The sequence below is a fragment of the Tachypleus tridentatus genome, chromosome 7 (assembly GCF_004210375.1).
Source record: "Tachypleus tridentatus isolate NWPU-2018 chromosome 7, ASM421037v1, whole genome shotgun sequence".
In the NCBI taxonomy this organism is placed as follows: Eukaryota; Metazoa; Arthropoda; class Merostomata; order Xiphosura; family Limulidae; genus Tachypleus; species Tachypleus tridentatus.
The window spans coordinates 195,570,757-195,642,845 of NC_134831.1; the positions used below are offsets into that span (position 1 = coordinate 195,570,757).

The 72,089-nt window shown below is 32.8% G+C and overlaps 3 protein-coding genes across 4 annotated transcripts in view; all 3 read left to right on the forward strand.

Moving 5' to 3' along the window:
• The first annotated feature begins 1,699 nt into the window (after positions 1-1,699).
• Positions 1,700-9,967, forward strand: LOC143257632 (ras-related protein Rab-39B-like). The gene is made up of 3 exons (XM_076516664.1): positions 1,700-2,094; positions 4,578-4,719; positions 5,753-9,967. The coding sequence occupies exons 1-3, from the start codon at positions 1,877-1,879 to the stop codon at positions 6,038-6,040; spliced, it is 648 nt and encodes a 215-aa protein (XP_076372779.1). The 5' UTR covers positions 1,700-1,876; the 3' UTR covers positions 6,041-9,967.
• A 10,806-nt stretch (positions 9,968-20,773) lies between these two features.
• On the forward strand, positions 20,774-56,330 carry LOC143257633 (dnaJ homolog subfamily C member 8). 2 transcript variants are annotated; one of them, XM_076516665.1, is made up of 9 exons: positions 20,774-20,906; positions 27,072-27,173; positions 31,119-31,175; positions 40,223-40,289; positions 41,105-41,199; positions 48,587-48,658; positions 51,195-51,286; positions 52,170-52,245; positions 54,692-56,330. In XM_076516665.1, the coding sequence occupies exons 1-9, from the start codon at positions 20,841-20,843 to the stop codon at positions 54,800-54,802; spliced, it is 738 nt and encodes a 245-aa protein (XP_076372780.1). In that variant the 5' UTR covers positions 20,774-20,840; the 3' UTR covers positions 54,803-56,330. The 2 variants fall into 2 exon arrangements, with proteins under 2 accessions (XP_076372780.1, XP_076372781.1); XM_076516666.1 differs by lacking the exon at positions 20,774-20,906 and adding an exon at positions 21,520-21,654.
• A 7,015-nt stretch (positions 56,331-63,345) lies between these two features.
• LOC143257634 (rab-like protein 3) overlaps positions 63,346-72,089 on the forward strand; it is an 11,665-nt gene continuing 2,921 nt past the window's right edge. Inside the window, exons 1-5 of the mRNA XM_076516668.1 lie at positions 63,346-63,442; positions 66,329-66,420; positions 67,367-67,484; positions 69,669-69,774; positions 71,059-71,203. Coding sequence (XP_076372783.1) covers positions 63,397-63,442; positions 66,329-66,420; positions 67,367-67,484; positions 69,669-69,774; positions 71,059-71,203 — 507 coding nt within the window. The 5' untranslated portion in view covers positions 63,346-63,396. The remainder of the gene's footprint in view (positions 63,443-66,328; positions 66,421-67,366; positions 67,485-69,668; positions 69,775-71,058; positions 71,204-72,089) is intronic.

Below are 72,089 nucleotides of genomic sequence, written 5' to 3' on the forward strand. Positions count from 1 at the left end.
AAATCACGAAAAACGTTTAATAAAATGTATATTTCTGGTGTCTCTTCCTCCAGGTCAGCGTAAGTTTACTTACTCTCTCACAGCATCGGAATTTGGGTCTCAAATGTCTGTTTTGTTTTGATTTTCGTGCAAAGCTACACGAGGCCTATCTGCACTAGCCGTCCGTAATTTAGCAGTGTAACACTAGAGGGAAGGCAGCTAGTCATCACCACCCACCACACACTCTTGGGCTACTCTTTTACAAAAGAATAGTGGGATTGACCGTAACATTATAACACCCCCACGGCTAAAAGGGTGAGCATGTTTGGTGTAAGAGGGATTCGAACCCGCGACCCTCGAACGCATTAACCCACCTGGCCATGCCGGGCAATATTTATTTTCTCCCCAACGGAGAAAGGAGCGAGCATGTTTGGTGTGACGGGGATTCGAACCCGCGACCTTGAGATTGCGAGTCGAACGCCTTAACTACCTTGCCATTCCAGGCCTGGAAGGGTAAGGTTCGAATGACCTTATATCCTATTGTAATATGTTTTCTTATTACTGATTTGGTATGTGGGCTATTGTATTTTATGTTTTAATGTGGTTTGCTTATTCATTATTTATCTCCTTTACAGCCCATGTTCATGTATTTTATTTAGCTTATGTTGTGTTTATGTTAAAAGCATTATTTCCTTCCTTGTATTGTTGTGTCTTTTACATTTTTTGTGGTAGAGTTCATGAACTGTATTATGCGTGAGATCAGCCGTAATAAGCGCTGTTTAGCTATGTTTATGATTAGTGTGATATGTGTTTCAATATTGAGTAATGAAGTGATAAAATGTATTTTTGACTGTATCAGTGATTTTGTTTAATGTTTATTTTGACTGTTTTGTTCTTGTAGTTGTTGTGTTATGTTTACTGTGGCTTCGTTTCTGTATTTCGTTATTCTGTATTTGTGTGTAGTATAATCAATATAGTGGTGTAACCCAGCTATTTATATTCGACCATCGTATTTTTACAACATCTACTTTAGTTCAGTTCTGAAATATCTATCTAAATTGTTACCTATGATACAAAACTATTCTATAAATTCTTGCTTCTGAAATATTTTTTGTAGTTTGAAGGTATTGGTATAAATGAGTTAACAAAGACTTCGTTGATTTTATAAGTGTGTATACGAGAATGTAAAATTTGAAATTTTATTATTATATTGTTAAAAATAACAACCACTCTACTTTTAGCTTTATCCTTGGCTAACTTAATAATATTTTTTTTAATGAGATTCAAATTGTCTACTCTTCCATGATGAGTGGATAAAACTATAATCAATATAGTGGTGTGACTCAGCTATTTTATATTCAACAATCGTAGTAAAAAGGATTTGATAGTATTTTGATCTGTACATGCAATATATTTATTTATTTAAAATAATTGTGTATTATTTATTATATTTGATATGCAACCTTCCAGTACTGACTGTCTAATTTAAATAACGCAATTTAGTAGTTGAGTAAGAAAGCACATTTTGCTAATGTGATAATATGTAGCCAAACAACGGTTTATAACCGTAAGGAAGAATTTTATTGATGGTGGGACACACTATATGTTTCGACAGGAGATTGTTCTGGTGTGTTGCAACATCACTAAAATTCTTCGTTATGCTTACTATTAACCCAATTTAGTGTATAGTGATGAGAGGACGCTGTTGAAATAATAGGAATTACGTCATATGGTCACGCTATCTATGTTGTTTACTAGTTAGGCGTATGTACTCGAACGGTTTTTATTTATTCTATGTGGTGATGTTAGAGTGATTAAGATTGTAATAGTTTAGTACATTCGATGTGTTAGTTATTTGGAAGTAAGTTCAGAAAGGCCTAATTTGTGTTTGTAAGAAATGGTTGAGCCTATTTTTGAGTATCAGTTCAGAATAATTCTAATTGGAGATAGTACTGTTGGAAAAAGTACTCTGTTAAAAGCATTCACAGAAGGGAAATTTGAAGAAGTGTCTGACCCTACAGTAGGCGTGGACTTTTTCTCCCGTCTAATTGAGATCAAGGACGGGGTAAGGGTTAAATTACAGCTGTGGGATACTGCTGGGCAGGAAAGATTTAAGTAAGACCCCATAGGTTTAACATAAATCATATAGTTTCGAATCGTAGCATTTTGAGTATTACTTCGTTAACTACGATTTTTTTTTCCAATTTTACTGATTATAAATGTACTATTTACGTAGGGATATATTAATTATTATTCATAAACGTAAATTTAAAATTAATGAGAAATTTCGTATATTTCCGTAAACTTGACTAAGCTTCGATAAATTTTACGTATAATAAAATATAATAATAATAACCACTAGTTCACTAAAAATTTTAGTTTGTTGAAAATATTATGAATATTCAACGTTTTTTTAGAGTAAAGAAACCCAATAATTACCTACCTTTCGTTTTTTGTAATAGAATTCAGTACATGCGATTAAAATTCATGATCGTATACATTCGTATTTATGGTTAGGGTGTAAAATAATATTCAGAGGTTGATGCCAAAGTCATTTGTTAATCGTCCTGTCCTTACATTTATTTGAAATTCAGTGTGTCACTCAAATTGCAATTTTCATGTGATCCTTTAGGAAGCTAACCAGTTGCTTTAATAAAAGAAAAGAGGCAGTGAAATACAGCAGCATGTACAAAAAATTATGTTAAGGGAAAAACTTAAAAATGTGGCAGTGGTGCACAAATGTAACAGTGGAATTGCCCTGTGTGTACATTTTTATGTATGTTATATATTTATGCCATAGATGAAACTCTCTTTGAATAGGATGCAATTTTATTGATTTCTAGTCGACTTGAGGTTTTTATTTTTAGGTGGATGGTTAGAGTGATATTTTCTATAATCAAAGAACAATTTATGTAATTATATTCATAGTTTTAAAGAATAAAATAAGGTAAGATGATAAAATGCCATTTAACCTTTCAGTGTTGCATCACCACACACTGAAATAGGCCATTTAAGTAAACCCTAAATATTCACATCCACAAACCTATCAGTGAAAGCATAAAGAAATTTAAACTGACTATACACAACTCATCATTAGGTATACCATTCTGTCAGTTTATAATGTGAACAAAGAATAAATCTTACTTTTAAAAACTTGTTAGAACTCTTAATCTTGTTTCTAAAGTTGTCTTTATCATATCTCCATTAATAAAAAACCTTCCATAATCATTCTGCCAAACCTTTCAGTAGTGTTAAACATCTGGTTTATGTCAGTTTGTAATAATGTACTCCAGTAAAACAAGTAAACTGCTTTTTATTTAGTAATACACACTTTAAGATAGCTCACATGCTTCCAGTCAAATAACTTTGTTATTAAGAAATGTCACCTGGTGGACATGAAGTGAGGTGGCAGGAAAATATGTATTTATAATAGAGCTCAAAGGTGTTTTTATTTTTGTATATTTTGAACTTTCTGCCCTCAATGCACAATTTTTAGCACTAGCCTTGATGGGTGAATGACATTTGTTGTTCTTTGATACAAGATAATGATTCATAGCTCTTACTTAACAAAGGTGCCCTGGATAAACTTTGGAGAAGAGATGTTGACCATAATTCTAAACTTAATATCAACATGAAATATTGCATGCTTTTATCAGTATTCACAAGTCTTTTGCACACAGAAAATCAGATGTGTAATGAAAGTATTTGTACCCAAATACAACTGTGAATTGCTGGTGTCAATCAGACTGTGACTGGTCAGAGTGTAAGATAATATTTATATGAAGATGTTATTTCACTGTGTGTGCATAACCTCTAAAATGCATGGCTACAGTTTTTTCTTGTTGTTCAGTTTCCCTGTACATTACATCAATTGGTAAGTCAGCAGTGGAAGTGAAAATGAATAGTTGTTGAATTTCACTCTGTAAAAGATCATAGAATGTGCATCTTGCCTCCCCACTTATACAATTACATAGTATTGATTAATTTTACAGTCTAATGAACAAAAAGTATGTTTAATGATGATGATGATAAAATCTCCATCCAGCAATAGAAGTAAAATTACATTCATTTGAGGGAAAGTTACCCTGAAAATTACTTCCCTCTTTTATGTATATATTACTTCATCCATGCAGTATGTTTACTTTCATTGGTCCTAACCAAAGGAAAATGAATAAGCCATACATTCCCAACTGGGAAGGCCAACTTAAAAATGAAATTTCAAATCTAAATTCTTCTGTAATGTGGGAATGTAATACATTTTAATACCTGTTATCAAGAAATAATAATAATAAAAAAGATAGGAAAATAAGTATTGGAAATATTTCTCAATGAATACCATACTTTGTATTTGAGAGATGGTTTGACAATGTTTACATATATACTTTAGATAGATGAAGAATAACAGCTAAGGGTTTTGGAAATATAGATTTATCATTTAAACTGGAATAAATTAACATGAAGCATACATTTTTCATGTTTTCTCAATTATCAAAAACAAATGTTAATTTCAGTATAAATAGAATGCTGTTTTGAAGGATTAAAATGTGATCACATGATATTTCTTACTGAAGCAGTTCAATTTTGCTTTTTCCTTTTAGGACCATTACTCGATGCTACTACCGAAACTCAGCTGGAGCGTTATTAGTTTATGACATAACTCATCGACAGAGTTTTGAAAACTTAGTTGACTGGTTGTTTGAAATACGGAGACACATAGAACCTCACAAAGCAGTGTACCAGGTACATAAGTATGAAAAAGTTACCCTAACAGAGGTTGCTGTTAGTTGTATTTGCTGTTGATTAATTGAAAGCCCCATTACTTGTTCAGTACTGTTTTCTTGAAATCATGACACCCTTAAAAAAAAAAAAAAGCTTGTACTACCAGCTAGTCGCCTTTTCTCTGGTTACCAGTTCAAAATTAGTGACAATGGCAAATAACCTTAGTAGCTTTGTCATAACAAAAACAGTGTGAGAAAGTTTGGTGATGGCATTTCAACTTCTTGGATACCTAACAATCAAAAACAATAATAGCTGGAAATCACAATTTCAATTAGTTAATTTTTTTGACAGTCTCTTGGATTATAATTTCAATTAACAAGTTATTGGAATAAGCAAAAACAGTAATAATTGGAAATTAGTTTTGATTAATTAATTAATGTACATGACATTAATAATAACATAATTGATTAAATCACCTAAAGCTCTTACCTGTTTTGATAGTTTTTTTGAAGAGAATTCAATTCAGTTTATCATGCTGAACCTTGAATCCAGTTACTGTTACTGGTATGGTAAACTGGTATGTTAAGTTACTGTTTGGTATGGTAAACAAAATAGCATATCTTATGTGTTTGGGGAACCAAGTTTTCCTTTTTTTTTCAGTTAAACAAAACCACAGAAAATCATAAATTTACTTCAGTTTTTATGCATAAAAACACCCTTGTAGCATCCTAATTATGTTATGTAGTCTCCAGTTCTTTTATATACACAAGCTATAACAGTCTGACAATAACTTTAAAGGTCATTTTAAATTAGAGAAATGTTTTAAGAAATACATTATCCTACTATGAAAACTATGAATAAATCAAAAAGAAAAATGAATTTAAAAGTGAAAAAAGTGTTAAATATGGAGCACTTGTACTTAAGGTTAATTACTATTTAATGTAAGATGATTGTTTTAAATTATTTAAATACTTGAACAACTATAATTATATAAGCATTTTAGTCTAAAAATAAAACAATCATCAACAAACTCTGTAGATGTCTTTTTTTGCAGGTTATTGCTTGTAAAACTGATATTAAACACTGTAGAGAAGTGACTGTGGAAGAAGGAAAGGCATTTGCCGAGTTTTATGGAATCCGTTTCATTGAAACTTCGGCAAAAACTGGAAGCAATGTGGAAGAAGCATTCTCCCTTATTGCCAAAGACATATACTTAAAAGTCACATCTGGAGAGTTACAACTAGAGGATGGTTGGGATGGAATAAAAGTGGGCTTTACGAATCCAAGAGTAGACGATTATTATCTTGTTGAAGGAAAAGCTGAAAGGGGGCACTGTTGTTAGCTTATGAATTGTTATGAGAAGAGATAGACTTCTTTTAAACAGAGTTAAGTAGTTAAATTCTAGATCTCATTTCTTGTTATTCCCAGATGCCATCTTTGTTGCTATTGTTACATCGTTTATTTACACACAAAGACTGTAAAACCTTTGCAAGTTTTTGTAACAGTGTTTTGTCCTGCTGCTTACAAGATCTCCAAACAACACTGCACAACAATTTTTTTGAAAAGTTTTGCTTCCTGAAAAGATTTTGCTGATTGTGACAGGTACTTGGTGGGTGAGCACAAATATAATTTTGGTTTTGCTTCATCACGTAGAAACTCTGAGAAATAGACAGTTAACTGTTTACCGGCAATAACGTATTTAATTGCGTTTATGTTTCCAATATGCTATTAAGTTTAACATAATTAAAAGTGTTTTGCTCCTGATTTTCATTTGTATTCAATGTCTGGTGCATCACGTTGCAGTGTCCAACAGTAGTCAGCAAGCATTGATGGATTCCAGTTCCCCTGATATCATTTTTCTATTGTAACATTGTCCTCGTGAAACTGAAGATTTCAATGAAATGGTATGTGATGGGCAAATTTGGATGTTATTTTCATGATCAGCAGCCAAAAATCTATAAGGAACACCCAACAGTGTTCAAGAAGCAGAAACTTTGTTGTGCAGTGCAATCATTGGACTGTTCCTAATCTAGTTTCTGTGAGGAAATAGAATGAAGCATTGTTATCTGTATGTATGAGTAAACATGCAGTCATTTAGTGGATATCTCAATTAGAAATGAGTCAAGCTGAACACTTGCCTGTGCAGTACAAAGCATTGTTAATAATGTATTTCTGTTTTTATGATGTTTTACTTATTATTTAAGAAGATATTTTTACTACTTTAGCCCTTGCCATGCCACTTCTCATTGGTTAGTGTATTGCAATCTTTTTGTTGTGGTCATAAGTTAGAGTGACTGCACATGATTAAATCAATACACGGAATGTATAACTAATTCTAACTTCTGTGATGTCATGTTCATGTAATGTATTAATAAGCTAGCTAGTGTATGCATATGTATTTTGCTGAGTTATAGAAAATATGCTAATGTAATATGTTGAGTGTTTGAAATAATTTTAACATCTCAGGCTCGTGGCTCTTAATATTTTATACAATTATTAAATAATCTCAAGAACATGCATAGTAGATAAATATTTTCCATAATAACCAACTTCTGTTATTTCCCTTGGATATGTTATTTATTTGAAAGGTGAAATGGTAAAAGGTGTGAAACTACAAAGGTTTGGTTTATTGTATTTCTCCATTGTGAAGTTTCTTAGTTACAGCTAAGAATGTGCTATATTCAATTGACTTGAGTTGGGTGTAGATGGGAAAAAATTGGCTTTAATTTCTTATTGTGTTAGCGTATATTTTTGCTCAATTTTAAGTAGTCAACTGTTTTTAAAAAAATGAATGAGCAAGATTAAACCTGTCAAGAACATCTTTTCACTTTCAGCAACTCTAATTACCAGCCCAAGCTAAACTTACCATTTAACATCCATGTAGATATGTTCTTGTCTAACAAACACTGAAGCATGTTTGAAGTCCTAGAATATTCTTTGTCCTTACATAAGTTTACAATCAAAAATATTAAAATGCACATTTTGAAAGATCAGGTGATACACAGTTCTTCCAACTGAAGTCATTATTTTGATGTCTTTGTAATAGAATTTTTTAAATTCATAATGTTTAGATTTGTTACTATTAAATACAATGTAAGAATTCTGTTTCACAGTGTTTGTTTGTTTAGTTTTCATTAGTTAGTGAGTTTTTTGCTAAACCACAAACCTTGCAGCTTCTCATATATTAAAAATAACTCATTTTGAACTGATGACTGAAGTGGCCCAGTACTTGTGTGAAGTATCCCATTTCTACATGTTTACATAAGTTTTATAGTCTGGTTGAAGGACTGTTTGGAACTTGATCCACTTACAGCAGCTCAGAGACAACATTTGAATTGATAGCAGCTAAAATCATTGTCTACAAATGATTGTATTTATTTGAGGCTTGTTAAAATGGCCTTGGCGAATCACTATTCCTCACATAAGCTGTTCTTGACTCTGTACTAGTGGGCTGCTACAAAAGTCAAAGCAGAATCTTTGTATCTTGTTTTTTAATCCTACAGTGTTCTTATACTACATTCCTTATAAGTCTTGTACAATTAAAGAAAAGTGGTAACCTTATTTTTGTACCCACATTAAATTAAATTAAAAAAAAGGAAGTGTATGGATAGCATACAAAACCTGTATGTGATAATAAATTCTACAATATACATCTTAATTAAGTTTTTGAGTTTTGAGTTTTGAGACATTTTAAGGCATAAGTTTGTATTGATGATATACTGAGCAGTACTGAAGTTTTAATACAGAAATTGATAGGGTTTGGTGTGTTTCATTTTTATAGTTTCCTTTTAACATATTTTATTGGTCATTGTTTTTTTATAAATTGTACATATCTCCAAAGAAGTTTGGAGATACAATGTAAATTTAGATCAGAAATGTTTGGTAAATCTGGATTGGATGTTTTTGTTAATGTATTATCTCGCTGAAAATTTTTCATTCGGCCACTTTCAGACTGTTTTTTATCTGTCTGCAATAAATAACTTTATTACACAGTCCAATTGTTTATAAAAAACAATGTATATAACTTGAATTATATGCATGCATGATATATTTTATTGTGAATCTCATTTATATGATAATGTCCTATTCTTATATCTTCATTATTCAAGGGTTTTACTAAAGAAAAACAAGTTTAAGGAGAAATACATTCCTTAATTTGCTTAATACTGGATTACAAAAGTTTAAAGAGGTTGGTTTGATGAAAGGTTATAGTAAAAGCTTAAGAATATTCACAACTTATATATAAAAGAGATGATGACATGTGATCCTAAACATTGAGATTCTTGTCAAATAAAATATTGTTAAATACCAAATTAAACATCTCGAATTTGAGAATAACATCAGTGTTAACTGATTTGTGTTGCTACAAGATATTGTTTTGTAAGTTGCAGTACAGTTGTTGAATTGAAGCAAAATTATGTGTTTTGTATCCTAGATAGTTAATTGATAGTGAGTTAATCAGTATGTAGAAATGTTTTAAAGAGTGTAACATTTCTCTAAAAGGATCAGGTCTGTCCTTGAGACTTGGTTAGAAATGAAAATGTGATGTTTTTCCTTTTTTCTAAAGAATTTATTGTTTCAGATGACAGAAAAATGGATATCTTTTGGTATGAGCACTTTATGGAAGTAATCTGATGTATTTTGTTTGGAGATACAATGTAAATTTAGATCAGAAATGTTTGGTAAATCTGGATTGGATGTTTTTGTTAATGTATTATCTCGCTGAAAATTTTTCATCCGGCCACTTTCAGACTGTTCTTTATCTGTCTGCAATAAATAACTTTATTACACGTAATAAATAGCAACATTATTAGTGCAGATATTTGATACACAAGCCCTCGTCATACTGTATATATCCAGTAGAAATCGATGCGATAAAACACTGGCTTGTGAGTTCACGTAATAGGGCAACAAGTACTACGCTGTTTGATAAATCTTGTGTTCTTTGCCCATATGCAGTCCAATAAACTCGAAGCAAAATGTACCCGATGAGAAAATATTCTCAGGAGCTGCGTTGTTTGATCAATTTGTATAGAAATAATCTGTCATTTGATGGTTTAGTGTGTGTGTAGCATTAAATATTACCCCTTGTTTGATTTTTCAAGTATGGTATGTTGAATATAGTTATGTTTAAATGATAACGTATTATAACTATTGAATATTACACCATGTATAATTTGTTAATTTCTTAGTACAATGAATTCATATCACGAATGTAACGTTCCTTAATTTTCATAGTAAACTTCTTTATATATTTTGATACCAACAATGTATTGTTTCTGTTTAATGTCTGTGTTAAGCAATTTACACGAAAAACAATGTGACAGAGTAGTAGATTTTCCCAGCAAATGAAACGTAACTGAATTTTAAATATTTGAACTGCTTTGTTTCGTACCGAACACGCTCTTCTCCCAGCGGATTAGCGGTAAGCTTTCGAATTTATAACTCTTAATCCATGGTGCAGTTCCCCATGGTGAGCTAATCAAAGTTAGCACATTATGATGTAGTTTTACGCCAAACAGATACTGAACACAGCTCGGTAAATCGCGTTTTGTGTTTGCGTCGTTTTGTAGTTCTTTAAACATGTTTTTTTTTACTACATACGTTTTCGAAATTATTAATGATAAACGAAAACAAAATTCAATTTAAACGGTTGTAAAGGGCAGAGTAATATGTATGAGAAACTTTCCAACTAACTGTTTATCGGGACAAATCTATTAGCCGAAAACACTCGCAACATGTTTCTTCCTCCCTCTCTGTAGTGGTAAGTATGAAGGCTTTTTAACAATAAAAAAAACATTTCATTACCAATGCTGAGCAAAGCGCAGGTTGCCCATTATGTACCTTTTGTATTTATCCAGAAACATTTTTTGTCTAACTTTAAAAAATCAGTGGTAGAAATAACACGTCCATTGTGTAGTTTTGTACATAAATATTTTAATAACATCACCTTTGTTTCCACAGCTTATCATACAGTAGACGTGTATTTTGTTAATTAAAAATAACATTTAGTATATAATGATAAAAATCCAACCTCGAGAGAATTATCGTTTCGTAGTGAGCCATATTGTTAATATAACAGTTGAGTATGTTGTTATTGTTGTACCTGGTTAAATGTATCGTGTTCATTAGGTCACATCAAAAATGATTTTGTCGCAGTTACGAAGTGAGCAGTAAAAAATGCATCGAAATCAGGGAAATATTAATGTCTCATGATATTATGGAAATAGTAGACATTATAATGTTGTTAGTCTCATTTAGTCCTCAAGATATTTTAATTTTTCTGAAAAAATAGTTACAGAAAGAAATATTAGATTATAGCAAATCGTCTGCTTTTACTGTTTTTAGGCCTCGTAAAATTTAATCCTGGATTCCAGCTATAATGAGTGCGCCTGTTGCACACATTCTTTACCGTCGTCTGGTCAAATAAACCTCGCCCTCCCTACCTCACTTTTAAATTCGCTTCCTGCACCTGTGTTACGTTTGGGCTTATTCTGTTGGTGTGCTTTATAAGAAACTTTAATATATTTTATTGATATAAATTTCAACTTACAGAAATGTAATAAGTTTTCGAGATTTCTCAACTAAAAGTTGCTGTTATTTTTGTCAATCGAAATAAATATTAAAACTCGAATGAATGGCAAGCGCGAAAATGCAAATGGAAAAATAATATGTCTGTGTATTTGAGTACATTATGGGAAGCAGCTGAAATCAAAATACATATCCATGTATTTTTGTCTGAAATTGTATTACTCAAAATATCATTGATAAATTGACGATATATCTTAAGGTGTTACTAATATCGTGAACTTTTAACTTAGGTTTTAATTTTATATAGTGTAATGTCACACTACACGTTAAGAGGCTGTTTAAAAATAAATATTAAAAGTGGATAATAATAGAACAAAATGAAATTAATGTTTTCAAATAAAATGTTTGAGTGTTGTCGAATTAACGTTGAAATTAAGACCTTCTAGGCCAAACTTTTATTAAGTTAAAAATACTCTACTACATTTTCGTTAATGTTTTAGTTGAATGCTAATATGAAAGCAGGAATACGCTGTTTTATATAACTAAATGTTTCATTTACTGGCATAGATTAAGTAGGAATTGGAATTAATTTCTGAAGAAAATCGTATGATTAGTAGTGTTTGTATCGCGGCCGTGTTTTTGTTACCCTTCCTCTGTTTACCACGACGATTCGAACCCAGAATTTTAGCGTTGTGAATTAATGAACTTCTGACCTATTGGTGGGCAGTTATGTTGTTGAAAACATACATTTATTTGAAAAGCTCGCAACAGAAGAAGCACTACATTTGTAACCGTCAGAGGGTACAAGATCTTACGTCATTGATCTTGAAAACCGTAAATACAAGATCAGCAGAAAGTCTGAAAGCTTATAACGCTAAACAATTGAGTTTTGATACCTGTAGTGTGCATGTAACAGATAGGTTATTTTGCATCTTTATGCTTAATTTAAAAATAAACAACATGTTCAGGGAAAAATGTTAGCTTCAACGTAATCATAATTATTTTTTTTTTCTAGTAAATAAACACAAAGCTAGAAAAAGGGCTATTTGTGCTGTACCCATCACGGGTATAGAATCCAGTTTTAAAATTAGAAGTCATCAGACGTTCCGCTTAGATAGGGCAAAAAATCTGAACTGCAAAACTAATGGCGAATAATCACAGAAATTCACCAAAACCTTGGTAAGCAATAATGCTTATGCTGGAATTATGAGAAGAGTTTTTGTTTAGAATTAAGCACAAAGCTACACAATGGGCTATCTGTGCTCTTCCACAATGAGTATCGAACCCGGTTTCTAGCAGTGTGAGTCTGCAGACACGCCACTGTGCCACTGGGGAGCAATGAGAAGACTAAACATTATAACGTCGCTAGTCCCATTTAGTCGCTCAAGATATTTGAATTTCCATAGAAAAATAGTTTCAGGTAGAAATGTTGAAATTTGGTATGACTGTGGCAAGTCGTCCGCTTTGACTTCATGATTTAGAACTCGCAATAACCCATTTTGTTATAATTCGTGATCAGCAGACTACGATTAAATGCTTAGGGTCGCTCGACTCATCATCTGAGGGTTCGAATCCCTGTCACATCAAACATGCTCGTCCTTTCAACCGTGGGGACGTTATAAGTTACGATCAATCCCACTATTATTTAGTAAAAGAGTTGGCGGTGGGCGGTGATGACTACCTGCTAAATTAGGGATGGCTATGATAGATAGCCCTCGTGTATATTTGCACGAAATTAAAAAACAAAAAAAAGAAACATTTTTGTACTTGTATTGTGTCGTACGAAGCTTAACTCAATAACCCAGTTTGTGTATTTATTGGGTTTTGTGTAAATTCTCAAATTTAATACTCATTCAGTGTTTATAGAAACTTTGTTATTAATGTAGTATATTTAGTTCCTAAACTGTCTCAGTTTTTTTATTATTTTATTTTATAGAACATATGCTACTACTAGATATAAATTACTAAACAAATGTTGGTAGAAAAATATATTATCATCAGTTAAAAAATATACCCCACCCCCAAAAAAAGTTTCAATATTAATACATTCTGTAACGAAATGTCATAAAAATGATAAATAGTGAAAATCGGTGCCAAACATTAAAAAGTTATGAGTTCTGGATGGGACTAATAAAAGTAGGTATAACAACGATTAATAAACATTGTATTTTATTTGTTTTAAATTTCAAATCTAAAACGTTAATGTTTACTTGAAGGAAGTCCCAGTGGCACAGCTGTATGTTGTCGGACTTTCTACGTTAGAAAGTCATGGTGGGCAGAAAACAGATAGTGCATTGTGTATCTTTGTTCATAAGTTGAAAACAAACAATACCTAAGGATATTGTTTTTGTTCTATGTTTATTCTTTGTTATTTGTTTGTTTTTTTTGGTTTACGACTTCTGTAAGGGTGGAAAGGTTTTAGACATATAGACTGGTACTGCTACTGCAGTTTCACATGAAAAAAAAAATCAGTTACATAATGAAGAATGTGGTTTAAATTTGTATATTTTATTATTTCTTTTTTAAAAAGATATAGAATGTGTGGTAGAAAAACGTGGTAATACTTTGAGTATTCGAAAGCTTATTTTTGGAAGATTGTTACCAATAATACAAGTATTAAACGTATTGTTAATTTACCCCATGAGGTAGTCTTACTTATTCGGGTTTCAAAGAAACGTTTGAGTATCATTCCACTCTCTTTGTACGCTATGAAAACAGGACCCGACATGGCTGAGTTAAGGCATTCGACTCATCATCTGAGGGTCGTGGGTTCAAATCCCCGTCGCACCAAACATGCTCGCCCCTTCAAACGTAAGGGGCATTATTATAATATGACGGTCAATCCCATTAATCATTGTTAAATGAGTAGCCCAAGAGTTGGCGGTGGGTAGTGATGACTAGCTGCCTTCCCTCTGAACTTTTGACGGCTAGCGCAAATAGCCCTCGTATAGTTTTGCGTGAAATTAAAAAAACAAACTACGAAAACACCTAGAAAACACGTTCATCATGAACCAGACATGAACAGATACTTCTATAATAAAGTCAATACCTTTATTGAACACAACAAAATCATATACACACCAAAATTTCCAGTTAACACATGAATAAAACCAGAGAAAACAATAGACTGGAGCACTCATCAACTAATAAAAGATATAACAGTAACGGAAGTACAAACAGCTATCAAAAACAAAAAACAAAGCTCTTGGAGAAGATGGTATACAAGCTCTCCTCCTAAAACATGGTACTCAGAAATTATATGAGCACCTAACAGCCTTATTTAACTTATCATTATCAGCTGGATATATCCCTGTTTCTTGGAAGGAAGCAGTAATTATTAATGTTCCAGAAAGAAGGAAAGCCAGCGAATAAACCAAACAATTACCGCCCAATTAGCCTAACCAGTTGCATCAGCAAAATTTTAGAAAGAATAATTAGTAACCGACTATCTATATACTTAGAAGTAAATTCAAAATTACCCGAAATTCAAAACGGATTTAGAAAATATAAACTACAGACCATCTAATCAGATTAACAGAAACAATTACAGACAGCTTTAACAAAAACGAATCACTGTAACTTGCTTTCTCGACATTGAGAAAGCATTTGACACTGTCTGGCATAACGGATTACGCCAGCGGTTAACGGAAATGGCTTTACCCTAGGTAATTATTTGCTGGCTATCTTACTTCCTGGACAATAGTTTGTTTTTGAATTTCGGGCAAAGCTACTTGAGGGCTATCTGCGCTAGCCGTCCCTAAATTAGCAGTGTAAGATTAGAGGAAAGGCAGCTAATCATCACCACCCACCGCCAACTCTTGGGCTACTCTTTTACCAACGAATACTGGGATTGACCGTCACATTATAACGCCCACACGGCTGAAAGGGCGAGCATGTTTAGTGCGACCGGGATTCGAACCCACGACCCTCGGATACGAGTCGAACACTTAACACACTTGGCCATGCCAGACCTCCTGGACAATAAAACGTGTAAAGTAGATGTGAATGGGGCTCACTCAGGGTCCTTTTCACCTGAGGCAGGAGTCTCGCAGGGAGGGGTAGTTAGCCCTATATTATTTATCATGTATGTGAGTAATATGCCACTATCGGACCCGAATGTAGGTTTCCCATCACAATTTGCTGACGATTTAGCGGTCTGGAAAAGTACCCCCATTCCTTCAATAACAGCAACAAACGTCCAACCAGTCCTGAGTAGAAGAATACTGCCAGAAACATAAAATAAAAATAAATATTCCGAAAAACCAAGGAGTACTATTCACCAAATTAAATAAACTGAAAATAGATCCACCCAAGTTATACATGAATGGATCGTTTTTACAGACTGCTACTTATGCAAAATTTTTAGGATTAACTTATGATACCAAATTAACGTGAATACAGCATACAAACAATCTCCTGATTAGAATCTGGAAAAGAGCAAATTATGCAAGAAGTCTTTCAGGTAAAAATCAAGGAACATCTGATAATATAATAAAAATCTACAAAACGTACATTAGACATATAACAGAATATTAATCTCCTACCTGGATAGACATAACACAAAAACAATTACAGAAACTACAAAAAATACCAAATTCAATTTTAACTTCAGCCTATAAAGTACCACGTAGCACTTCATCCACAAGTATGCAAACATAGAAACAATATCTGAAAGACTCTTGCATAATGCACTAAACTATTTTAATAAGAATTGGCATAAAAATGATTTAATGTGTGATCTACGTACATGATGAACATAGTCCTAAGTACCTCTCTCCTATAAATATATATTTGAGAAATATAAATCAAGCCACCATGCACGAGACACTTAAAACTAGTTGTATTTTATTTTTTCCTTCTTCTTTCCTTTCGTTTATTTTATTATTATTACTTCATTTTTCCGATAAATATATATGGAAAAAAAGGAAAATATATATATAAAAGTAATAAAAAATAAAAAAGGGCAACTCAATACAATACATGGACATTGCCCTGAAAAGGGCCCAAGTGCTGTGGATCACTCTGATCCAAAAAGCACTACAATAACAACATAAGTAGTAGTCGACATGAAAGCTAGGTATGAAGGAAGAGGTCTTGTGGACCTGGCCCTTCTGGATATTCAAAATAACATACCCACATAGAAGAAGCGAATGAAAAGTTTAAACAGATTCGTCAACTGTTTTCTAGTATCTTTATGCTCACAAGTTTTTTAACAACTGTTTTATTTTTATTGTTTCATCAACGTTTGCATGATGAAGAAAAGATCTCACACACAACATGTTTTCTATATCCAAATTTGTTTTTAACAAACCCACACTGAGTTATCTGCTGTGCTTACTGCGAGATATGAAATCCGGTATTTTAGCATTATAAGTTAGGAAACTTACAGTCACGAAGAATTTTTTTAGGATATCGTGCGAACGAGTAGTGTCTACTGTATATAAGTTTCTACAAAATTATTGATAGTATATTAGTGTGATTCTACAAACTCAAATTGTAAAGTTGTTTCTTGTAATACTGTTTATTCCTTTTTACATAATTTCGGATTAATTTCATTATTGTCTACAATAAAATAAAATAAATTATTGCGACTACGCAATATATAAACCACATGGTTTTAATTGTTTAAATAATATCTGGTATTACTAACAGAGCGCACCAGTGGCTCAGCGGTATGTCTGTGGATTTACAATACTAAAAATCAGGTTTCGATACCCGTGATGAGCAGAATACAGATAACCCATTGAGTAGCTTTGTACTTAATTCAAAACAACAACAATTGCCACTAGATTTATCTCACTGATGAAATGTCAAAATATTTTCAACTACGAAATTCGTTTTTCTTGTTTGCCGTTGCTTGTAAGATTATTTTTTTAAAAAAATCAACAAAAACTTTGAATTGACCTGGTGCAAAAAATCATTATTTTTCGATGTAAGGTATTTCACTGATCGTTTTGTGGTTGTTTTTTACACTAACTGTCCTAAACAGTACCAACCTACCGCGAATTCGGCGAAACTAGTCTACTGCAGAAGGCGTAGCAAAATTATGGGCAGATCAGAGTTTTACGTTATTTACGGATTGTTTCGTTTCTTCATTGACATTACACATTTCAGAGAGGAAAAAAAGTCACATTAATGGTTATTATCATCCAAACATGATTACACTCGTAAGCCTGGTGTAATAAACAGGGTAATTAGAAATAATAGTTTTAAGGCATCTAAACATTTTCGTGTTTGAAAGCTTAAGAAATAAAAATATAATTTCAGTAGTTTTATTGTGTAACGCTTCGTTTGGATGGTTCTGTGACGTTTGGTAACCGATATTTTACTGTGTAATACTATGCTTTATGGTTCTGTGACATTTTGCCTCGGTAATTTTACTGTTCAAAGCTGTACTTGGTGATTCGATTTTGTTTGACAACTGATATTTAATGTTAGTCATTATGAAAATTAATTTTACATTTTTTTTTATAAGAATAATGGAAAACCAACACCTAGCTAAAAGATAGACGGAAATTAAATAAATTAGTAACACACATTTTAAGATGTAAAAAAACAAAATACCAATAAAACGTAAAGGTTTATCGGTTCACTTAGAGTTAAAAATGCTATTTATTACATCCTTATATATATATACAGATGCGTTTCTAGCTTACAGATTCACTTCAACCTTTGGTTCAATTACAACACTGAAAGGTTCCATAACTTTTTTATTCCGACTTTCATCTATAGCTGCTAGTTGTGGTCCCATTACAGCGTCAGTACTGTGTTTACAGATTTACAATACAAAAATCTGGAGCAGTTTCATTCCTCATCGTTGACAGATCGTAGATACGCTAGTGGGTATCTTTGTGCTAAAACAAGCAACAAGGTTTTAGTTGCGACAGGTTTTACAAAATGCTGACTTACAGGCTTCTTAATCCGTCATTTTATTGATGGTTTTCCATTACATTTCCTGTAACGACCGAAAAAGTTTCAAAGGAATGTTAATATCCAAAATACCATTACCATTAAAATAAAATAAATGTAGCTTAAAATTATACCAACCTATTCCGTATAACAACATATGAAACCTAATTATTCAGTTGTTAATCTTCGTGTGTGTGTTCTGCACACAGTATGACATTTAAGTTAAACAAATGTTAAAAGGTCATAAACAGCTACTAATCCTTTCTGTCAGGTAAAGGTTGCATGGGTTACAGCTGGAAACTTGTAATCATTTTTGCCTTGTGTCTGCCCGACTACTCCATCTCAGAAGGTGATACAAATATTTGTACAATTTGGCAAGAGCTAGTTCGAAACTATTCGCTATATAGTACACTTCCTGAATTAGTGTTTTGTTAATGCTGTTTAATTACCTGAAGGACATCATTGTACTTTCATATCATACGGTAATACAAAATTTAAATTATATCGCTACTTCTGTTGCTGAAAGGAGAAAGTGCATTCGATAATAAAAAAATTCAACAAATTGTGTTTTATTTTATTTGGTATATGTCACATGCTTTCTGGTATTTTCAGCCTTAACAGCGCCTTATGCATCACATGGGCTGAATCCTAAAAGTTAGCGACCTCTAGTATTGAGACATGACGATTCTTAATTTGAAATTTCTAACAATAGGGTTTGTTTGTTTGTTTGTTTGTTGAACTTCCCATAAACCTCTTCGAGGGTTGTCTGGGCTATTCGTCCCTAATTTTGAAGCAGTAGACTAGACAAGGAGCAGCTAGCCAACACCACAGACCTCTAACTCTTGGGCCACTCTTTTATCAACGAATAGTGGGACTAATCGTCACATTATATCACACCAACACAGGGGACAGTCTAGTATAAAATTGTGAATTGAATGTTATGTTTCTCATTTTCCAGAGGAGGGCACGTGCTCTTTCTTGCACTCCTGCGGATGCGCATGTGCCCACAACCTAAAATGAAAAACCAGAATGACAGCAAAAGGTTTCGATCCAGTGACCCATAGATTGATGCTTGATCAAATTCAGTAGTATATCGCAGTTCGAACCCGGATATCAACAGTCAGGAAAATTAATCACTGAAGCACGCCAAGCCCTACTATTTAACACTAATACAGAATCTATCTATATATATATACAGAAAGTGTTATCTATGAAACAGTCTATGTTTTACGAAGAGTTAACAATACAGTGAAGTTCTTTGAACCTTTAACTGAAGTAAAATAATAACTGTAACTGTCGTTTCTTACAAACATGACCGTAAACTAGCTATCATTTGTTTTTATTGGCTTCATTCACATAGAACTGAAAGTTACAGCTTGAAAGCACTTTTTACCCCTGTAGAATATTGACTCTAGTTACGATGATAGTTACAAACAGTGTTTTAAATGGTCAAATTTTTAATTGAATTGCTAATTCATTATTCACTTTGTAATATAATATTATTAAATACACATATTCTTGCGAATGAAGGCTGCAATTCATGTCCTATCAGTTTATCTATTTATTAATTTTATTAATCTCGTTTCTTACCTGATTAGTCGCCCACAATGGGCTATCTGTGCTCTGCCCACCACAGGTATCGAAACCCGGTTTTTAGCGTTGTAAGTCCGCAGACATACCACTGAGCCATTGGGGGGGGGGCATTTTACGTTTCTCAAGGACGATGTTTCGAAAAACACATCTAGATTTTAAACATTTACTGTCTAGAGGCATAATCATTATTATGTTTAGAGGTCAAACTCAACATACTATACCACTGGCTACAGCACGAAGGGTCATAGTTTGTTTGTTTGTTCATGAATTTCACGCAAAGCTACATGAGGGTTATATGCGCTAACTGTCCCTAATTTAGCAGTGTAAGACTACAGAGAAGGCAACTAATCATCATCACCCATCGCCAACTCTTGGGCTATTCTTTTACTAACAAATAGGGGGATTTACTGTAACATTGTAACGTCTCCACGGCTGAAAGGGCAAGCATATTTGGTGCGACGGAGATGCGAACCCGCGACCCTCAGATTACGAGTCGAGCGCCTTAACCACCTGGTTATGCTGGGTTTTTGCTACAATAACACTGTTTTAATCATGAAACAATTCCGAATTCCCGGGCGATTATCTTTGCTGAAAGTTGAAATCTTGTTAACAGATAGAAGATACTTAATTAGAGCTGTATGAGATGGGTGCAGCAATAAAAATATTGAAACATTAAGATATAGAAATAAGCCGATATTGAGTACTAAAATACAAGTATAACAAAACCTAAAATCAAACTTTTTTAAATATAGTGGCTGGGACAGCCTGAATGGACCAAAATATCTCTTGTCGTTCTTGAATTATATATATATGTATAAAATGGCAGATGTTTCCAAGGAAACCCTGCATTTGGCATAATTTTATTCTTTAATGCTACTCCCCCACAAAAAACTAAAACAAACAAACAATAAATTCGTGCATAAAGCTAGTATCTAGTTATGTGTTAACATTTTGACAAAATCTGTTTTATAGACATTTAGTAGATCTATGATAAAATAAATGAAGTGTCGTCTATTGACAGATTGAGAAACTAAAAAATAATAAAACATCTAGTTCAGACACCCTCTAGTGAGTAAAAGCTGTATTTGTTAAGAATTTTTCTGAAAAAAATGGCGGCGGGTACTGGTGGTTGTTCATCATCCTCGGATTCATTGTTTAACAGTTTCTATGTTGAGGTTTGTGTAAATGGATAATTAACTAATTTCAGTTATTCTTTTTTACTTAAACGTATTTCAAAACTAATAAAATATGTTTTTATATAATATTCTTAATATGTTTAATCTAACGACATTTAGACAGCCGTAACGTAATTAGCGTAACTTTTAAATTTAGGTATTGCAAGTTTTAATGCTATACAGTATTAATATAATCTTAGTATTATTATATAACTATACAATTGAATTTTAACAGATAGGTCTAGGGTAAGTAAAATTATACAATGGAAGTCTTCTACTACGCTAGGTTTTTGAATTTGTAATTTTATAACACTAATAACGAAGCCTACTAACACTGTATCAGATATTACTTTGTTGGTATTACTGCTAATACATATCCATTTCCTTGTAAATTATTTAAGTGTTGCCATTTAATGTACTTCAACCACTCTTTTAAAGGTCCTGCTACACAGGATGCTGATAGTCATTATAAGCAAAATGCTTTACTAGAGATATGCAAAGTCCTTTTTAATTAGGACATTTCACAAAATCCTGCTGATAAAAGCTGAGTTGAAGATGATCTAACAGGTATCTGAAGGAACAGTCTTGGATGAAAAGGTGCTATACAGCTTTTTACTGAGATAATTTGGTTCTACTGGGATCTGTGGAAATCAGCATAGAGTGAAAACGCAGAGAATGGATCTAGGGTGAAGCAGAAAAAGCCTATTAGCACCTGTTTATAGACGTATTGTTTTTTATGCCAAAGATGGTAAGAAAGCTAATTGAATATTTATTGTCTTGCAGAGAAATGAAGTGTTACAGAAGGCTGGTGGAGCATTCAGTCTTTCCAAAAGCAGCATGAGGGTGAAGCTGTAAACTAGATTTTTCTCTGGATTGCTGAAAGAAATGATGAACCACAAATACAGTGCCATTATTATGATGTTTGTAACTAACTTAACTGAATAATATAGAGAGTGGTTAGCTTCCAGTCAAAGTATGATGAGACCATCATCTGGATGTACAGGGCATCTAGTGGTAAAACTATGCAAGGAAGCTAATAAGCTCACAAGAGAAATCTCTTTAGTAAGTCTGGCACATACTGGCAGGACATTGACCTCCTGTACACCAGTAATGTAGAAGCAGCAATCATGGAAGTTCTTCCTCATGATTTAGAGGGAGTGAAACTGCTGCAAAGCAAGGTATCATATTGTTAAACCAGGAAAAGCAAAATATGGTGAATTAAATGTTTCATATCTGATAAGAATACTACTCATAAAATCAGTGAAAGAACCTGTTCTGTATTCTACAGTGTAGTCAGTCACCATGAGATTATCACCTACTAGTTAACTAGTTTATTGATTATGTAAGATGTTATTTCACTGTGTTTCAGAGTGTTAGCAGGCATTTTTATTAATAGTATCAAAATAATACTCATTAAACATGAGAGACTCTTAATTCACATTTCTACCTATATTTAGAGCTGTTATATGTGTTATTTACTAAATGTAGGCAGCATTTCATATATTCTGATACAGTTTATTGGTTAATTACTTGATAAAGCACAGATTTGTGTTCAATAATTACATGTAGACTTCACAGTCACATTGTTATCTATGTGAACAATGCTTCAAATTTTGCATTTGTTTTGTAAAGGATGAAGGTTGTAGATGCCATTTGCACTTGGTTGTAAAGCTTTTCAAGTACATAGCTTCATCTTAAATTGTCCTATATCAGTATAATTTTTAAAAATGTATTCAATTTTTCTAACACTATATAATAAGGCCCTAACCTTTGGCTTTATGAAATTAATGATACTGATAATAAGGCATACTCACTTTAAAAAAAAAAATCAACCTTTATTAGGAAATAAGATAGCAAAACAGGAAAATCATTATTTCTGAAACTGAATATTATTTATTAAATGATTTTTAATGTTTTGTTTTAAAGTTATTTTACAGTACTCATAATTGGTGTGTGGTGAAATTGAAATGAATATGGTGTTACAGGTCTTGCATTAGTTCTATCTTTTTCAAGAGGAACATCACAAGAAACCTTGCAATTATCAGGAAATTCTGAAATATTGTGTGATTTTTTTGCAGAGATGAAAAGTTAAGGCTTCCCCTAATATGTTTATCAAGAAAGATTTGGAATAAAATATTATTATTATCAGGAGATTTTTGAAGAGGTTTTTAAAAATGGATTTAATGATCTATGCTAGAATAATTTAAAAACTGTGTTTTGAAAAGAGTGCAGTGTTGCAGGAGATGTACATTGAAGTGTGTGTTGACTTGAAAACAGTACACTATAAGTTCTGGTACATTTACCATTTTAACATGTTCCATTACAAAATTTTATGAGTATGCACATATATTACCAAACAAGTCTTTGATACATGATTTGAGTAATAAATGTCACTAAACTAGCAGAAAATGTTACGAAATCCAAAACAAGAATAAAAATTTGTCTACTGCATTGGCAACAACTGACATGCAAGACACACTGATCGTTGCCAAGCATTTGACTATTTTTATGTTTCTTTGTGTTGTTTATGGCTTATTGTTGTCAGTCTATATATAAAACAAAGTAAGTGAAGTAAAAGAACATCTGTAATATGTTTTACATTACAGACAGGTAATGTATGCATAATTATTGTACTCATATTAGTACTTAGTGTTATTATCAATACTTACTATGCATTCTCACATAATCTTCCAGGTTCAACTTAACTTTAATGTCTAATGTGCCTCTTCCACACAGCTGCTTATTGTTTCACTTTAGAAACATAAAAGATGTAGAATTATAACAATTTTAACACAATCCTTTTTCACCAACCAAATGTAACTGTTCATCCTTAATATATTTTAAGATCAAAAACAATCTCACAGGCATTCCTCAAAATCTGAAAGGATGCATTTCTTTTTCAAATAGTTTGATCAAATGCTAAGAAAAATTGTACGTTTTGTTAACATTTGTTTCCCCTTTTTAAGTTAAGGTGCAATAAATGATTTACATCAAGTGTTGATAAACCTGGTAGTGTTAGAAAAACAGTACATTTATTGCATAACAGATGTATGAAGGTTTATGTAAATGGGGCAGATAGAAAACAAATCTCAAGTCACATCTTGCTTACTCTGTCTCGCTTTTTTGTGAAGTTAGCCATTTAAAAAATGAATCATGAGGTGTTTATTCCACATTTTTACAAATGTAAATTTAAGCACTTTAAATTTCTTTGTAATATTTCTATATATATTAAGGTATTATATCATGCTAGTTACTTTTTCCAAATACCAAGTAATTTATATGCTAGTTGAGAATGTTAGTGAACATTTACTTGACAGAAATTTCCAAATTAACCCACTGTAACACTTGTTTATATATAGTGTATATTTAATAAACTTTGACAATAATGGCCTTATTCTGAACCATTCCACATAATTTCTAGGTCTTCCTATGGTTGATATTAATATTATGTGTACCTTCACAAAATTTTGTGGGTTAATAGTAAACATTACAAGGTTTTAGTACTCAAATCTTTTTTATTAAGTTGTAAGATTTTTAATGTATTTTTTAAATTTTGAATGTTGACTATCTAACATGCAGAGTAAATTTGATTTTAACATTAAAATTATTTTACGTATCAGCAAATTGTCAAATTTCACATACAAAATCTTTATAGCCTCCAATTAGTTGTTAAACTTTTTTTAAATAAAAATTTTTATTTTGTGTTATTTTCAGTATAGTATCTTTGTATGGGTTTGGTTGACCTCATAATGAACATGAAAAATTAGGAAATAGATATAAATTATGCCTTTTTGTTCTAGAATTACAACAAAAATTATAACAAGAAACCATAAACGTTTAGTAAATAACTTAGTTCTCATAATACTATACATGTATATTTATAATTTTTATTTTATTAACCTTTTGGTTAACTTTTTTAACTAACATTACATGAGTTGAATAACATGGCACACATGCAGTTATGTTATATCCATTAGTATAAAACTGGCCTTTACAAAGTCACTTATCTTTGGTTTTTTTCTAGTGAAACAGTATTTTATAAAATATAATCACATTTCAGTTATAATACATTACATATGTACACATTTTTACCATTTACAAAATATTTTTCTGCTGTTTTTTTAAAACATCGAGCATTACAGAAAGAAATATAGAAAATTGATTTTATTTCTACTTACCATGTACTCATTTGCTAACTTGCCTGAATATGGTAAGCCTTGTTACATTTTACCTATAGAGGATGTAAAACTTTTTTTTTTTTTTTAGGTTTTATGTACTTGTTTTCAAGTGGCAAAATTTTATAATTTACTTTATCAGTAGCACAGGATCCCACTAATTTATCAGGCTTACTAGCCAAACTGTATTTGGGTGAAAACCTTTTTTTTCATATTTCAGACAATATTTTCATTTACTCTTCCCTCTTAGGTTTAAGACAAAGAAAAATCTTCTAGTGGCTATAAAAATCACATGGGGAACATTCTGATTTTTCAATTGTTTATTTGAATGCCAAAGACAAATGTAGATGTATGTAAGCATTTCCAAAATATTGGAATTGGATTTCACCCAATCCATAATGGAAGGGTTAAGTGTGCTAATTTACTGAAAGAAAAGATGACTGGATAAATTTGGTGATGGATGGGCTGTTTTACATAATAGATTAAGATCTCCGACTTATTTTCTCTTGGGGTAACTTTCTAAGATTATTAAGTTTAAAAGATCATCTTGGTGATGGATGAGGTAACCACCTCTGTTTTGTGCTGTTTTGAAAACAGTAGGAGGAAGAGACACATGTTAAAGATTGGAAATGATAGACTAGGCTCTAGCTAATATGTTTTATTTTTTAGAGTTAGTTGCTATTAGCAATATTGGAGATCAGCATCATATAGGATTCTAAGAGGGGGACTTGATGGTTTTTGTAAGATACAAGAGGCTGGTTTAAAAATTTTATTTTACTTTCACTATTTTACCCATTCATTATGGAGTGCCCTTCAAAACTACTTGAACTTTTTTCTATCAAGGGAAGATGCTATCATTTTAATTCCAGTGAAAAAGAATTATACAGATTAGAAAGTGTTATAAGTATGAAACTAAATAATATCACATTCTTAATTTACAAGGTGTTTATTAAGTCATATATTTGTGTTTAAGTTTGTGGTAAATTAGGATTTTAGTAAATTCTAATAATTAAATATAAACTTGTGTTTTATGCACATGTCCTATGTAAGTAGAACCACATTAACCCCAGGTTAGTATGTCTGAATTTTTACAGTAGCCCAAACTCAATATTCTGTAATTTTGAGCATTGGGCTAAGTGGATTTTTACACCATTCTTTAAATATCAAATGGCACTTTGATATCTGTATGTTAAGGTTTCTATTTACTTCTGTGTGAAATAAATTTTTTTTGCACAAATAAGTGACATCTATTAAATAGAATTTCAGATGTGTTCCTACTGATATGTTGTGAAACCTTAAAAAAACAAACTTGGTTTTAAAGTGCAGTTAAGTTTGTAATTTTATCTTCTTTTTTTTGTAAATTGTTGATATGTATAGTTTCATTAGTATGTTATTTGTTAGAATATTTTCTGATTGATGAACACATATTGGGAAAACAAGATGCATAATCCATGTCACCTATTTGATTTAAAATCAAAGCTTTGGAAAATTCTTCCATTGAGTTCTATCACATAATGACTTCCTCTGTGTGATATTTCATGGTATCCATAAAATGTTGTTTGTATTTTTTTACAGTTACAAAAGAAATACTTTCAAAATTGCTCTTTAATCCATACAAAAAACTCGTAGTCAGTGTGAGCCAAAAATCTGAACCATTATTTGTCGCATTTGATGTTAGCTAGTAGAAGTTTGCGTCTATGGTCAGTATATAGATTTGATTAATTTAATGCTTGATTTGTACTTTTATTTGTAATTGAGCTTTCTGGTAAGACTTAAGAAGCTCTACTGTATGTTGACCTTCACATTCCTATGAAACTGTTTGTCATTCTGTTGAGAAGTATAAAAACTTGACAATTTATAAATGCCTGTAATTAATCAAAGGTCTATTTGGTGTTTATTCAACAAAACATAAGAATCAGTCAATACGTTTTGAACCATCAATATCACTAGGTAAACATCTGGTTTAAATGGTTTTGTTTTGTTTTTTAAGGTAAAAGAGATAGAGAAGAGAGATTCTGTCCTCACCCCTAAACAACAAATTGATCGACTACTCCGTCCTGGCTCAACTTATTTCAACCTTAACCCATTTGAGGTAGAGTTATGTAAAAGATTTTGTGTATGTTTTAAATAAAATAAATTGTGATTATGATTAAATCAGTGTCATAAATATGTCCAAATTTTTATCTTGCAGATTGATATACTCAATAAACATTTTGTTTCTTTCAAATGTTTACACAAAAATAACACGCTATTTTCACAAGAAATAGGTGTGAATTTTAAATGAAATATGCTTATTAATTTACATTACATTCTAGTATTTTTGAAGTCCTTTGTCACAGTATAATTATATTTGTTACATGCTCTCCTTGTCTTACAAGCTTTAAATGATTTGGTAACTGATTTGATTCCATCATACACAAAATAGATACCTTTTTTTTATCTAAACATCTAACTAACAAGTTCACATGCTTATGCATGTATGTAACAAATATTAACATGATTCAGAATAAATATCTATATTATGACTAGTTAAATTCCATTTGTTTTTTTGGATTCTACCTATCTTTTCATATCATTCCAGTAAACAATTTCATCTATTTAGTAAGTGTTAAAGAGTAAAAATATATAATTACTCAGGTTTTGTTATACACTGTACAGTCAAGTTTTCTAATGATCTTGGTTCAATCATAGATGGGTGGAAATTGTTAAAATAACTTTTGAAGCTTCTTAGAACTATTATAATTACAAGTGAAATTATTTTAACTGTTTCACAGACTAATTATTTCTCCTGTTTGCTTATTATGTGGTTTGATGTTTTATATTTGTTATGATATAAACAGTTTTTGTGAAACATGATTAGCATTTGAGGAAATGAGAAAAGACAATATTTTATTTTTAAATTGTGATAAAGAAACAGTACATTACTTTTGTTATAAAGAAACAGTACATTACTTTTGTTATAAAGAAACAGTACATTACTTTTGTTATAAAGAAACAGTACATTACTTTTGTTATAAAGAAACAGTACATTACTTTTGTTATAAAGAAACAGTACATTACATTACTTTGTTATAAAGAAACAGTACATTACTTTTGTTATAAAGAAACAGTACATTACTTTTGTTATAAAGAAACAGTACATTGCTTTTGTTATAAAGAAACAGTACATTGCTTTTGTTATAAAGAAACAGTACATTGCTTTTGTTATAAAGAAACAGTACATTACTTTTGTTATAAAGAAACAGTACATTACTTTTGTTATAAAGAAACAGTACATTACTTTTGTTATAAAGAAACAGTACATTACTTTTGTTATAAAGAAACAGTACATTACTTTTGTTATAAAGAAACAGTACATTACTTTTGTTATAAAGAAACAGTACATTACTTTTGTTATAAAGAAACAGTACATTACTTTTGTTATACTTTTGTTATAAAGAAACAGTACATTACTTTTGTTATAAAGAAACAGTACATTACTTTTGTTATAAAGAAACAGTACATTGCTTTTGTTATAAAGAAACAGTACATTACTTTTGTTATAAAGAAACAGTACATTGCTTTTGTTTTGTAAATGTTAACAAAAACCTTCAAATAAGTAGATTTTAATATCATTACAGAATTTAGTTGTTTGCCGTAACCCTATAAATGGTTATTTTGTGCTTTGTGATACTCATATTCATCAGTATGGGATGAAATGTGCAGATGCTAGAAACCAACTACATTTTATTAATTACAATAACAAATTACATGTTAAGAGTGAAAATTGGAAGAAATAGTTGAAAGAATGTGTGTATGTTTAACGTTATAGCTATTTATCTTCTTAAGTAGTACAAAGTAAAGTATATGTTTGGTATAAACTGTGTACAATATAGACAGTTGTGGAATTTAGCCCAATGCGACTAGACGTAATTGGGGTCAGAAACAATGATGACACAGTGATTCAAATACCAACACTGTGTTCAGTCCTCTGTTCTACATGTACGTGTACACTATAGTTATTTCAAAAGGCCCAGAAAGATGCGTAGAAATAGGAATGTCTCTTTAAACATAGGGATACGGAGGACGTGGCCACCCTTGTGCATTGAAGTGGCGCCTCTAGCCACTTGCCTCGGAAGTAAACTTGAGAAAACGACGCTGGTAACTACAGGTAAGGTTGATGAGGATGTATAGTCCTGTTGTCACAGGAAAATTGAAGTTACTCTAAAAGGTGCAAATGTATATTTTGTCTTTTGTAACTGTTTATACATATCTTTTACTTATTTATTGTTCTTGTAATTGCATTTTTCCATGATTACATTTTATGCAGTGATACTTTATTTTTGTAAGCGAGGTTTGTCACAAAATATAAGGGAACTGTATGGTACTAAAGATGCAAGTGAAAATTTCATGTGTGGGTAATATATTTTCTGAAAAGGCATGAACAGTTTCAACTATAAGTTATAGCTATGCATGGAGCTTTTTCCAAAAACAAAACTATTTGAGACATAATTGGAGGGTGGGGGGAAGCAGTTGGCCTTTGATATGTATGCACATGGAAATTTTAGGTTTTAGGTGTGTCTTCACAAAGAGAAATAAACTTAACAGTATGTGCCACTTTTTAGAAGTAGAAGAGAACAGGATCAGCCATTATATGTACACAACAATAGTATGAAATGAGCTGAAACTTTATTATTTTCAATCAGGAAATGTGTTGATTCTTTATACTTCTACTTATTATATATTTTGTTTTGTGAATGCCTACCTTGTGAACAGAGGGTTTTGGTATGTACCATTACACTAGGATACAAACTGACAGAATTTAGAGGTGTGACTTACAAATATGACATACACTGGACATGTATAGTTACACAAATTTTAAATGACAACATATCACAATATAAAAACATTATTTTTATACCTTATAAAAATTAGGGACAATGAAAGATAAACGTTAGTTTCCCTGTATCTTGTAAAGAAACATACAACTCTCTTGTAGCTAAAAGGGCAAGCATTTTTTGTGGCGCTAGGAACTGTACAATTAAATCACACCCACCCTCTCCTTCCTTACCTGGTCATTTTAGCTCATAGCTAAACCAACTTGCATTAATTAAAAATAATGATAAATTATAATGGTAATGTTCTGAATATTTGGATAGGTGGGATAATTTAAAATATTAATAATTGGAAACATTAATTTTGATTACTTGATTATTTTTGTGACATTAATCAGTTTCATGAGAATTTTAGTTAATTAGAAACTTTTCATTTATATCAATTAAACAAGTCAGTTGCCCAGCTCTTGCTGTACATCCAGTTAGCATGTCGAAGAAAGAAATATTTATTTCAAACAGGGTTTAATGTGAATTATCAAAGGTTTTACCTATTAGCTGTAACATTATTATTGATAACTGTTGGTCTAGGTTACAGTATGTATGGAGATAATTGTCATAGAAATTAGCGAAAGGTAATTTACGACAGTTAACCCTAGTTCAAGCATTTTTACTTCATGCAAAGTTGTTAGCTAAACAACATGAAGAAATTAAATAAAATATAAAAACAAATCTAGAAAATGTAGTTAAATCATAAAAATACACACACACACACGTACATATGTAAATAATTTAAATTAGTCTTTATTAAGAGCCATCAACAATTTATTAATAGTCTAAAACTGACCAGATATATTGATTGACATTCAGATTCAGTCCAGTATCTTTCATGGTAGCTCTTTCTCTTGATTTAGTAAATATAAATTTTTTTACAAACTGGTGATGAGAGAGATAATTCAGAGATGAGATAACTTCTGAAACGTAATTATATTAATATACAAATTAAGTACATAAATATTCATACCTTTTTTTAACCAACAGGTATCGTTTTTATGGGGCACTAGTATAAGGTTGCCGGACTTAGAGGTGGATGAGTGATTATATTTCTAAAAAGTTATATTGTATGGGTTTTGAGATACAAGGTTTATCAATGAAAAATAATTTTTTTAAATGTTGCTCTGTTGATTTTGTTAGTTGAATATTCAAAATTTAAGTTGGTGTTTCAGGTTCTGCAAGTGGAACCAGAAGCTACTTTAGATGATGTAAAAAAACAGTACAGAAAGGTAAGTTCATGCTCTTGTAGTAAAACTTTTGTTGCCTCAACACTTGTTTCAACAGAGAGCTTTCATCATTTTTTTTAACTTTATTTTTCTCTTCCTATATCTTTTCATTTGAATATTAAACATGAATGTAGACAGGCTTCACTGTACAAACCTTAGTTGTTGTTTTGTACTGATTGATCTTATTTTCATAGTTTTGAAAGAAACACAAAGTACTACTGCTGGCAATTTTATTAGTTAACCAGAAATATAGTTTGACATTTTACTTTAAATACATTATAATGTATTTGGTAACACAAAAATGTACAGTATCTTGATTTTCAGACCCATCTTTGTTTTATGAAATACAAACAGTACATTAGAAATTAATTACTTTTTAGTTAAACAGTTGTTTTAAACATTGTTTGTTTCTCAATCAATTATTCTGCTCATAATCATTCAGAATATTATTTATGGAGGTCTCATAGTAACTTGGAGGCAATGTGGCTTTATGATTAAATGATTATAGCTTTGAGGCTGGCTTTTGTCTTGCTGTTTTGTCCTCCTGAGAGACATTTTACCTCAGTGTTCCAGTCTACCCAGCTGTATGATGGGTATCAGCTGTTAGATGGGGGCTAACCTGTGATGGACTAGCACCCCATCCAAGAAGGGTTTTACTGTTCTTATCTGCTTGTGCTAGTTAAGTTAGGGTTTAACATTGGATCCTGTTTACTATCTGGGTATGGATGATAATTGATCTTTTAACCACATTAACCTGAGGGGAAAATGTCATTTTGAAAAAGCTGGATTGTGATGTCTAATAAGATTTAAAAACTTTTAATAGATTTTAAGCCCCAGATGAAATACACCCTATTTTGTGTAGCTCATTACATGCATAGTGTAAATTGATAAGACTATACGAGTTGGTCATAGAAACTCACACTACATATAAAGGCCTGTATAACCATAACTGCAAATTGCTGATTTACTCTGTTTCACTTTAACTTAATCTAAATTATATGAATAAGTAGAAATACAGAAAGTTATAACTCTACTTTTATTCATAACAGAAAATCTGGTATTTAACCAGATGTACATGGCTTTAGGCCAGCTCTAAAATGGAGAAGAAATGTTGACCGTAATTCTAAATCTAGTAAGTGTATTTAAATGAAATGTAGCATGCTTTTAGTCAAATGTACAAGTCTGTTGCACGCAAAAGGTCAGGTGTGTTACAAATGTGTGTTTAAAGATGTTCGTGATTTGCCAACATCAGTCTGCCCTCGGCTCTGACAAGTTAGGACATAAGGTGATGTTCATGTGAAGAATGAAAGTACTTTTGTCCATCATATTATTTGCATAACCCTTAGAACTTCTAAAACACATATCTACAGTTGTTTTCAGTGTAAGTGTAATATTGTATCGTATTTTCTCTTCTCTACCATACACTGATACTAACTAAACCCCCACAATGTGGATTCCTGCATGTAGGGAGGGGACCTCTCAGGGAAGGTTTTGTTCTTTTGATTTACCTCCTCTGGGATCTAAACATCCACCCACATGTTTGCCGTGCGTGGTAACCCATAAAGAGGAGGAGAGGATCCTGGTGGTTGAGGGGCCAACCCTAACACATCACTTTGGTCTTTAATTTCTATGGCCATTCGGCTGATTCACATGGACTAGGGTTAACCAAGTACTAGCGTTGGATGTTCTCAACAGGTGTTGTGGACATTGTATCTGATGCTAGTGTTTGGGTATAGTGCTCACAAAACCCTGGAATTGCTGCATTGTCCTTTGACATTGTAGTGCATCTCCCCATAATACTCCATGGTGAGTAGTGCAGTGGGCACCAAAAAATTCTTTTTTTTATTATGGATCCTCCAAATTAAAACTTAAATAAAACAGTGAAAAAACAGTCCATAGGTAATCAACCACATTTTTAAGATTTTGAGCAGCAATCTTCAACACCTGTACCTCATTTTCTTGTACTATATTCTCTTGTAGACAAACCTTTAGGGCAAATATCTCTCTTTTTTATTCAGAAGGGACTAGAGGGATTTGCTGGCTCTCCAAATTTGGTCAAAAAGCTTTGCTCTGGTGATATACTTGTGGGAATATCCCCATCAAACATTCAAAGGCAATTGGGGATATACCTATTAAGGTTATGCCTCATGCTACTTTGAATTATTCACAAGGAGTTATTGTTGAGAGGGATTTGAAGAACATCCCCAAGTCAGAGATTCTCTCTGGTTTCTCCACCTAAGGAGTTTAGCAGTGAGGCGTATCTCCACTTGCAAAGATGGAATTATTATGCCGACCAATGTCTTCATTTTAACATTTACATCATCATGCTCACCTGTCACCCTCAAGGCAGATTACCTTAATTGCAAGGTATAGCCATACGTTTCAAACCTTCTCAGATGTTTCCAGTGTCAGCAGTTCAGTCACTCAATGAGATCATGTTGTGGTTCCTTGATGTGTGCTTGTTGCAGTGGCAAGGATCACATTGCCTATTAGTGTGAAACGGACCCTCATTGCACCATATGCGATGGCTCTCACCTATCCTACTTTCATACTTGCCCTAAAGGGTTGGAAGAAAAAGAGGTGCAATGTTTGAAGATGATTCAAAGCATTACTTACCCTAAGGCTCTCAAGTCACTGTCCACCACTTCATCTTGGATGTATGCTGCTGCACTTTGTTCCACTACTACAGTGGGAGTGCAGACAGCTTTCTCTGTGCCTTTAAAAGAATTGTACTCAGACCATATGTAAAGTTTTTTGACCTCCATGGTTAAAAAATTTGATGAATCAATGTCAACACCCATCTGTCCCTAACATTCATTCCTGAAACTTCCTTTGGTTTAAGGTACGGGCATTTCCTCGGGTACATCTTCTTCTCCTGCCCTAAGATGCAAAATGATCATTAGTTCATGTCCTCAATTCCTGGAATCCTCTTCCAATAACAAAGACCTGCTCAATTGACCCAGGGCAGGATCCATGGAGGTTGACAGACCTCCCTCAAATAAAGAAAAAAAGATGTGGTCGTAAACAGAAGGGCTCTCCACCCAATATACTTACACATAAATAAAAATGGCCATCTTGATACAATGGAACTATAGAGGCTTACGTTCTAAACTGGATGGCATCAAAGCACTGATTGCTTCCTACAATTTTGTATGTCTTTCCTTATAGGAAACATTTCTGAAGCCTGCCGATATAGTCACCTTTCAGCAGTTATCTTTGTACAGAAATGACAGCTGGATCAAGCCAACTGGCCCTTTTTCACTGTTCTCACAGAACTTGATGTTGCCATTGTCTGTAGGCCATAAATAGATGACTGTGTGGCAACAGTAACTGACTGTATAATACAGGCAGCTGCTCAATGTATTCCTAAAACCTCGACACGTTTTCCATGATATTTTTGTCCATGGTAAAATCCTGCCTGCCACATGGCATGGAAGGCTCAAAAACAGGCTTGGGATACTTTTAGTAGGTATCCCACACTCTTGAACTGCATTGCTTTCTATCAGGCCTGTGCACATACTCGGTGGGCCAGATGTCAAAGCCAAAAGGAGTCTTAGATTAAGTTCACAACCAGCATATCTTCTATCACCAGTTCCAAAGCCATATGGGACAAGATTTAAAAGGTCAGTGGGCAATATAATTCTGTCCCTTTCTTGATCTTGCACTCTGATGGTTAATAAGTAGCTGATACCCAGAACATCATCAATACTCTAGATTAAAGCTTTTGCCAGGTATCTAGCACTTGAGCATCATCCTCCACCTCCTTAATCATCAAGTCTCGGGCAGAGCAATCACCTTTTTTCTTTTGAGCTGATTGTCTCTATGACTATAATTGCCCCTTTACACTGGTGGAACTCAAACTGGCCCCTCATTGGTCAGGCCTAATAATGTACACTACTAGATGCTGCACCATCTATCTCCTGCTTCTCTTGCTGTTCTTCTGATTGTTTTTAACTGGATCTGGTAGGATAATTTTTTTTCTTGATGCCTGATACCAAGCTATTGTCCTACCTTTCTCTAAGCCCATGAAGGATCTCAAGATTCCTTCAAACTATCGTCCAGCTGCTTTAACAAGCTGTCTCTGCATGACCTTAGAGAGGATGGTTAATGCTCATCTTGTTTGGTTCCTAGATTCAAACAATCTCCTCTCGCCCACCCAGTGTGGGTTCTGTTGACAGTACTCCATCATGGACCACCCAGTTCGACTTGAAATGTCAATCAGAGAAGTCTTTTTCTAATGACAACATCTTGTATCAATATTTGGTGACATTGAGAAGGCTTATAATACTATGTAGAGGTATGGTATTTTGCAAGGCCTCCATTTATATGGGTTGCGTGGTCATTTGCCTATTTTTATTAAACATTTTTTAATGGACAGGAGATTCCAAGTTCATGTGGGTTAGACACTTTTCTGCTCTTTTCTACAGAAACTTGGAGTCCCTCAAGGCTGTTGTTTGAGTGTCACACGTTTCAGTATAAAAATTAAGGCCAGCAATGAACAACTCCCTCTTACTGTTGCAAAGGGGCTCTATGTCGACGACTTTCACATCTCATGTGAGTCTTTTGCTTCCTACTGGGTATTCACCCTGATCCTGAACTCCATATCAGTGAAGTTGTGCTTCCTGTGGTCTCTGAGACAGAGTTCTTGGATCTTTTTTTTGACCATAAGGTGACTTTTGTACCATACATCAAACAGTTATGAGACAAATGCACAAGAGTACTGAATATTCTCTGTGTCCTCTCTATCACCTTTTGGGAGTAGATCAGTTGTTCTGTGTTATAAATATATCCTGTTTTTATTCGAATGAAACTTGATTATGGGTCACTGTGCCTTGAAGATGCTGGACTCCAGCTTTGCACCGGGGCTTTCCACACTTCCTCAGTTCAGAGCTTATACATAGAGTCTTATGAACCTCCTCTACACCTTTGCTTTACTCTATGCTTTGAAATTTTGATCCTTACTACAGCATCCCACCTGGAGTTGTGTTCTCCTTCCTCGGTGGGCCATGCTTTTTCAGAACAGATGATCTGCCATCGCTCCTTTTGGCCTTCATATCCAGGCATAGTTGGATGAATTATATCTGTCCTTGGGTAATATTGATGTATCCACTGGTCAGCCCATTCTTCCATGGCTTATTACAATCGCCAAATGTGACCTATTTTTAAATCATCTGAGAAAAGCAGACACTTCCGATTGGAAATACTGTCTGTTATTTGCTGAACATCTTTCAAACCATCCTTCCATTCCTGCTGTGGTTTGTTACGGTTTGGTGGTTGCATGCAGTATCCCCTCTACGATTTCTCTGTTCACTGCTGAACTGCATGCTATTTCTCTTGTTCTGGATCACATAGAAGTTAAGCAGTACTCAAAACGTACTATTTTTACTGACTCACTTAGTTCTCTATTGCCAGCTGGCAGTGAACTTGGAGTGAGCAACGTGAAAACAAGCTTCTCCAAATAAAACCTGCTGCTGGTTTTTGGCCATCTTACTTCTGTAAGGATCAGAAAGAGGAAATTGTTCTAACAAGAGTAAGCATTGGTCACAGTTTTTTAACTCATCATTTTCTTTTATGTGAGACTTCAAGTCACAAGAAGCCACATTTTACTGTCTTGTCATCATTTCAACTTTCAACAAGTGCACAATTTTAATTATGTTCTGTCCCAAGGTTTATCCATAACGTTGTGTTATTGGCGATGGTGACACTGTCCACCTTAGAAATGTTTTTAGTTTTTTAAAGGCCATTAATCTTTTTAATGCTATTTAAGTTTTTTAATTTATAAATTAGATCTTTTTCAATGTGATTCCCTTTTAAGAATCAAAGTACATCTAGTTCAATTTGAAATTATAAAATGGCCATAACATTAAATATTTTAAAACAAGGACTGGAAAGGCTTACTTTAAGTGTCTTACAGTGAATTTTGAACTACCCCTTAGTTATTCTGGTGAGTTATAACAATTAAAATTTGTATTACTCTATTTTCTAAAAATGGCCATAATCTCAAATAACTCGAAACAAGGACTGGAAAGGCCAACTTTAGGTGACTAACGCTGTGTTTTGAACTTACCTGTTAGTCATCCTGGTGAGTTATGATAATTACAGTTATGATACAGAAAGTCTTTTACAACTTGTATTGCTGTAGTTTTTCTCTTACTGCTGTAGACCAGATATGACAATTGGATGTAATGCTCTTTATGTTTTTAATTCAAAAATTAAACTTTTTTTTTACCTTAAATTCTTTTTATTAATTTTAATAATTCTACTTTAATTTTAACTTTTTACCAGATGTTTGGTGCAGGTTGCCTAGTTGCTTTGCGTTATAAAACACCAAACCAACCAACCAACCAAATAACTAAGCAGTATAGGATTAAATTAATTGTTGTTGACCCTTACGTCAAATCTGTGATACTGTGTTGAATGGCACCCTGTAAAAGGCTTTAGTGCATGAACCTTGACCCCCACCTGTGCACATTGGGGTAAGGGGTCTGTTATAATTTACAAATGATTGCAACAGTGACAGTTACTTTGTGGCATTTTTGTGTCTTGCTAACTCAATACTACTATATGTGTGGCCAGTTTAGCTTTGAAATTATTTTGAATGTTTGTACACAAAATCTTAGGCATCTACATCTCTAATTATATCTTTTCTTTCCACATGTAGAAGTTGATACTGATTTACCCTTCCAAAGTATAAACAAAGCTACCTTTGTACAAAACATTTACTCATATATTCACCTGTTTCGTGTTCATCGTTGTCACTGTACATGCAAAATGATTACATTTTAATACTGTTTGCAGTCTTTTACTAGAAAAGAACCTCTTGAAATATAGACGTGCAAAAATATACCAGCAACATTGTTATTTTGCATGAGACAGATATAATAATGCATGCAAACTGAAGATTTTTATTTATTGAAGATGGATTGAATTTTTTTTTTTTCATTTTCTCATTACAGAATATTGGGACGAATATATGGCACAATTATTTTTAACTAGAGCATCTGTCCCATTAAGGAAGGAGTGTTTTGTTTTTAATGTGAAGTCACTTTCTTGCTGCTCAGTTTTATTATTTATTCCTTAAGTTGTACAGGTAGTTATGATTAGGCCTGGTACTCATTTACCATTGTTGTTAGTGGTAATCTCAAATAATATTTGCATGCTGTACACTGTGTCTTTTGGTTTTTTTGTTTGAGTCACCTACAGATTTTGAAGCTTTTAACCAGTTCTTTAATAAAAATATTTAAATAAATTAAATAGAAACATTTTATACTTAGAAAATTACAAGACGTTTGATAAATTTAAATGCGCAGGTGAAATATAGTACAGTTTACTTCTCAAATGTATTGTTGAGGATTGCTAAAATAAGTTTTTAAAAGTTATATACTGTTTGTTTAAATCATTGGTTATAAAAATTAAACCTCTAAGTAAAACTTATAGTGGGAAGTTTGTGAATATTTTTGTTTCTTGAATTGGTGAAGACTGTTCAAAATTATTGCTGTAAGATATGAAAGTGTAATAATACCTTTCCTGAAGTACCTTTGAATATTTTTGTGCTAAAGTATAAGGAAACTGTATGGTACTAAAGGGTACTAAAAGCACAAGTGAAAATTCCATGTGTGGGTAATATATTTTTTGAAAAGGCATAAACAGTTTCCAACTGTAAGAGCAGTAACTGTGCATGGAACTTTTTCCAGAAAAAACACAAACTATTTGAAACATATTTGGAAGATGGGGTGGGGAGCAGTTGACATTTGATGTGTATGCACATGGAAATTTTAGTAAGAGGTGTGCTTTACAAATGTGACATACACTGAACATGTATAGTTACACAAGTTTAAAATGACAACATATCACAATATAAAAACAGTATTTTTACACCTTGTAAAAAATTAGGGACAATTTAAACAGCTTCCCTGTGTCTTCTTCCCTGAAGTACATTTGATGTCATAAGTAAAGCTACTTGAATTTTGAACTTTTTAAATTTATCACATTTAATCAATGTAGCAAACTAACTCCATTTATTTGGTGATTTAAAATCAGGAATTACAGTTCACAAGGTCATACAAGATATTTTTTGAATCTCTTTCTGAATTTATCTAATCAATATAACTGTATGATATTGAAGATATGTATTATGGTTACATGGTACCATCATATACCATGTATTTGACACTGAAAGCTGTACTTATAGAGATCTGTAAAGTAAGAATTTGTTTTAAAAAAGAAAGTTGACAGATGCCATATACTCACTCGTCAAACATTACACACAATGAAATTTTGTTAGCATATTGAATGATTAATCAAATAAAGAAATACAGTATTTATAAGTAGTCATGTAAGGTTTTAAATCAAAAATTAATACAAGTTAGATGAATATGTACCATATTATACTTAATTGACACTCCTGGGGGTATTGCTGAGTGCAGAGAGGAGGACACTAATTGTAGTTTTTATGCAGTTCTGGATTCTATTTTTCACATGTGATTTGTTGATTTCAATGCTGATAAGTGTGTGTGCATGTTTTTTGTGTTTTTTTTTCTTCAAATCAAAACTATGATAATAAAAGTAGATTATGAGATGAATTACGATCGCTGTTACACAAGGTAAGCTCTATATAAATACTAGGGGGGATAAGTAGAGACAAGGAGTAATAAGAAGTAATACTGTATAAATTTATGGTGCACTTGAAACTATATCACATTTTTCATTTTATTTGGTCAGCTAGCTAAAATCTGTTTCCAAACCCTGCTATATACTATGCCTAAATGTTTTTAAGCATTAGAAATGCTAATGCTTCATAAAAGCTTAATAGACTTATTTTTAACATCAATAAAAATATTTTAATCTTATACAGATAAAAAAAATTATCCAGCAATTAACAAAAAATTTACTTAACTGGATGAAACTAGTAGCATCTCAAATGTGAAGTTATGCAATATGTATTATAGAGAAATAATTAGTAAAACAAGAACATCTTCTAGTGACACATTTTTTTCAGTTTTATTAGTTCTTTGAAGTATAGTGACACTGTTTACTAATTTTCCTTCTAGTTATCTATCCTTGTTCATCCAGATAAGAATGTTGAAGACAGAGATAGAGCCCAGAAAGCCTTTGACAGTAAGTATACTTAGATTTATAATATTTATTTTGGTGAATAAATATGTAATACTCTTGCATTCTTAAACCATATATCTTTAGATACAATGGGTATTCTGGGAAAGTAGATATCTATTTGCTGTGAAATGTTATATGAAACTTTTATTCTCCAGATAGAAAGCATTTTAATTTTTTTGGTTAGGTTGCAGGTTTGAATTTTGTCATCAAATATTCTTGTCTTTTTACCTGGAGGAGCATTCTAATGTAATGGTCTATCCCACTTTCCTTCCTTGTCATTTTTGAATTAAGAAAGGCTAGTGCAGATAGCTTTCATAGCTTTATGTGAAATTCAAAAAACAAACAGAAAACTATTTATTATTGTTCTCTTTTAATTGTGTTATTTTTAAATATTCATTTCTAAATAATGATAAGGGGATGAGTGAAATTATAATATATAGCATACTATGTGAATTATGCAAGGATGTTGGATGCTAAAGTTAAGCATTATACAGATTCAAGTTTCCCTTGACTTAATTGATCACTGGAAAGCACAAGTGTAATGACTAAAATTTCTTATATTTAGTAAAGAAAAAACAAAGGCATGGAAACTAATGCTAATTATGACTATATTCATATATATTTATCTTCCTTTTGTTGATATTTTTGAAAATTCAGTTTGAAAGGATGTGATTAATTCAGTTAAGCACTTTTATAACAGCAAAGTCAGTTTGACTTCATCTACTGCAGTAGCTTTAGGATTTTTGATGTGATTTTATTTCTCAGTTTGGGGAATTCTCATTTATTGAATGATAATATATTTGTATTTTGATTCTCAGTTATCAGCAAGGCATATAAAACATTAGAAGATGAACAGTCAAGGAAGAGAGCATTGGATGTTGTTGAAGAAGCCAAAGGTCGAACTGACCAAATGGTAAGCTTGACAGATTAAATCAAGTTGTTCTGTGCTTTAAAGCTATGCTAGTAAGAGCAGACTCATACTAAAAGTTTTATCATAGAAGTTAAGTCTGTGATTGGCCAGGAGATGAACCTTTGGCTGTTAAGTTTCTGCTTCATTCAATATTAATAATGGAGCTTGGTAGTGTTTTTGAGCTAAAGCATTTTGATTATAAAGCTCAAAATTTGTTTATTGTCATTTTCTTGTCAGAAATAAAATACCAGTTCTGTATGTTTTTACTATAGATGTTTCAGTGGTGATTTACCATCCTGTGCAATAAAAAATATTTTTCTGGAGAAATCGAAACTAAAACCATACAGAATTCATTTGAATACGCTGAAAGAAAAAAAGTTAATATGAAGATACAGCATTTCATGAAATTTATGATGTGGTTATAAAATAAATTAGTACAGCCCATATTTTTTACAAAATTTTCATAAGAATATTGAATTTAATTTATGAGTTAGAAGAAAATTATTAGTAGGATAAGGGTCTTAAAAGTGTTCAGTGTAGGCATTAAAATCCTGATTTATATGCTTAGTTCTGGTTGTTGTAGTAAACTACCAGACTACACTCATTATTACTTGGGTGTTGGAGCATTACTCTGAAATGAGCACATTAAAATGTACTAAGCAATTCTTGTTTATCACTTCTGTGCAGTCCCACCTCTCAACCCCCACCCCAGTGGCCCAGTAGTACGTATATAGACTTGTAATGCTTGAAATTCAGGTTTCAGTACCATTAGTGGACACAGCACAAATAGCCCACTGTGTGGCATTGCTCATTACTATAAACAGACAAATGCTTATTGTAAAATAATTAACTTTTAATCAAAAACACCATCAGATCATTTATTTTTTACTGAGCATTTTTGTATCATACAGTTCAAGCAAATAACATGTAACATATTTGAACATTGGAACTTCAGTAAATTCTTGAAAATGTTTTTTATGATAACTGAAAATCAGAAACTTAATACTCGCTAATTTACGCATGTTAGTTGTATTAAAGTGTCACTAATCTTTTGTTTGCCTACTTGATGTAGAAATTATATATTATAGATTTATTTATTTAAACAAGCATACTCTAACTCAGCCTGGTTCATTTCACAACTTGGACAAGCAAGGCCAGACATTAGAAAAACATTTTGCTTCATACTTTGGAACCATAGGTGCATTATAGTAGTCTGCATCTACAACTAATAGTGCCATATTCCCATACCTTTTGTGTAGTCCTGCATACTGAAACATGGAGGCTTGTTGTAACTTTTTTTGGATTGTCTTTCACCACTCAAAAAAGTTGATTTTTATATTTAGTATTTTAGTCTGGGAATCATGACTAGAATTGCATTATTACTACTAATAGTCATGGCATGACTGCTTGTGGTTTTATAGGTTTCTCTGTTAAATAGTGTGATGCTCTCTGATTGATTGGATCGCCACAATTTGTTGTATAAACTATCTTCATGTGGCTGTACTGTGCCACAGTTCATGCCCACATGATAAAGGACTGGTATTCCCTTTATATTAACCTTTCATACACTTTTACATCACTTCTTCCATAATTCTTTCCAATACTGTGTTTTTTTAGGGTTTCTTTTTGTTATTGTTTCACTATATAGAGAACTTGCAAAAGAATGGAACCATAAGGTTTTCATAAAGACACAAGGATGAATTAGAAAAGAATTTTTTTTATTTAAGCAATGTTTTAAACAAATGTTAATATTAACTCCACAAGTATTGTGGAGTACTAAAACCAATCAACAGTCTGTTACATCATAATGAGGATATCCAGCCAAATTGCATGAAACTTAGTGTAAACATTTTAAATAATTTTTAGATTCTACATTAAAAAGTACTTGACAGTTGATTTAGTTTTTGTATCTTTTTGTGAAGCTTACAAAATATTATTATGAAACTGTTTTGAAAATATTTTTTTGTTCAGCCACCAGTTTCATCCAATGATCAACATAGTTCAAGGATGTATTTTATGGTGTTCAAGTAGGATAAGCCAAATTGGAAACTTTGAGAATAAAATAGTGGTTGGACATCTTAAACACCTATTTCTGTCCCTTATATACATTCCACCAAACCCCAGGATCCACATCCTTTGGTTCCAGGTACAGGCATTTCCTCAGATACATCTTCTTCTCTCACCCCAAAATGCAAAACAATCATTTGTTCACATTCTCAGTCTCTGGAATCCCCTTCCAACACCAAAGACCTGCCCAATCGACCCAAGGCAGGATCCATGGAGGTCGATAGACCTCCCTCAAATAAGGACAGTAAGGAAAAAAGACATGGTTATAAACAAAAGGGTTCTCCATTCAATTCGCCTACATGTAAATAAAAATGGCCACCCTGATACAATGGAACTGTCGAGGTTTACATTCTAATCTGGATGACATCAAAACACTGATTGCTTCCTAGCATCTTGTTTGTCTTTTTTTACAAGAAATATTTCTGAATCCTGTCGATACAGTCACCTTTCAGCAGTTTTCTTTACACAGAAATGGCAGGCTCATGGAGGGGTGTGTTGATCGATCAGCATGTGCCCAGCCTGTCTTTGCCACTCGATACACCCTTGGAGGAGCCATCCTTGTTTCCTTGGGTCATACCATCACTGTTTGTTCTCTCTACCTGCACCTGGAGAGACATATGATCAATCAGACCTTGATGCTCTCGTTGAACAGTTGCCTTCTCCCTTTCTAATCCTGGGGGACATTTGGGGGACTTTAATGGACATCATCCCCTCTGGGGAAGTGCTGATATTGATAGGAGGGGTCGCTCTGTAGAGTGTATGCTCTCTCATCACAACCTTTCTTATTTCAATACTGGTTCTTCAACTTATTTCCATGCACCGAGTCAGTTTTTTACTGCTATTGATCTCTCAGTTTGCTCCCCTTCATTATTTTCCTATTTTTCATGGAGGGTTGATAATAACCCATGAGGCAGCAACCAATTTCCTATAATTTTGAGAGAGACTAGCCGTGGTCAATGGCACCTGAACTGCATGCCTCGGTGGAAGCTGGATCAGGCAAATTAGCTCTTTCGCAGAACTTGATCATGCCATTGTCTGTAAGCCATCAATAGACGACTGTGTGGCAGCAGTAACTGACTGTATTGTACAGGCAGCTGCTCAATGTATTCCTGAAACTTTGACATGTTTTCCACTATATTTTTGTCCATGGTGGAATCCTGCCTGCCACATGGCATGGAAGGCTCAAAAACGAGCCTGGGATGCTTTCTGTAGACATCCCACACTCGATCTGCATCATTTTCCAGCGGGCCCATGAACATACTCGATGGGTGAGACATCAGAGTCAGACGGAATCTTGGATTAAGTTCACAACCAGCATATCTTCTACCACCAATTCCAAAGTCATGTGGGACAAGATTCTAAAGGTCAGTGGGCAATATAACTCTGTCCCCCTCTCGATCTTGCTCTTTGATGGCCAGGAATTAACTGATACCCAGAGCATCATCGATACTCTAGATGAAAGCTTTTGCTAGGAATCTAGCAGTTCTGTTTCTTCTTCTACCTTCTTATCCATCAAGACTCGGGCAGAGCAATCACCTCTTTCCTTTCGAGCTGATTGTCTCTATGACTATAATCATCCCTTTACACTGGTGGAACTCGTACTGGCCCTTCATAGGTCTGGCAGTACATCGGTTGGACCTGATGATATACACTATGAGGTGCTGCACCACCTATCCTTTTTCTCTTGCTATTCTTCTGATTGTTTTTAACCAGATCTGGCAGGAGAATGTTTTTCCTGATGCCTGGCACCAGGCTATTGTCCTACCTTTCTTCAGGCCTGGGAAGGATCCCAAGATTCTTTCAAAGTACCATCCAATTGCTTTAACGAGCTGTTTCTGTAAGACCTTAGAAAGGATGGTTAATGCTTGTCTTGTTTGGTTCCTCGAATCAAACAACCTTCTCTTGCCCACCCAGTGTGGGTACCGACGACAGTGCTCCACCATGGACCACCTGATTTGACTTGAAACGTCAATTAGAGAAGCTTTTATCAAACAACATCTTGTATCAATATTCTTTGACATTGAGAAAGCTTATGATACAACATCGGGGTATGGCATTTTGTAACACCTCCATATATATGGGTTATGTTCTATTTGACCATTTTTATTAAAATTGTTTTAATGGACAGGAGATTTCGAGCTCTTATGAGTTTGACACATTCCCGTTTTTTTCTAGAGGAACTTGGAGTCCCTCAGGGCTGTGTTCTGAGTGTCACACTTTTCAGTATGAAAATTAATGCCATCACTGAACAACTCCCTCTCACTGTTGCAAATGAGCTCTATGTCGGTGACTTTCACATCTGGTGTGAGTTGTTGAACATGAGGTATATTGAGCGACAGCTACTGACTGCCCTCAATTGTTTACTAAAGTGGACCACAGCAAACAGCTTTACTCTCTCTCTCTCTAAAATCATTGCATGCACTTTTGCCAGCAACGGGATATTCACCCTGATCCTGAACTCTGTATTGGTGGAGTTGTGCTGCCTGAGTTTTTGGGGTTTATCTTTGACCATAAGCTGACCTTTATACTACACATCAAGCAGCTACAGGTCAAAGGTACAAGAGCACTGAACATCTTCTGTGTCCTCTCTTCCACCACTTGTGGAGCGGATTGACGTTGTATGCTAAAAATATATTGTGCTCTTATTTGATCGAAACTCGACTATGGGTCACTGGTCTGTGGCTCTGCCAGACCATCGGCCTTAAAGATGCTGGACACCATTCATCATTAAGGACTTTGGCTCTGCACTGGGGCTTTCTGCACTTCCCCAGTTCAGAGCTTATACATAGAGTCTTATGAGCCTTTTTTTGCACCTCTGTATTTGCAACTGTCTTAACTATATGCTTCGAAACTTCATTCCTTACCAAAGCATCCTGCCTGGGGTTGTGTTTTCCTTCCTCAATGGACCATGCTTTTTTAGACCAGACGGTCTGTCATTGCTTCTTTTGGCCTTCGTATCCAGATGCAGTTGGATGAATTGGGTCTGTCCTTGGATAACATTGCTGTATCCACTGGTCATCCCATCCCACCATGGCTTCTTACAGTCCCCAAATGTAACCTATCTTTAAGTCATCTGAAAAAAGTAGACACTCCTGATTGGAAATACTGTCTGCTATTTGCTGAACATCTTTTGAACCATCCTTCCATTCCTATTTATACAGGTAGTTCGAAATCAGGTGACTGTGGGTGTTCTGCCATGGTTTGTTGTGGTTCAGTGGTTGTGTGCAGAATCCTCTCTTCAGCTTCTGTGTTCTCTACTGAATTATATGTCATTTCTCTTGCCCTGGATCACATAGAAGCTAAGCAGTACTCAAACTGCACTATTTATACTGACTCCCATTGTTCTCTACTGGCCCTGGAATCGCTTTACGTTAGTTCACACCTTGTTCTTGCCGATATTCAAAACCAACTGGCCCATCACTCTTTAACATCTACTTCTATCCAGTTTTTCTGGATATCGGGTAACGTTGTTATTCGAAGGAACGAGCTTGCCAACATTGCAGCTAAATCTATCTGCTGTGATGCAATCACCACTGTGCCTGTTCCATAAATGGACTGTGGTCTTGTAGTCATGACTTGGCTCCATGCCAGTTTGCAGTCAACTTGGAATGAGCAATGTGAAAACAAGCTTTTCCAAATAAAACCTTTATTGGACTTTGGCCATCTTGCTTCTGTAAGGATCAAAAAGAGGAAGTTGTTCTAACTAGACTACGCATTGGTCACAGCTTTTTAACTCATCGTTTTCTTTAATCTGGAATTGATGCACCAGTGTGTTGTCTGTGTAATACTCAGGTTACAATGAGCCACATTTTACTTTCTTGTCATCGTTATTACGGCTCTCAACAACATCACTATTTTAAGCATGTTGTGTCCCAAGGTTTGTTCATAATGTAAGACTGTTATTGGTGATGGTGACACTGTCCACCTTGGTAACGTTTTTAGTTTAAAGGCCATTAATCTTTTTAATGCCATTTAAGTTTTTAATTTATACATTACACCTTTTTAATGTGCCTCCCTTTTAAAAATCACAACTCATCTTGTTTGATTTGAAATTTGAAACTGGCTGTAACATTAAATAACTCAAAACCAGTGCTGGAAAGGCCAACTTCAGGTGACTAACGCTGCTGTTTGAACTATCCATTAGTCATCCTGGGGAGTTATTATTATAATTTTGTTCCATGTCTTTTAAAACCTTTTTATTACTTTCCTTTCTGAAAATGGCCATGATGCCATATAATGTGGAACCAGGACTGGAAAGGTCAACTTCAGGTGACTGAGAGTGGGTTTTCTACTTGCCTGTTAGTCTTCCTGGCGAGTTATAATAATTACAGTTACACTACAGAAAGTCCGTTACAACTTGAATTACTGTAGTTTTTCTCTAGTTTACTAGATGTAAATGTTGGTCTTATGCTATTTATGTTTTTTTTGTTTTAAACTTTGTGTTGTTTTACCTTAATTTCCTTTTACGAATTTTACTAAATTTACTTTTAACTTTTTACTGGACATTTGGCTTAGATAGCCTTGCTGCTTTGTGCCATAAAACACTAAATCAACCTTCCAACCCCTAGAATAAATTTTTTTATCTGTATGATTTCTGTGTTTTCCTCTCTCCCCACTGACAATCATGAAGAAAGGACTGTTTATTATGTGTGGTTTCACTGATAATGTTAAGTAATATTTATTTTTATTCACATGTTTTATTCTGTTTAATTTACACCAGACCATAATGTTATGAGAGTTCAGAGAGGGTTCAAATTCCTATCCAACCAAACATACTTTCTCTTTCAGCTGTGGAGTCATTATAATGTTTGGTGAATCATAGGTAAAAGAGTAGCCCAAGAGTAGGCAATGCCTTCCCTCTAGCCTTGAACTACTAAATTAGAGACAGCTAGTGCAGATACCCCTCATGTAGTTTTGCATGAAATTCAAAACAAAACAAACCTTTCACATGTTCTCTGTAACTGTTGTTGTTGTTGTAAAATAGTTGTTTAATTGTATTGTTCAGTGTCAAATATGTATGTATACTTTGTAACTATTATTGTTTCAAAATATTTTCAGCTCACCTTGTGTTATTGCATTATTTCAAGTCGTGAGGTAACTCTTACATGTTTTATTTGTGAATTACTTATTGGGGTTGGTAGAGTCTTTTAATCATGATTAACATCAAAACATTGTTTGAGTAAATATATTATTATTTTGATTGTTTTTGTCATTAATCTCGCATGTATTACTAACTGTGGATTAACATTTGGTTTAACTGTTTGCTATATTGCTGATATGTGTTGGAGATAGTTAAATGATTAACAATTCATATATTTCCTAGATATTGGAGAAGAGAAAGAAACAGAAAAAAGAAGGAAAAGGCTCCAAAGTAGAAGAAGATGACCCAGTTAAAGTAAGTGTTTCAACTTCTCTCTTGGATAAAGAAGTCAACAACTATAACAAAATTAATACCTTTGGTTTTGTCAGAAAGGAAAATTGAATAGTCTGAAGAATTTCCAAAGTTAAACTTTCTTTAGACAAAGGATAGTTCTCAAAAGACATTTTTAAAGTACTGTATCTATTTAAGATATTTTTTGGATGGTATTTTGAGCTGCCAGCACAAATATTCAGGTCATATTGTTCAGTGAGCTTCACAAGTTGGAAACAAAACTGCTGTAAAGTAGGCTTGAGAATATGGCTTTTTCTTTTTGGAGTTCACACTGTGTGCATGTAATGTTTATGGTCTTATAATAGGAAAAGGGACAAAATTTTGTTACAATCTAAGATTTCTTTAAATGTTCACATTTTTCTGTGCCTAATACTTATAATTGGTTCCAACTGGTGACATGATGGGGTACTATAATTGTGTTCAGCTAAGGTTGGTTTTTATTAAACTTGTGATACTATAATACAGTGATAGTATTGTATTGTGAAGTCAGGATATTATTGTATTGATGTTTTATCTGGCACAATATGATTTATTTATCTTCAAAAATTTGGCAAGCTTTCAGTAAACATTACAAGTCTCTTGTACAGACAAAAAAATAAGAATTTCCAATAAAGTATTTTGGAAAAAGAATTAACAGTTTATTAAAGGAAGATGAGTATTGAATACTACATATTATTTTCATTTCTTTTATCAAAAACATAACATACAAAGTAACATAAATTAACAGTAACAAAATAGATAGATATTAACATATTTTGTTAGTAATATAGATAATAAATTGCAGAAAAGACTGTTAAACTTTATAACAAACTGTTGGTGAAACTTCAGTATCAAGATAAACATTAAATCATAGCATAAATATCTAGATATGTATCACACTAACTACTGTGATGAGGTACACATCCCTGGTATTGACAGACAAAGATGTCTAGCATTATTGATGTTTTCTGACTTGTTGATTAATAGTTCTACCTGTTTTTTCTGTATACTCAGAAGAATATAGTGTCTTTTAGGTAGTGTTGATTAGTTTATCTATACGTGGCAGGTTTTTTTTAAAGAAAATTTCTTAATGTCCTGTAATATTTGAAATAGACTTGGATACTTAACTTTTTCAAAAATTATTTTTTTAAACTTATAGTTTACTTTTTGGATAAAAGGTATAACTGCAATTATCTGAATATGTGGATTCTGAAGTTATTTTCTCTTGTGTGGCTGGATGAAACTAATGGAGTAACCATATGATTGGATCACTTTATACAAGTTTTCTTTCTCAAATAGCAGTTTCTTGCTACAACCGACCTTTCAGACTCATTTGAACAGGCATTTTACAATGTATTTATGTCTTTTATTTTTAACAAAAATGTTGAAGCAAAATTTCATTGCACATGTCATAGCTGAAGGAATAATAGTGATTGTTTATAAAAAAAACAACAACACATGAACAGAGTGTTCATACTATAACTTTTAACAGTAAATGTATCTTTAAAAAATTTGGCAAGTTATCCATAAACGTTACAAAGTCTTCATACATAAAAAAATTAGATTTTTTTAATTAACACGCTGGCTTCCACACAACCCACTGGTGAGTCATGATAGTCTTCCAGTAAGACCTACATGACCCACTGGTGAGTTGTGCTGTATTTTCTTTTTAAAGGGCCACTTATTGGCTGGGACACAATGGGCACATATACACCCTTCCTAAAATAAAGTAATTGTAAAATGATTAGTGGGATCCTGGAAAGTATCTTTAAAGTAGGCTTGGGAGCAATGTTAAGTATTTTTAGTACAGATTTGTCCATGAATATTTGTAGTCAAGAGTGTTGACTGCTCTGAGGGCAAAGTAATTTTCATGTTAAGATTACCAATACTTTATCTAAAAAAATTTGTCTGTGTAATTTCAAAAAACATCTAAATAAGTATCAAACATTTTATTAGTAAAATTTCATGCTTTGTTATTTTCTCTGCCATAACTTTATACAGGGACATCCAACATAACTGATCTTCTAACAATAAATCAGATTTACCCTTTTTTTTCTTTTAAGAATGATTGCAGACTGTAACAGAAAACTACAGTTTATTTTAAGAAACTTAAGGCTTGTAACAGTGTAAGTCTGTATCTATTTAATTTTATTGCACTTTGAATTGTGTCTTAACTAGTAATCCCGCTACACAAGTTATAAATCACTCAGCAAATGCATAGCTCCCATTATATTAACTATATTTTGAATGCAACTTCTTAAAAGGTCACAACATGTGCTCTCTGGTTTACCTGTAATGAGAAGATTAATGTAAAATCACATTAAAATATGCTTACGTGTTTAATATATGTAATATTTGACACTTGTGATCATTTCTTGTCATTATGGACAATCACGTTTATCTGTATTGAGTCTTGTTCAAGTTATACTAATAATATTGGGAGTACAGTTTGTAATCTCACCAGTAATATTGTAGAGAAAAGTATTTTGTGCTCATTCATCATATGTGTGTTGTATTATAGTACAAGCACGCAATATACGTCATGACAATGAAACTTTTTGCGGACATGGAGAGAAAGAGGCGTCAGTTGGAGGAGAAGGACATGGAAATGAGGTTTGTTTCAACGCTATGCTGAAGTTTGTTTTCTAATACCCACATGTATTATTTTTAGACCAGTTTAAATAACCTTTAGTGATTCCAAGCACATCTAGAATTTTTAATTTCATTAGTTAATGTTTGAGTAATTCTTTATTCAGCAAAATATGCTCACTTTTCTAATATGTAAATTTCTAGGAACAACTTTTTTTTACTTTTCTGTTTGTATAAAGTAATGATTGTTTAAAAATAGGTATTTGAGTTTTTTCACAATTATCTAATATTTTTCAGGAGAGAAACTATTTCTAAAAGAAAATTTAATGGTATTAGAATAGTTTATTCTTCCTATTACACTGGCCATTAGAGTACTTGACTTACAAATTAAGGGTCATAATGTCAAACCCCATTCCCAAATATGTTGCTCTTTCAGTTGTAGGAGAGCTGAAATGTGAGTCCACTTGGCAGTGGGTTGGTATTAACTATCTGCTTTTTCTGATGTATCACTTCAAAATTAAGAATGGCAATTACAGATAGCCTTTCTCTCAACTCTCAGTAAGAGGATTCAAATTTTTGTTCCTGAACATATGTTGCTGTCTGGGGTGACCACCTATGTGAGAAATTGCTGGTCGCTTCCCAACTTGTGGGAATTTAAGATCATTACATAGCAGTACAGATAGACGTTGAGTAGCTTTGTACAAAGGTATAAAAGAAACAAAACTTTTACATATCTAGTAGCACATTCTAACATACTTTGGTGTGAAATCAAGTATAAAATTTACATTCTGTACACAAAGAACTGGCAGAAGTAATTGCTTTGTAATATTTCTTTGACCGTTTCATTTCTGTCCATTTGTGAAGATTATGCTATTGTGCTTTTCATTCATTGATCATTTATATTCAGGAAAAGGAAACGAGAACAAGAGATTGAAGATGAAGAGAAGCAGAAAATAGAAAAGGAATGGCAGAAAAATTTTGAGGTACATTTCTTTTATGAAATTGGTTATAATGGTTTTGCATTATTTTTAATAAACTTGTAAGTTTGCTGTCTAGAAATGTTGGTAACCCAGGTTAATTAGTTCTTGGAAAGTGCATTTGAAAACTTTTAGTGAAAGCCACTTGCTTTTGCTGGTAGGCCCAGAGTTTGAAAGACTAGCTTGTATTTGGGTAGCAAAATGTCTACGTATTAGTAGTTGAAAATGGAAGTCAGGCAATGAAAACAAAATCTTGTTGTTGGTGTCAGTGGATTACATGAACAAAAGTTAGTGTTTTATTTCTTTTGTATTTATAAAATAATTTTAATAAGGAAATATTTGATTTTAACTTTATATACAATAAGATTACAGACATTTAATTGATTCTTTCACAAACTCCAACATTATATGAATAATATGTTCACAATTGTAGTTTATAATCTTAATTTCTGAGATATTGAAACAAGAGGTTTTGGCCAATCAGTAAACTGCTATGAATGAGCTAATATTTAAGTTGGTTGAATATTAACCACAATTTTAGGAACATAAATGTTTAAGAGGTTATGAAGTTTAGTGTCCAACATACATATTACTTTTAGAAGTAGCTTTTAGATTTATCAGTGTGTGTGAGAAGTTAAACAGATCTTGTTTGTTCTTTATAGCATTAACCTTTCCAATTAAATTTTAAAAAAAAACTATTTTGAAATAAAGTTTTAGCCACAGATGAATGGCTCATACATCGGCTCTTGAGTGTTGTTGTTTTTCTCCAAGTACAAACTTTTAGCTCATAACTCTGTCATTTCTTGATCTAATTACAGTTTTGGATTTGGAAGGTCAAACCCATTTGATTGATGTATTTGTCCATGCCCAAGGTCTCGTAGATCAATTTTCTCTAATCCAGTGTAAAATAATTTCAGTTTAAAGATACACTGGTAGAGATCCTGATGAGTAATAAAATTGAATAGGGTCTACATATATTTCATGCTTGGTATTGCTGGTGCACAGAAATGTAACTAATAAAAAGGGAAACAGAGACTTGTAGTCTCTGTAGTAATTTACTCTAATCCTACATAAAACAATATCAAGTTCCACAGCTATTAAGGATTTATTCTTGTTATAATTCAATAAAATTTTACGTGATTGAACTGTAATGACGTAACTGAAAATTTTATTTACTTTATTTTCACATAGAATGCATTTGCTTGTAAACCTGTGTATTTTAGTCAGATTAAATTATGTTTTTCATATGTAAGGTTGTAGTTGTTAATATTCCTTTTAGATCATATATTTAGTTTTGCCATTAGGGTATTTAACATTCATATCTCAGTATTGAATAACTGCATTTAGTATTTCATCCTATCATGCTGCTTTATAAGTTTTGCATATATTTATTCTTACAGCAATAGAAAACGATATACATAAAACAAGAAACTGAATTTTTACATGTGGACCTTGTACTTTTGTACACTCTTAAGTCTTAAATAAAAGTTAACCCTAATTTTTGGTACAGTTATTGTCAGTATTTTACTAAATTTTTTATCAACTTCACATGCCCAGTGTAGAACATTAAATAATGTGCAAAATGAGTACAGGCTCTAATTTGATTGACTTTGTAACTAAACACTAAGTATGTTAAAATAATTCCCTTTATTATGTCCAAGAAGAATGTGGGAGATGGCAGCTTTGATTCTGTATGCTGAAGAATTAATTAGGACAAGTTAGCATTGAATATAATTTATGAAAGTAAAGTATTGTCTTCCTTTTTAATATAGGTAATGTTAGAGAGAATTGTTGATATGATTTATAAGATTGTATGTGGTAGGAGGGTGTGGCACATGGACTTGACTTTCTGGTTTTTGTTCCTCTAAATCAAGAGAGTTGGAAACTTCAACATTGGATTATGTTTCAGTAGTTTCTATACTATAACACTAATTTGTAGTAAAACTCATGAGTTTAAATAGGGGTAGAAAGAATGTTTTAATTGACAACTTGGAACAAACAAGTGTTAAGTGGTACATAGCAGTAATTACTGTGAATTAGTTTATTTTCTTTTGAAAATAGAAATTGAATCACATATCAAAATTTGATTGAGTAATGCTTTTTGATGCTAAGTTTAATGACACAAATTATTAATAAAGATAGTGAACTAAAGGGTGAGTAACTTGTAGCATTAACACAAAATATAATAATATGCAAGATTTTCTTTCACTGAAGAAAAGTCTTGTTTGACATTGTTTCACACAATTTCATGAAAGCAATAATGTCTTAAGTGTCCAAATGTAACTTAAATACTGGATTTTAAGAGCCTTAAAAATGTGTAGTGTTTTATAAGTCTAAAAAGAAGAGACATAATATGTAAAATAATTTTTTTTTCTTAAGAATACTTAAATTAACTAGTGTTCAAAATATTTCAAGGAAAGGTGAAATGACTGAAATTAATTTTTTTTTACAGGAAAGCCGAGAAAATCGAGTCAATAACTGGAAAGCTTTTCAACAGGGATCCAAAGCTAAAAAAATGAAGGGTGGTTTTAGACCTCCTAAGCATAAAGCAGAACAAAGATGATTTTCTGATGAAATGTTTGACATTCTTTTTATCATACTTCATCCTGTCATCTTTCTGATTTCTATGTAACCATCACGAGGAGATTGTCATGAGTGTTTGAATCAGATAATTCGCTTCTGTAGTGAACATTTCATAATTGTATAAAAAACACTTATCTGATAAAGCACAGAGCTGAAAAACGTACTTTAGTAACAAAATAATTTTGAAGATGTTTTTTACAGTATTTTGGTGTTAAGGATGAAATAAACATAACATCTTTTTCACAATTTCCTGTTGCTTTTTACTATATGCACAAAATCAAGAAATTTCATGTTTGTTTGGTGGTCTGGTAACATTAATTATAATGCAAGTACCTTTAACGTGTAATTTTTTATAAACAGACTTGAAAAGTGAATAGACTGATACATTTTTATTTCTCAGTGCTATTTTCCCTTCTCTTTTCTCCATTTTTTACCATATGTACATACATCCATTATAATTTTTTGCTTGTTTTTGAATGTGCTCAGATTTTATCATTAGGAGACTGTTCTAATTTAGTGTATTTTTTGGTAGACTTCCTTGTTTTATTTTAATCAAACAACACAAGATTAGTGCCAATAAACTATTAAGTTTTCTTTATGACTTTGAAGTATTGTGAAAGATTCAAGTGAAATATCAAGCAACCTTACTGTTACAAGTTATAAATACTTGCCAAGAAAAGTATTATCTTGGTGAGAAACAGACATTATTAATAATTTAATGTGGGGCATATAAAAACTTCTGAAAATTACATAAATGCGAAGCCAAGAAAAGATGAGCATTTTTTAATTTTGATTAATGACAGATTCTTTTGTATAAAAAATGTATTATGAAAGCTGTAATTGTTTATGTTCCAAATGTTTTAATTTGCATCTTGATGACTGAGTTTGTTTAATTCTATGGTTTGTGATGCATGTCAAAGTAAGGAGGAGAAATATGTTTCATGCATTATTATGTTACTTTGCTCTTCATCTTGTTTAGTGAACCTTCTTCAAAATTTAGTATTTTGGAAAAAAATTTATAAACTATTTTTTGATGTCCAGACCTAGAAAACAGTTAGCAATGGTTATCTCAGTTATAATATAATTTATTGATGTGAAACGCATTACTATCCAGATAGTACTTAGGTAATGTTTGCTTGCTTCAAGACTGTTTATGTGAAGAATAATGTCTAGTTAGTTGTTCATGTCGGAAATGTAACTTTTGACTCCAGACATTAATGTTTTTTTTTTATGAAATGCATATAAAGAAATATGCCAATTCCATTTACAGTTTCAGTAAAAAAAAAAAGGTACTTTCAGTTTTGTGTTTTCAAATCTCCAAGTGTGGTTTACAGTCTTTTCATTGAGATGTTTTCAAGTTTATTAGAAGTAAAAATTTGGTTCTGAAATTGATAATGAGAATCAAAATTTATTATTTACAAACAAATTTTTTTAGTTGTGGATTGTCGTGGAAATATTTTTTAGTAAAATAACACTAATACAGAAATTAAAATTAACACTGAATTTGGTATGTAGTTATTGTATTGAATGTTATAAACAGATCAATTTTTGGTCACTTCTGGAACGTCTTTTTAAAACAGTTAGTGATGGTTAAATAAATTTTGGTACAAAAAGAAAAGGTTCTAAAAAAATGTTAGATTTTAAATAAAAATATCCAAATTATATACTGGTAACCATAATTTGAAATGTTAAAAAATCTGTCACATGAAACAGTTGTTTTAGGCAAATTTGAATTTTTTTTTATATTATCCATTATACTTTGGAAAAAGGAATAAATTACGATAAATACATATAAAAACAATAGTTTAAACATTTACGGTTGGAAACCATTTTGTTATGTGTAACAAAAATTTCATTTGAAATATCACATCTTTGCAATTATCATTATAATTAAACAAAATGTATTTCCATCTCTCTCGGGCCTGTCATGGCCAGGTGGTTAAGGCACTCGACTCGAATTCCGAGGGTCGTGGGTTCGAATACCCGTCACGCCAAACATAGTCGCCCTTTCAGCCATGAGGGCGATATAATGTACGGTCAATTCCACTATTCGTTGGTGAAAGAGTAGCCCAAAAATTGGTAATGGGTGGTGATAACTAGTTGCCTTTCCTCTAGTCTTACACTGCGAAATTGGATACGACTAGCGCAGATAGCACTCGTGTAGCTTTGCGAGAAATTCAAACAAACACAACCAAATAAAGCATTTGCTACTGTAAATTATATTTTTATCGGATCTAAGCTGCTTTCTCTGAAATTAACTACTGATAATTTCAATTCATGAGTATTCAAACTTTACGTATTTGACATATCTTGCAATAATCTCATCAAAAAAGGGCACGAAAACAAGGCGCAGCATGGCCAGGTGGTTAAGGCACTTGACTCGTAATCTGGGGGTCGCTGTTTCGAATCCCAGTTACATCAAACATGCTTGTCCTTTCAGCCATAGGGATATTATAATGTGACAGTCAATCCCATTATTCGGTGGTTGGTGGTGATTAGCTGTTTAACCTGTAGTCTTACACTGCAAAATTAGGAACGGCTAGCGCAGTTAGTCCTCGTGTAGATTTGCACGAAATTAAAAAAAAAAACTAGAAGCAAGAAACATTTTCAGATGTGGAAATGGTTTCTTTCTTTATTTCTCATCGTCTATAACATTACCCAATGGAACAGGAGTAAATGTATGTGCTTAAAACTCTCAGATTCATGGCTAGAGTCTCTGTGGTGGAACAGCAGATATCCCAAAGTGGCTTTGCTCTAAAATAAAACAAAAACTATGAATATGCACTATTTACCAAATATTTCAGTGTGAAAATCGACACTTTCTCGCACCAGTCTTAACAAAAGTAAGCCAGGTGGTTAAGGCACTCGACTCGTTATCCGAGGTTCGCGACTCCGAATATTCGTCACACCAAATCATATTCGCTCTTTCAGCCGTGGGGACGTTATAATGTTACGGTCAAACCCACTATTCGTTAGTGAAAGAGGTGGCGGTGGGTGGTGATGATTAGCTGCCTACTCTGTAGTCTTATATTGCAAAATTAGGGACGACCAACGCAGATAGCTCGAGAGTAGCTTTGCGCGAATTTCAAAACAAACCAAACTTACTAGAAGTAGCAGGTTCATTGTATTTATAAGTAATGCCTTCTAGGTCAGTAATCAGTTAACTTGATGCCACAAACTTTTATCTCTCAGATCAAATCCTTTGTGCCCATACAAATCTTTTTTTGCTGTTTGTCTATGTAATATTCATATTCACTTCTAAGACAGCAAACAAATATTTACTTATATAATTTCAATTGCATACAACATTGTTATATACTCAGTGATGTAGAGAAAAATATATATGTAAAAACGGTTCGTTTGGGTTGAGAAAACTTTTTACGTAGAGGAGCGAACAACGTTTCGACCTTTTTAGGTCCTCGTCAGGTTCACAAAGAAAGGAAGAGGTAACTGTGCGGAAGCTGACAACATACTTGAAAGGAGTTGTCTAACTGAGTGTCGGAATGTAGAGAGCGTGCTTAGATGTTTGAAAATATAATTTTATATTATTTAATTATTATATTGGCCCGCCATGGTCGCGGGTTCGCATCCCCGTCGCGCCAATCATGCTCGCCCTTTCAGTCGTGGGGGCGTTATAATGTGATGGTAAATCACACTATTCGTTGGTAAAAGAGTAGCCCAAGAGTTGGCGGTGGGTGGTGATGACTAGCTGCCTTCCCTCTAGTCTTACACTGCAAAATTTGGGAAGGCAAACACCGATAGCCCTCGATTAGCTTTGTGCGAAATTCAAAAAAACAAAAACAACCAAATTATTATATTTGTTATTTTTAATATATGTATAAAGGAGTTCCTTTGTATTTGTTTATTTTGGACTTGAGTTGTATAAGTAAGGCTTCTTTAATTTTGTGTTTGTTTATGTTTGTTTCTTTATTTCGTATTTTCTATGGTTATGTTGTGTTTATTTGACTTGCAGTGTTCGAAAACGGCTGAAGGTGACCTTTTATGTTCTTTGAATATGGTTTCCATTTTTCTACTTGTTGCTCCAATATAGAAGTCGTGGCAGTTATCACATTGTATTTTATAAATGATGTTGGTGTGGTGTTTGTCAGTGTAGTTTTTATATAGTATAAACCTCAGTTTTGTGCCTGGTTTTTGAATAAATTTGGTATTAACTGGAATGTCATATTTTGTTACTAGTTTTTGCCAAATGTTGGTTAGTTTTCTGCTGATGTTGGGAATATATGGTTTCGTGAGTTTTTGATTCATATATTTACTTTTGTTGGTTGATTTTGCTTTCTGTCTAGGTGTGTGCGTATAATGTTTTCTACGGTTTTTGGAGGAAATTGACGTTGATGAAGTATTGTTTTCTTTTGTCTAATTCATTAAAAAACTTAAAAAATTAAGTGTGTGTTCTGTAGATGTGAATCCTGCAATCATGTCATCTACATATTTGTACCAGTATAGTGGTGGATGTAATGTTATGTTAATTGCTTGTGTATCAACTTGTGTCATCTAAGCACGCCCTCTACATTCCTACTTTCAGTTACACAACCTCTTTCAAACATGTGGTCAGCTTCCAGTCAGTTACCTCTTCTCTTCTTTGTGAACCTGACGATGACCGAAGAAGGTCGAAACGTTTTTCGCTCCTCTACGTAAAGAAATTTTCTCAACCCTAACGAGCCGTTTTTACATATACAGTCATGTGAAGAAGTTAGGACACCCTATGAAAGCATGCGCATTTTTGTAACATTTTTGGATATATAGGTATTTAATCTCAATTTTAACAATACTCAGAGATTATAGGAATATAACTAAGCAATTCAAACTGAAAAAAGACTTTTCAAGTACTTCTGTAAATGTAATTATACAAATATGTAAATTCTAACTGAGGAAAAAGTTAGGACACCCCCACATTTATTCCCACTTCAAATGGCTCAACTCACACACAGGTATATCGCACAAGGTGCACATAATTACAAGATCGTTACTCAGCATTTTGAATGAAGCTTGTCCTATTTAAACCTCAGACAATTAGTTTGGTGTGCTCCTGACTGTTAAAGTGAGAGTGAGCACCATGGTAAGAGCAAAAGAGTTGTCTGAGGCGCTCAGAAAGAAAATTGTAGCGGCTTATGAGTCTGGTAAGGGATTTGAAAAGATCCCAAAAGATTTTGAAATCAGCCATTCCACTGTCCGGAAAATAGTCAACAAGTGGAGGGCTTTCAAAACAACTGCCAACATGCCCAGGTTTGGTCGTCTAAGCAAATTCACCCCGAGAGCAGACCGCAAGATGCTAAAACACCCTAATATGTCATCACGGGACCTACAGCACGCCCTGGCTACTGTTGATATGAAAGTGCATACCTCTACAATCAGAAAGAGACTGCACAAGTTTAACTTGCATGGGAAGTGTGCAAGCAGGAAACCTTTGCTCTCTAAGAACAACATCAAGGCCAGACTGAAGTTTGCCAGAGAGAATGTAGACAAAGATCAGGACTTCTGGATTAATGTTCTTTGGACAGATGAGACCAAATTTGAATTATTTGGACACTAGAACAGAAGACATCTTTGGCGTAAACCAAATACAGCATTCCAGGAAAAGAACCTCATACCAACTGTGAAGCGTGGAGGTGGAAGTGTCATGGTTTGGGGCTGCTTTGCTGAAGCAGGACCTGGACAGCTCACAATCATAGAATCCACCATGAATTCTACTGTGTATCAGAAGGTGCTTGAGGAACATGTGAGTCCATCTGTAAGAAAATTAAAGCTGAAGCGGAACTTGACCTTACAACACGACATTGACCCGAAACATACCAGTAAATCCACCAAGGACTGGCTGAAAACTAAGAAACGGAAAGTCCTGGAATGGCCGAGTCAAAGCCCAGATCTTAATCTCATTGAGATGCTGTGAGGTGACTTGAAACGGGCTGCACATGCAAGAATCCCCTCAAACATCTCACAGTTGAAAGAATTTTGCATTGAGGAGTGGAGCAAACTTTCTTCAGACTGTTAGATGGCTTCAAAAAGTGTCTCACTGCAGTTATTTCAGCCAAAGAGGGTAACACTAGCTATTAGGGGGTAGGGTGTCCTAACTTTTTTCTCAGTTAGAATATGCATTTTTGTAGAATTACATTTACAGAAGATCTTGAAAAGTCTTTTCTTTAGTTTTAATTGTTTAGTTATATTCCTATAATCTCTCAGTATTGTTAAAATTGAGATTAAGTATCTATATATTCAAGAATGTTACAAAAATACACAGGCTTTCATAGGGTGCCCTAACTTTTTCACATGACTGTATATTGTTATATACTCATCTGTTTATAGCAGGTAATTTCAGACTCCTCAGTAACTTTTTCAGCTTACAACGGAAAAAAATTTGAGTTTCAATATCCATGGTGGGTAAAGCATAGATAGCTTTGTTTAGCTTAACTGAAAATAAACTTTCTTCTCGAGTTATATTTTGAACTAACAGTTGCTTTGAGCCCCAAACTCCAAACAACCAACCAGTATGAGCTATAACTTAGGAGCTGTAGTTTGTAATGTGCTGTCATCTAGAAGCAATCAAACTCGACTCGTGTTTCTTTTAAGGCACCATAAAATAAACCTCTAAATATTAAGTCTTCAGGCTTTAGACACTGGCTCTCGACATTCTTTATCAACAGCCAAGTCTGTGGAAAAGAGATATCTCTATGGAATGACATAGGAACAAAGCAGCTGGAAAAAAAAATTCAACTGAACGACTTTCTTGATTACGTGTTATGCGAAAACTGCATAGATTTGGAAATATTTTGAGAAATTCTATGTTAAGGAGGAAGAAAAGGTATTATATTCCTGTATAATATATTAGGAACAGGCATTGAGTAATTGAAAGTTTCGGAATATACGTATTTTGTCTTCAACAAACTATATTAAACAAAGTAAAGTATATGTTAGTATAAATTATTTGCACCAAATGTAGTTGCAATAGAGTTGTGTTAGCATTTAAAATTGAGAGCTCTTTTATAATATATTATTAATTAAAAGTGTACTATTTGATCACCTAGATAACTAAGCAGTTTGTATTCAAAATGCATTGGTTATCACTTTCACTGTGTGCGAATTGCATTTTGGAGGATTTCATAATTATTTTTCATTTCTGCTTATACCTTCTTGTGTTTTCAGGTTCACAAGTGCAATTTGCAAATTATTTGGCATAATAACAAAATAAACAAATGGATGACTGAGGTCGTAAAATGTTTTCAATAATTTCAATCACTTAGTTATGTGTGAGATCGGGAATTATTTTTAAATTACTGGTCTAAGTCTGCAATCACAACATTGCTAAAGGTTTTTTACAGTTGTATATACACTTTAATTGTGTATTATAATGCACAAAGCTCTATATTAGGTTATCTGTATTCTTTGCGGATATCAAAAACTAATTTTTTAGTGCTATGGTCCCTGGCCCAGTATGGCCAAGTGGTTAAGGCACTCGACTCGCAATCCGAGAATCGCGGGTTCAAATCTCAATTACACCAAACATGCTCGCCCTTTCAGCGGTGGGGGCGTTAATAATGTTCGGTCAATCCCACTATTCGTTGGTAAAAGGGTATTCTAAGAGTTGGCGGTGGGTGGTGATGACTTGCTGCTTTCCTTCTAGTCTTACACTGCTAAATTAGATACGGCTAACATAGAATACCCTCATATAGCTTTGCGCGAAATTCATAAACAAACAAAAGCTATCGTCCCTGCACTTAATTATTGCGTAACCTGAGGATATGTAAGAACTTTTATCAGAAGAGTGATAACTACTGGCTTTAACTTTTCAGTGTACAGTAGAATCTCATTTTCATATCGATAAATTGCAATTTCATTTCCATAGCAACAGTGTTTATTTTGTAGGTCTAGAATAAAGTCGTTAACTCCAATGGTTCTCAAAGTGTGGTCTGCTGGTTGGTCCAAAATCCAAGTTACTGGCGAGCAATGGCAATATCGAGACCATTCGACAGAAAATAAGATATGGAGTAGGTCTTTTGCCCAGTCTGCGAGTGAAACTGCTTTAATTACCACTGAAATGCATTTGAAGTAAATTACATATTTTGGGGGATTTTTGTTTGTTTGGGAATTTCGCACAAAGCTACTCGAGGGCTATCTGTGCTAGCCGTCCCTAATTTAGCAGTGTAAGACTAGAGGGAAGGCAGATAGTCATCACCACCCACTGCCAACTCTTGGGCTACTCTTTTACCAACGAATAGTGGGATTGACCGTCACATTATACGCCCCTACGGCTGGGAGGGCGAGCATGTTTAGCGCGAAGCGGGCTCGAACCCGCGACTCTCGGATTACGAGTCGCACGCCTTATGCGCTTGGCCATGCCAGGCCATTTTGGGGGATGAAAAGAAAAATTCATAAATAAATTATCCTAACTTGTTTAACTTTGAATATATTATACATAAGTTAAGAAGAATAAATTTTATTTTTGTATTATTTATTAAAAATTGTTATTCAAAGCTAAAGTATGAAATATATTCGAACTTTATATTTTTGAATAACTATTTATTTAACGCTATTAGAGAGATTTTCTTTTTGATATCCAAAATGGCTTCTATCAATAAAGTGAAAGTAATGGTCGTTGGTGATTCAGGTAAGTCTAATGTTTGATAAGTAACATAACGTTACACTTCGAGTTGGGTGTAATTGCTTTTTCATTCATTTTTAAATAAGTTGCCTTTATTTCCAAAACAGACTCGGAATATAAATCCCGCAGTGATCCTTTGAATATTATTTTAAATACCTAAGGAGTACGTCAACTAAATCCTAATAATTTTAAACAAGTAGCGTCCTCTCCAGTGGTTTCTAAGTAAATGTTACACGATATTGTGAATAATAGTGTTGTGTTTTACAAATATAGAATTTATAAAATATGCTTCAAAATGTGTTCATTTTTGTAAAATTCTTCATAGTGTGTTATATATGTTTATATATATCAGGTCATATTATAAGTAATGTCCGAAAATTTAATACAGAAAGTGCATCATCTGTAGAAGGCTTTAATGACTAAAATATGTAGTAGGGCGTGTATAAAAATAGACAAATAAAAGAAACTAACCCAACTCCAGTTTTTCAGATCATTAATCAAATAAACCCAAAGGAAGATGGATGTGTCTGAGGAGCATATTAGGCATATAATGCTTTATGAGTTTAAACAAGGCAATAGTACAACTCAAACTATGTGAAACGTCCAAGGTGTTTATGGTGTGGAGTCTCAATGAAATAAAATGTCAGAGGTGGTTTCAGAAGCTCAGATCCGGTGACCAGAGCTTAAGTGGTGCTCCATGTTCTTGTTCTGTTGAGTTTAATGATGACTTACTGAAGAACAAGCACAGAAGCTTAATTCAACCCATTCAATGGTTCACCATCATCTGCAGCAGCTTGGAAAGGTGTCAAAACTTGAAAAATGGGTCCCCGATGATTTGACAGAAGCCAACCTTAGAGCAAAAATGGACATTTGCATTTCTCTGCACTCTCGTGAACGTAACTCATGTTTTTAGACAGGTTAGTGACTGGAGATGAAAAATGTATATTTTATAAAAATGTTAAGCACTGCAGATAATGGCTCAGTGCAGGTAAACTGGCTAAAGCACAGCCCAAAATGGACTTCCATCCTAAGAAAGTCTTGTTAAGCACTTGGTGGAATATTGTTGATGTGATCCGAAAATTTAATATGGAAAGTGCATTATCTGTAGAAGGCTTTAATGACTAAAATGAGTAGGACATGTATAAAACTAGTCAGACAAATAAAAGAAACTAACCCAACTTCTAGAACACTTGAATGTTGTATTGAAAGAAGAGAGGCCTGCTTTGATCAATTGTAAAGATGTTGTGTTATACCAGGATAATGCATAGCCAAATACAGCGAGGATCACACCTGCATATATTGAAGAGCTAGACTGAAAAAAAACTTCCACATCCTCCTTATTTCCCAGGCCTTGTTTTATCTGATTATCATCTATTCCAAAGGTTGCAGAACTATCTTGATGGAAAGGAGCTTGGAACATATGAAAATGTCAAACTACCCTCTCTACATTCTTTTCCTCCAAACTCCAAGAATTTTATAGAAGTGGCATTTAGAAGTTTGTGAATCATCAGCAGGAAGTAATTAATAATAATGGAACATACATTATTGATTAAATAACATTAACAGCATTTGAAATCCATTCAATTTTTTTTAACCTAAAATTGGACATTACTTAAGAGATGACCTAATATATATAAGATCATTTTATTTGCAGTTTGACAGTGTAACTTCTAATAAGCAAAAAACTTTTGGTTTTAAATTACATAAGTAAAAAACAAAGCATGCTCATAACAAAAATAAATATATTGATAAAATATTATTCTAAAAATTCCTGTACTTAATTGAAAAAAGAAATTTACAGCAATTGCATAACATAAAGCACACATCCAATAATCTTTGAATACACAGTGCTAACAACTTGAGTGACCTGCATAACAAGAGTTTAACATATATATATATTTAACTTTAAACCCAAATCTCTTAAGCTTGCTAAACCATGCGAGATATTATTGGAAATACAACCAAAATTGTTAACAGTGAAGGTACCATACTGATGAAACAATACATTCTAAACTTTATAAGTTTGGATATAAAAAGGTATTTAATTAGTTATACTCATTACCAGATTGATTTTTAGTTTTGTTCATAAGTATGTAGTTTACTCTGATCAAAGGTTAATGTTAATAACAATAATGGATCTATTTGTCCACTGAAGCTGTCTTGTCCACTAAACTAAATTTAAAACATAATAATGTATTTAATTTCATCTCTTGTGATTCAAATATTTATAAAACCCTCCCTTAAAGTTATTGCATCAACTACATATGAAGGCAATTCCATTCCAATGTTTCACCACTTGTCGTGAAAAATAGAACTGCCTTAGTTGAAGAAGACTCCTGCCCTGCCAAAATTTATATTTTTATCCATTTGTACTGTCATTCATATCATTATGTACAAAACATTTACCAACACAACCGGCTCCCTTAATAGTATTAAACACTTCACTTAAATACCCTCAAATTTCTTTTTTTCAAGAGATTTTGACCTGCCTTTGTGAGACAACTTTTCCTTGTGATCATTGAGTTGAAAATTCACATGGCATTTCACTATCTTAAAATTGTTTTATCAAGTGCTTGATGTCACTAATGTGATGTAGTTATTCCTAAGCTATTCCAGCAATTGATTTAGAACACAATGAATACAACTGTAAGGTCAAGCAGTAATAAAGTTTATAATGTATTAAATGATGGCCCATAAAAATGTAATTATATCTATTGCTTATTTTTTCTTACTATAAAATGGTTAAAATTGTCTCAAGTTTTCAACATTCATTGGTTAACTTACATAAATATGAAATATATTTTTTAAAATATGACAGTTATTTAACATTAAGAATTATTCTTGCCCTATTTTGCTGATTATATTTGATAGTTTTTCTTTTTTCTGTTGTAGGGGTAGGTAAGTCAGCATTTGTCCATCTCCTCTGTCATGGCCAATCCATCAACAATCCATCTTGGACTATAGGCTGTTCTGTTGATACTAAGGTTGGCAAAATCTAAAATTTCATTTTTTTTTGAGACAGGATAAGTGTGTTTTTTCAAACATATGAAAAAAATTCTCTTGATGTGTATTTTTATTATGATGATGTGTGTGCAAGTGTGTATTATTGCAAACTGAGTTATTGCTTATGCATTATGACTTACTAATTATATACGTTTAGGCAACGTATTTTATTTCCTTTTGGAGTGCAAAGCACTAACTATATGTTTATACTGACTAAAAAGATACTGTTAGGTTTAGAAGATTTTCTAGTCTAAGATAAAATAAGTAAAATACTTGATTATAAAAAAATATATACTTTGTTCTGGATTTAATAACATTGTTGGAAATACAGGCATTCATATAAAATTATCCTGTTTGCATTTAACAATGTAACCTTTGATAAGTGAGAAACTTAAGCCTATTAATATTAAATATGTAGTGCCCTCTTCATTGGTATCAAAGTAAACCTTAAAGAATATTTTTGATCATTAGTGCCAATTTTTATATGTATAAGGTTTGTAGTGTGTGTTAAGTAATTTTTTTTACAAATTATGCTTAAAAATGTGCTCATTGTTCCATTGAAACATGTAGTATGTTCCTCACCCCCCTCCAAAAAAAAGGTGCATCATTATGCTTTTGAATCATTATTTACCATTTCATTATGTTTTAGCATGTTTATCCAGTTGTGTAGTATTTTAATTTAAAAAGATATAAGCAACATCACTATCTCTACATTGGTAAAGCAATTAAATTTTTCTAAAAGTCTAACCTATAGCTGAAACATATTAGAATTCACTATAATTTCATTTTTGTTTGTGGCTCTCATTGGACAATGAAAAATTAAAAGAAAAAAAATCCTTGGTATTATAACATACATAAGGATAGTGTATTTCATGTTTTGTATAAAAAAAAGATTTAAGATAATTAATAATTTTCTTCTTTTTATAGTTGCATGAGTACAAAGAAGGTACTCCCTCCCAGAAAATCTACTTTGTAGAATTATGGGATATTGGTGGATCAAGCAATCACAGAAACACCAGAGCAATATTTTACAACTGTTTTCAAGGTATTTGTGCCAATATTTATGTATAGTACTAGTTAGTCTGGTAGAAATAATCCAAAACAGGAACACTTGTAAGCACATGTCTTCAGTGTTTTTATGTATCAGTCAAGTCCTTCTATTAAATATGGACAAAATTGAAACAGGCAAGAGTGCTGTTTTTTGTATTTTTTTGAGGAGCAGAAAATATTTGGGATAAACAGTAGTATTCCATCTGAGCTGCACAGCTGTACAACAATCAACCAAGTGCTATACACATCCTCAGTAATGGTGAAGAGTCTGAATGTGTCGGTGGCAATAGGCTTAAATCCCAAATGACCAGCTGGTAGTTGTAAGCATTACAAACCAGCCTAATGATTCAATAGGGTCAATGGTATAAAAATACTCCACCCCACCAAACAAACAAACAAAAAACTGGTACAGCACATCTGTACATTTCCTTGGTACTGCACACCTGAAAAAAAATGTGTTCTGCATGTGGACTGAAAAGTTAGAGGAAACATAGGTACATAAATCCTTCAACTCGACTCTGATGGTCATATGGTCCTTGGCTGAGAGAGTAATGAAATATCATTTTGGAACTAAAAAGGTTTAGTACAGAATATTAGTTCTTAACAGGGATTTTTAAAAATGGAAAAAAAGTACTACCAGTGTTGGCAGAAGCAATTTTTATTTTTCCTACACTTTTAATGAAAACAAATAAAAAGTTATTTAACTGCTGTTTATTTGTTTCAGTTTTAAACCACTGGGATATTTTGCTTTAAGAATTCAAAGTATGTTCAGCATTACTGACCTGTGACCATTTGCTTTTTGTGCTGATGGTTGTGCAGATAAAATTTATTCTGTGCTTCTTTAAAATATAAATGGTTCACTTCCTTTAATCTAAGCTGATAAAGATTTAGAACTACTACACATGATCAAATGTATATACAAATGTAATACTGGTGTATTTTGTCAGACAAGATGCACTTTATAGTGTTACAGTCTGCTTTATTCAATGACATGTGGTGGGGGGTATTGGATAAATGTGCACAAACTCTCGGCTAGTAATATTTGAAAAGGAATATTAAAATGTAAGTAGGTGAGATAATGTATATGTTCTGACTTTTGTCATATTTATAACCTGCATAATTATTTTCCTAGAACTTGGTGTTTAATTACCTTTGATATAATATTACATATCTTACATTTAACAGCATTTGTCTGATTTTTAGTATGTTGTATAGAACATTTTGATAATACTGCAGTGAAATTATTTCTCTTTTAGGTTGTTTTTTTGTTTTTTCTTTTCAAATAACATTTCTATGAGACTAAATCCAATTTTACTCAGAAGGTGGCATACATTGTCTGCACATGAGAAAAATTAGTCTTGTTTGTCAAACATTTATTGTAAATGTTTCATAAGTAATTTGATATTGTTTGTATACTTTTGTATTATATAAATATTGTATACATACAGCTTCAATTTAACATTCTATTAGAACAAATTCCTCCTTTACAAATAGGTTTGAAAAATTTTATAATAAGAAAACAAATTAAGTATTTTAACCTAAAATTTATTTTACCATATTTTAAAATTTTGTATTTTTCAATGCCTTTTTATGTATGTGGTTGTTGAACTGGTTTGGAAATATTTAATTAGTATTAGTGCCACACCCTGCAGACACCCATGCAGGATGTATAAATATAGAATCATGATCTGCTGGTATTGTTTTTAAAGTAACGGGTCATTATAGAATTTAAACAAAAAAAAACATTTTGATGTAAAAGAGACAACAGCTGTAAAGATTTTGGAAATAAACAAAATAAAAAAACAGGATATATAGACTCGGTGTCAGAGAATTTTCTGCTATTAGTGAAGTTTTGTGTGTGTGTGTATATATATATTTTCTTGTATATATATCAAATCTATTTTCTTGCTTATGGGAAAAATTAAAGATATTTTTTCATATGCAGTATGTGCCTCTTTTAAGCTCTGTAACTGTGGGGTTTGCAGTACCAGTGCTGATTGGCCCAGAAATCTGGAAACGTATAAGAAATGGATACACACACATGCACACATACATTTTGAAGCTTATTTGTATAGATTTTTTTATGGTATATGCATGTATAAGGATTAATAATTTACTGTCATTAATGGATCTTCATCATTGCTTACTTTATTGATTTAGTGATTTTTATTTTATCTAGGTATTATTTTAATCCATGATCTAACCAATAGAAAATCGCATCAGAATTTGAGGAAGTGGCTAGCAGAACTTTTGTGTAAAGAAGGAAATGTAAAAAAAAACAATAGGTAAAATATTTTCACTTTTCAAGTTTTTCCATGCATTTTGATGTAATTTTGTTTGCTTGTTCAAGACTTTTCCTAAACTTTGCTAACCAAAATTCTCTGAACAGTAAGATTATTAAAACAACAGAAGGTCTAGCAAGGCCTGGATGCTAGTAAGCTCAGCATGCAATCTGTGGATTCACATTTCCATAACCAAACATGCTCACACTTTTAGGCATGGGGATGTTATACTGTGACAGTTAATTTCACTGTTCATTGGTAAAAGACTAGCCCAAGAGTTGTCAGTGGATGTTGTTGACTAGCTGCCATCCTTCTAGTCTGTCATTGCTGAATTAAGGATGGCTAGCACAGGTAGCTTTCCTATAGCTTTGCATGAAATTATAAACAAACCAGACCAAATCTTTTTTTTTTATGTTAATGACTGCTGGTGTGTTTACAATTATCTCTCTGTTGTTTTGTTGTAGAAGAAGCTGTATTTAATAGGCTTCCATTTCCAGTTGTCTTGTAGAAAAGATTTTAGCAAATATCCAATAATTCTGAAGTTATTTAAAAATATGTGTTGTGTAAAGCAGCTGATAAATGGTAAAACTAAATTTTTATCTTTAATGTATTTACAGTTATGGGTATGCGTATGTGAGAGAAAATGTTGGATATTAATGTATTTCATATCATTTAAGAATTGGTTTATTACATTCTATGTACACTAATGTATATTATCTTACAGATGTACAGTGTATAGTACATAAAAAAGGAAGACATAAGGAGAGCAGAAACAGAACTGAAAAGAAAAATAACTTGAATATGTGTTATATGATGGTTTTTATTTAGACTGCATTTTATTTGATTGTTCTTAGAATACTGTATTCTCTGTTGTTTATAATGAATCACATTTATTGTATTCTATTTTGTTTATAATACTTTACATTTCTTGTGTTCTATGTTGTTTATAATGCTTCATATTTCTTGTAATCTATGTTGTTACAATACTTTATATTCTCTGTTTATAATGCTTCACATTTCTTATGCTCTGCACTGTGTATATATTATATTTCTTGTAATCTATGTTGTTTATAATGCTTCATATTTCTTGTAATCTATGTTGTTACAATACTTTATATTCTCTGTTTATAATGCTTCACATTTCTTATGCTCTGCACTGTGTATATATTATATTTCTTGTGTTCTGTGTTGTTTAAAGTACTTTACATTTCTTGTATTCTGTGTTGTTTATGATACTTTACATTTCTTGTATTCTGTGTTGTTTATGATACTTTACATTTCTTCTAGTCTTGACTTTGATCCTGAAGAGTTTGTAGACAACCAAATTCCAATACTAATAATTGGTACCAAACTAGATCTGGCTCAGCAGGGTTTATCTCCAAACCGATCATTGTCTGTTGCTGAAGAGTGTGGAGCTGATGAGTTCTATCTTGTAGGTGTATTAATATGTTTTTTTGTTTTATATGTCCTTAACTTTTAGGCTTGTACTTCCTTCATGTGCTATTAACCCATAGGCTCATTCTTCCCTCCTGTAGTGTTAACTCATAGGCTCATGTTTCCCTCATGTAATGTTAATTCATAGGCTCATTCTTACCTCATGTAGTGTTAACTGATAGTCTGACACTTCCCTCATATAGTGTTAACTCGTTGGCTAATACTTCACTCATACACTGTTAACTCGTTGGCTAATACTTCCCTCATACACTGTTAACTCGTTGGCTAATACTTCCCTCATACACTGTTAACTTGTTGGCTAATTCTTTCCTCATACACTGTTAACTCGTTGGCTAATACTTCCCTCATACACTGTTAACTCGTTGGCTAATACTTCCCTCATACACTGTTAACTCGTTGGCTAATACTTCCCTCATACACTGTTAACTTGTTGGCTAATTCTTTCCTCATACACTGTTAACTTGTTGGCTAATACTTCTCTTATGCAGTGTTAACTTGTTGGCTAATACTTCTCTTATGCAGTGTTAACTTGTTGGCTAATACTTCCATAATATAGTGTTAACTTGTTGGGTAATGTCTCATATATTGTTAACTCTTAATATCGTATTTTTGAACTTTTAATGTTATTTATTTTAAACTTAAAAACTCACTTTAGTGAATATTAACAATTAGAATTGGTAAAAACTATTAACACTCCTACGAAAAGACGTTTCTAGTCCTGATTTCTCCAAGCCCGTTCCCCTGGCTGTGGTTTCGCTAGATAGTAGATAGGGACAGTGGGAATCTCGTTAATCCATTCATTAATGGATTTAAATGGCAATTTCATTTAAATACAAAATTATTAGCCTAATATTAATAACCTT

Excerpts from the sequence above, each read along its gene's own strand:
- LOC143257632 (XM_076516664.1), top strand. The coding sequence starts at position 1,877 with ATGGTTGAGCCTATTTTTGAGTATCAGTTCAGAATAATTCTAATTGGA. Across the intron at positions 2,095-4,577 it reads GCTGGGCAGGAAAGATTTAA|GACCATTACTCGATGCTACT; the intron begins GTAAGACCCCAT and ends TTTTCCTTTTAG. Across the intron at positions 4,720-5,752 it reads CTCACAAAGCAGTGTACCAG|GTTATTGCTTGTAAAACTGA; the intron begins GTACATAAGTAT and ends CTTTTTTTGCAG.
- LOC143257633 (XM_076516665.1), top strand. The coding sequence starts at position 20,841 with ATGGCGGCGGGTACTGGTGGTTGTTCATCATCCTCGGATTCATTGTTT. Across the intron at positions 20,907-27,071 it reads TTAACAGTTTCTATGTTGAG|GTAAAAGAGATAGAGAAGAG; the intron begins GTTTGTGTAAAT and ends TTGTTTTTTAAG. Across the intron at positions 48,659-51,194 it reads AAGAAGATGACCCAGTTAAA|TACAAGCACGCAATATACGT; the intron begins GTAAGTGTTTCA and ends GTTGTATTATAG.